The 72,089-nt window shown below is 43.6% G+C and overlaps 1 protein-coding gene across 1 annotated transcript; it reads right to left on the bottom strand.

Moving 5' to 3' along the window:
* Positions 1-40,324: 40,324 nt before the first annotated feature.
* Positions 40,325-42,784, bottom strand: LOC143803730 (posterior protein-like). The gene is made up of 2 exons (XM_077281506.1): positions 40,498-42,784; positions 40,325-40,367 (listed from the first exon to the last, which is right to left on the bottom strand). The coding sequence occupies exons 1-2, from the start codon at positions 42,120-42,122 to the stop codon at positions 40,325-40,327; spliced, it is 1,668 nt and encodes a 555-aa protein (XP_077137621.1). The 5' UTR covers positions 42,123-42,784.
* Positions 42,785-72,089: the final 29,305 nt, after the last annotated feature.

The following is a 72,089-nucleotide window of genomic DNA, read 5'->3' as shown; positions in this document are numbered from 1 at the left end:
TTCAAAAGAATTATGAATAAAAAGTGTATACTTTATTAACCAATAATACAAAGGATACAGGGGATATTACAGGAGCTGTGAAACACACATGAAAAACACTTGGGTGTCTGGCAAGACCCAGAAGACCAGAATCCAGGTATTATCCAAGTAATATTAAGCACTAGCATCACAGAAGAGAGGGAGTATATAATAAACACCCTTGCATAGTAGCACCATACACCGATATTATAGGGGTACATATACAACAGTCTAGCATCATAGCAACATACATTTAACCCCTTAGTGACAGTGCCAATTTGGTACTTAATGACCGAGCCAATTTTTACAATTCTGACCACTGTCACTTTATGAGGTTATAACTCTGGAACGCTTTATCGGATCCCACTGATTCTGAGACTGTTTTTTCATGACATATTGTACTTCAAGTTAGTGGTAACATTTCTTCGATATTACTTGCGATTATTTATGAAAAAAACGGAAATATGGTGAAAATTTTTAAAATTTTGCTATTTTCAAAATTTGTATTTTTATGCCCTTTAATCAGAGAGATATGTCACAAAAAATAGTTAATAAATAACATTTCCCACATGTCCACTTTACATCAGCACAATTTTGGAAACAATTTTTTTTTTGTTAGGGAGTTATAAGGGTTAAAAGTTGACCAGCAGTTTCTCATTTTTACAACACCATGTTTTTTTTAGGGACCACATCACCTTTGAAGTCATTTTGAGGGGTCTATATGATAGAAAATAACCAAGTGTGACACCATTCTAAAAACTGCACCCCTCAAGCTGCTCAAAACCACAATCAAGAAGTTTATTAACCCTTTACGTACTTCACAGGAACTGAAACAATGTGGAAGAAAAAAATGAACATTTAACTTTTTTTTGCAAACATTTTACTTCAGAACCATTTTTATTAATTTTCTCAAGTGTAAAAACAGAAATTTAACCACACATTTTGTTGTGCAATTTCTCCTGAGTATGCCGATACCCCATATGTGGAGGTAAACCACTGTTTGGGCGCACCGCAGAGCTTGGAAGTGAAGGAGCGCCGTTTGACTGTTTCAATGCAGAATTGGCTGGAATTGAGATCGGACGCCATGTCGCGTTTGGAGAGCCCCTAATGTGCCTAAACAGTGGAAACCCCCAACAAGTGACACCAATTTGGAAACTAGATCCCTTAAGGAACTTATATAGATGTGTGATGAGCACTTTGAACCCCCAAGTGCTTCACAGAAGTTTATAACGTAGAGCCGTGAAAATAAAAAATCGCATTTGTTTTCACAAAAATGATTTTTCGCCCACAAATTCTTATTTTCACAAGGGTAACAGGAGAAATTAGACCACAAAAGTTGTTGTGCAATTTCTCCTGAGTATGTCGATACCCCATATGTGGAGGTAAACCACTGTTTGGGCGCACCGCAGAGCTTGGAAGTGAAGGAGCACCGTTTGACTGTTTCAATGCAGAATTGGCTGGAATTGAGATCGGATGCCATGTCGCGTTTGGAGAGCCCCTGATGTGCCTAAACAGTGGAAACCCCCCACAAGTGATACCATTTTGGAAACTAGACCCCTTACGGAACTTATCTAGATGTGTGGTGAGCACTTTGAACCCCCAAGTGCTTCACAGAAGTTTATAACGTAGAGCCGTGAAAATAAAAAATCTAATTTTTTCTACAAAAATGATCTTTTTGCCCCAAAATTTTTATTTTCACAAGGGTAACAGGAGAAATTAGACCACAAAAGTTGTTGTGCAATTTCTCCTGAGTACGTCAATACCCCATATGTGGAGGTAAACCACTGTTTGGGCGCACCGCAGAGCTTGGAAGAGAAGGAGTGTCGTTTTACTTTTTCAATGTAGAATTGGCTGGAATTGAGATCGGACGCCATGTCACGTTTGGAGAGCCCCTGATGTGCCTAAACAGTGGAAACCCCCCACAAATGACACCATTTTGGAAACTAGACCCCTTAAGGAACTTATCTAGATGTGTGGTGAGCACTTTAAACCCCCAAGTGCTTCACAGAAGTTTATAACGTAGAGCCGTGAAAATAAAAAATCACATTTTTTCTACAAAAATGATCTTTTTGCCTCAAAATTTTTATTTTACCAAGGGTAACAGGAGAAAATGGACCCCAGAAGTTGTTGTAAAATTTGTCCTGAGTACGCCGACACCCCACATGTGGGGGTAAACCACTGTTTGGGCGCATGGCTGAGCTCGGAAGCAAAGGAGCGCCATTTGACTTTTCAATACAAAATTGACTGGAATTGAGATCGGACGCCATGTCGCGTTTGGAGAGCCCCTGATGTGCCTAAACAGTAGAAACCCCCCAAAAGTGACCCCATTTTCGAAAGATTATTTAGCCCCCAAGTTTTTGTTTTCACAAGGGTAACAAGAGAAATTGGACCCCAAAAGTTGTTGTCCAATTTGTCCTGAGTATGCTGGTACCCCATATGTGGGGGTAAACCACTGTTTGGGCGCATGGCTGAGCTCGGAAGGGAAGGAGCACCGTTTTGGAATGCAGACTTTGATAGAATTGTCTGCTGGCGTTATGTTGCGTTTGCAGACCCCTAATGTACCTAAACAGTAGAAACCCCCAACAAGTGACCCCATTTTGGAAAATAGACCCCCCAAGGAACTTATCTAGATATGTGGTGAGAACTTTGAATGCCCAAGTGCTTCACAGAAGTTTATAATGCAGAGTAGTGAAAATAAAAAAATATATTTTTTTCCCACAAAAAAGATTTTTTAGCCCCCAAATTTTTATTTTCACAAGGGTAACAAGAGAAATTGGACCCCAAAAGTTGTTTTCCAATTTGTTCTGAGTATGCTGGTACCCAATATGTGGGGGTAAACCACTGTTTGGGCGCACGGCAGAGCTCGGAAGGGAAGGAGCGCCATTTTGGAATGCAGGCTTTGATAGAATGGTCTGCGGGCGTTATGTTGCGTTTGCAGAGCCACTGATGTACCTAAACAGTAGAAACCCCCCACAAGTGACCCCATTTTGGAAACTAGACCCCCAAGGAACTTATCTAGATATGTGGTGAGAACTTTGAATGCCCAAGTGCTTCACAGAAGTTTATAATGCAGAGTAGTGAAAATAGAAAATATTTTTTTTTCCACAAAAAAGATTTTTTAGCCCCCAAGTTTTTATTTTCACAAGGGTAACAAGAGAAATTGGACACCAATATTTGTTCTCCAATTTGTCCTGAGTATGCTGGTACCCCATATGTTGGGGTAAACCACTGTTTGGGCACACGGCAGAGCTCGGAAGAGAAGGAGCGCCATTTTGGAATTCAGATTTTGATAGAATTGTCTATGGGTGTTATGTTGCGTTTGCAGAGCCCCTGATGTACCTAAACAGTAGAAACCCCCCACAAGTGACCACATTTTGGAAACTAGACCCCCTAAGGAACTTATCTAGATATGTGGTGAGAACTTTGAATGCTCAAGTGCTTCACAGAAGTTTATAATGCAGAGTAGTGAAAATAAAAAAAAAAAATTTTCCCACAAAAAAGATATTTAGCCCCCAAGTTTTTATTTTCACAAGGGCAACAGGAGAAATTGGACCCCAAAAGTTGTTGGGGGTAAACCACTGTTTGGGCGCACGGCAGAGCTCAGAAGGGAGGGAGCACCATTTGACTTTTTTAGCGCAAAATTGTCTGTCGTGTTTGGAGACCCCCTGATGTACCTAAACAGTGGAAGCCCCCCAATTCTAACTCCAACCCTAACTCCAACACACCCCTAACCCTAATCTCAACCCGATCCATAATCCTAATCACAACCCTAACGATAATCACAACCCTAACCCCAAAACAGCCCTAATCTCAACTCTAACCATAACCCTAATCAAAACCCTAAATCCAACACACCCCTAACCCTAATCTCACCCTAACCTCAAACCTAACCCTAATCCCAATACACCCCTAACCCTAATCCCAACCCTAACCTTAACCCTAATCCCAACCCTAACCCTAATCCCAACCCTAATCCCAAACGTAACCCTAATCCCAACCGTAACCCTAATACCAACCCTAATCCAAGCCCTAATCCCAACTCTATCCCTAACTTTAGCCCCAACCCTAACCCTAACCCTAATTTTAGCCCCAACCCTAGCCCTAACTGTTATGATCCTTAGTGGCTGAGGATCACAGATAGGACTAGCTAAGTTACTGAACATAGAACAAGCTCTAGGGAGGTGGTAACTGGACTGACCGCAAAACCTGATCCTAACCAAACACACTAAAGGTAGCCGGTGAAGGTGCCTAAATTCCTGGATGTCTCGACGCAGCCTGAGAAACTTGCTACCCCTATAGAGAAAGTAAGACCTCACTTGCCTCAGAGAAATGACCCCAAAGATATAGGAAGCCCCCAACAATTAATAACGGTGAGGTAAAGGGAAAATACAAAACGTAGAAATGAAAACAGATTCAGCAAATGAGGCCCACTAATACTAGACAACAGAAGACAGGCAGGGAACTGTGCGGTCAGTAAAAAACCCTATACAAAATATCCACGCTGAGAGTTCAAGAACCCCCACACCAACTAACGGTGTGAGGGGAGAAACTCAGCCCCCTAGAGCTACCAGCAAGCAAGGAAATCACATATTAGCAAGCTGGACAAGGACAAATAAATAACCAAGAAACATATTGAACACTGATGAGCAAAAAATAACCAAACAGAAACTTAGCTTCTCTTGTCGAGACTGATAACGAAGGAATTCAGGAAAGATCAAAATAGCACTGAATACATCGACAGCAGGCAACAACTGATAGTCCAGGTGAGCTAAATAGGAAACCAGCTAACAGATAACGAGACAGCTGATCCAGCCTCAGACCTGCAAAATGACACAAAGAGCCACCAGAGGGAGCCCAAAGACAGCACTCACACAGTACCACTTGTGACCACAAGAGGGAGCCCAAAAACAGAGTTCACAACACCTAACCCTAACTTTAGCCCCAATCCTAACCCTAAATTTAACCCTAACCCTAGCCCTAACTTTAGCCCTAACCCTAACCCTAAGGCTACTTTCACACTTGCAGGATAGCTGCGGAGAGACACCATCACATGTTTCTCAATGCAAGCAGTGAATAGCCAGACCTTTCCCCGGGAAGGAATAACCACGGGAAGGGCAGCATCCAATAAAGGAAAACATCCAATACAGGAAAACCACCTATGCCAAGCATGGTATCCATCCACAGACAGCTGTTTCGGGGTGTTTGCCCCTCATCAGTGTGGAGTAGGAATCTGACTATTAGGAGCAGTGCCTAGTAAAAAGCTGTAAAGGCACAGATGATTGGCCTCGGGGAGACCAAAACATCTGAACACCGCGGAGACACCATCACGTGTTTCTCAACGCAGTGATCCAGAACACTGCCCCCATCCCTTATGGGAAATATGCAAATGCATGTAGGATAGCTGCGGAGACACCATCACATGTTTCTCAACGCAAGCAGTGAATAGCCAGACCTTTCCCCGGGAAGGAATAACCACGGGAAGGGCAGCATCCAATAAAGGAAAACATCCAATACAGGAAAACCACCTATGCCAAGCATGGTATCCATCCACAGACAGCTGTTTCGGGGTGTTTGCCCCTCATCAGTGTGGAGTAGGAATCTGACTATTAGGAGCAGTGCCTAGTAAAGAGCTGTAAAGGCACAGATGATTGGCCTCGGGGAGACCAAAACATCTGAACACCGCGGAGACACCATCATGTGTTTCTCAACGCAGTGATCCAGAACACTGCCCCCATCCCTTATGGGAAATATGCAAATGCATGTAGGATAGCTGCGGAGACACCATCACATGTTTCTCAACGCAAGCAGTGAATAGCCAGACCTTTCCCCGGGAAGGAATAACCACGGGAAGGGCAGCATCCAATAAAGGAAAACATCCAATACAGGAAAACCACCTATGCCAAGCATGGTATCCATCCACAGACAGCTGTATCGGGTTTTTGCCCCTCATCAGTGTGGAGTAGGAATCTGACTATTAGGAGCAGTGCCTAGTAAAAAGCTGTAAAGGCACAGATGATTGGCCTCGGGGAGACCAAAACATCTGAACACCGCGGAGACACCATCACGTGTTTCTCAACGCAGGGATCCAGAACACTGCCCCCATCCCTTATGGGAAATATGCAAATGCATGTAGGATAGCTGCGGAGACACCATCACATGTTTCTCAACGCAAGCAGTGAATAGCCAGACCTTTCCCCGGGAAGGAATAACCACGGGAAGGGCAGCATCCAATAAAGGAAAACATCCAATACAGGAAAACCACCTATGCCAAGCATGGTATCCATCCACAGACAGCTGTATCGGGGTTTTTGCCCCTCATCAGTGTGGAGTAGGAATCTGACTATTAGGAGCAGTGCCTAGTAAAAAGCTGTAAAGGCACAGATGATTGGCCTCGGGGAGACCAAAACATCTGAACACCGAGGAGATACATCACGTGTTTCTCAACGCAGTGATCCAGAACACTGCCCCATCCCTTATGGGAAATATGGGGGCAGTGTTCTGGATCACTGCGTTGAGAAACACGTGATGGTGTCTCCGCGGTGTTCAGATGTTTTGGTCTCCCCGAGGCCAATCATCTGTGCCTTTACAGCTTTTTACTAGGCACTGCTCCTAATAGTCAGATTCCTACTCCACACTGATGAGGGGCAAACACCCCGAAACAGCTGTCTGTGGATGGATACCATGCTTGGCATAGGTGGTTTTCCTGTATTGGATGTTTTCCTTTATTGGATGCTGCCCTTCCCGTGGTTATTCCTTCCCGGGGAAAGGTCTGGCTATTCACTGCTTGCGTTGAGAAACATGTGATGGTGTCTCCGCAGCTATCCTACATGCATTTGCATATTTCCCATAAGGGATGGGGGCAGTGTTCTGGATCACTGCGTTGAGAAACACGTGATGGTGTCTCCGCGGTGTTCAGATGTTTTGGTCTCCCCGAGGCCAATCATCTGTGCCTTTACAGCTTTTTACTAGGCACTGCTCCTAATAGTCAGATTCCTACTCCACACTGATGAGGGGCAAACACCCCGAAACAGCTGTCTGTGGATGGATAACATGCTTGGCATAGGTGGTTTTCCTGTATTGGATGTTTTCCTTTATTGGATGCTGCCCTTCCCGTGGTTATTCCTTCCCGGGGAAAGGTCTGGCTATTCACTGCTTGCGTTGAGAAACATGTGATGGTGTCTCCGCAGCTATCCTACATGCATTTGCATATTTCCCATAAGGGATGGGGGCAGTGTTCTGGATCACTGCGTTGAGAAACACGTGATGGTGTCTCCGCGGTGTTCAGATGTTTTGGTCTCCCCGAGGCCAATCATCTGTGCCTTTACTACTTTCACACTTGCGTCGTGTGGCATCTGTCACAATCCGTCGTTTTGGACAAAAAACGGATCCTGCAAATGTGCCCACAGGATGCCTTTTTTGCCCATAGACATGTATTACCGATGGATGGCCACACGTCGCGTCCATCGTGCACTGGATCCGTTGTGTTTTGGCGGACCGTCGTCACAAAAAAAGTTCAATGTAACCTTTTTTTTGTACGTCGCGTCCGCCATTTCCGCGCATGCGTGGCCGTAACTCTGCCCCCTCCTCCCCAAGACATAGACTGGGCAGCGGATGCGTTGAAAAACTGCATCCACTGCCCACATTGTGCACAATTTTCACAACGTGCGTCGGTACGTCGGGCTGACGCATTGCGACCGCCCCATACCGACGCAACTGTGAAAGAAGCCTAAGGCTACTTTCACACTAGCGTCGTACTCGGCCCATCGCGGTGTGTTGGGCCGACGTACCGACGCTAGCGTTGTAAGCGCCGCACAACGGGTGCAGAGGATGCTGTTTTTTCAACGCATCCGTTGCCCCATTGTGAGGTGCGGGGAGGCGGGGGCGGAGTTCCGGCCGCGCATGCGCAGTCGGAAATGGCGGACACGTCGCACAAAAAAAGTTACATGTAGCGTTTTTTTGTGCCGACGGTCCGCCAAAGCACGACGCATCCGTCGCACGATGGATGCGACGTGTGGCAATCCGTCGCAATGTGTCGCTAATGCAAGTCAATGGAGAAAAAAACGCATCCTGCAAGCACTTTTGCAGGATGCATTTTTTCTCCAACGACCCAATGCGACGGAAGCCAAAAAACGCTAGTGTGAAAGTAGCCTAACCCCAACCCTAGCCCTAACTCTAAATTTAGCCCCAACCCTAACCCTAACCCTAGCCCTAACCCTAACCCTAACCCTAGCCCTAACCCTAACCCTAACCCTAACCCTAGCCCTAACCCTAACCCTAATTTTAGCCCCAACTCGTCTCTCCTGCCGGCCGGCAGATGGCAGCAGATGGCGGGCGCACTGCGCATGCGCCCGCCATTTTCTTTGCAGAGGAAGAAGCCAACCGGCAAGAGGAGACGCAGGAGGACCCGGGGACACCGGGAGAGTATGATAGGGTCCCCGAATCCCCCTATTTCTCTGTCCTCTGATGTGCGATCACATCAGAGGACAGAGAATTACAGATCGCTTTTTTTTTTTTTGCGGTCGCCGGTAAACAGTTAATTACCGGCGATTGCAAAACAGGGGTCGGTAAAAACCGACCCCGATCATGTTCTTTGGGGTCTCGGCTACCCCCGGCAGCCGAGACCCCAAAGATCTTCTGGGTGCCGGGCGGCGGGCGCACTGCGCATGCGCCCGCCATTTTTTCCCGGAAAAAAGATGGCGGCGCCCATCGGGAGCCACGAGGAGCACCGGGGGAGATAGGTGAGTATTGGGGGGCTATTGGGGGCCATCGGGGACACTATTTCTCTTTCCTCCGATGTGCGATCACATCGGAGGACAGAGAAATTAAATGGCAAATCGCGTTTTTGTTTTTTTTTGTTGCGACCGCCGGTAAACGGTTAATTACCGGCGATCGCAACTCGGGGGGCGGTAAAACCCCCCGAATCATGTTCTCTGGGGTCTCGGCTACCCTCGGCAACCGAGACCCCAGAGAAAATCCAACTCTGGGGGGCGCTATTCACTTTTTCCACAGCGCCGTTAATTAACGGCGCTGTGGTTTAAGTACCCTTAGCGGCCGCCGTTAAAAGGTGTATCTGCAGTCGTTAAGGGGTTAAAACTGTTGTGTAGTGTGCATGTCCCCATATGCAGCAACATCACTGCTCATCAGTATAACAATGACTGATTTGATAGATAACAGGTTGTATGGCCGAAACACATTCACATAAAGTGCTAAAGTGCTAAGATAGAAGACAAATGTGATGCACAATTAATCATAAACATAGTTCAGGGGCCCCCTGACGAAGGTGCCATCCGTAACGCGCATCGGGGTCGGCAGCCGGATCCTCTGGGCCATCTACTTTGACATCTGATAGGTAAATTTGGGAACTATGTTTATTGTTATACTGATGAGCAGTGATGTTGCTGCGTATGGGGACATGCACACTACACAACAGTTTTAAATGTATGTTGCGATGATGCTATTCTCCCATCCAGGTATGCAAAATAAAATGAACAATGATAACAAAGATCCTGCTGGGGCCAGACATTGGACTAATGACAGGGTGGGTTGGCAGCATACGTGAGCACTATATATTACTTCTGATTACATATACCAATTTATTGTATTGCATTATATACTAGATTGATGCACTTATTTTTGGATTGAGACTTTGGTTTATGACCTGGCTTCTGAATGTTCATTTGTCTGCCTTTTAAAGGGGCTGTCCACAACTCTATCATTGATGGCCTATACTTAGGATAGATCATCAAAGTCTGATTGGTGGGGATGTGACACCCAGCACCCTAGCCAATCAGCTGTCCTTGGTGTCAGCGGCAGCTGAAACTGCTCATTTACATAGCTGCACAGCTCTATTGACAGAATAGTAGCTGTAGTCGGGTGCTGCATATTCGCCTCCTAATGACTTGAATAGCGGGGGTATGTGCAGTACCTGGCCACAATCACTATACAGTCGACGGTGCTGTGCTGTGCAGCTCAGTTACTTGAACATGAATCAAGAGCCATGAAAATGAACCGAGATAACTCTATAGGGTTTTAAGGGCAAAAATCTAAATGCTCTTGTCATGTCGGACGCTGTTCAGACCAGGTCGTTCGACAGACAGCGGTAATTCCGCTTTTGACCACTATGTGCTCATTGGCACCGGCTAGATTTTATCTAGCTGGTCCGGGGTTAATTTATCTGATGCTCGGATATAGTTCTCCTGAACATTGGGCGTCACCGATTATAGCTTCTGTCTTGTGCGTTGTTATCTCGGTCTGGAGTCGTGAGCTAGTAGTTGGAGTATCGTTGCTGGTGGTGTATTTCCCTTTGTCTTATTTACTCCTTCCTATATTTGTATTTATTTTGCCCTGTGCATTTATAGTGTATTCCTGAGTGACTGTGGCGTGGTGTATATTTTCCGTTATCCTTGTCTGTTCTTACTGTGGGTATTGGTGTAGTATCTTTTCACTGGGTGGTGGGCGGTGGTTTCAGCCTAGGGTTGAAACAGGAGACAGGGCGAGGGTCAAGGCCTAGACATGCACAACAACAGTGTAAACTCTAGGTAGAGGGTTAGTCAGGATTTCCCTAGTCTGAGGGAAATTGCAGGGGCCCGGTTTATTAGCTCTTGCCCACCTAGTCTCCCCGTGGCATTATAATCGGCCTTTAAAACAAAGAAACAAAAAAAAAGGGGGTTTCCTTTTTTTGTTTTGTCATGGATCCAATGACTTCCATAACCCGCCAGTTGGAGGCCCTGTCCCTACAGGTCACTGAGTTGAGGGGGGCAGTGCAGCAACAGGGACTAGCAGTATCTAAAGTGCAAGCTGGAGCGACAGGTCGAGTTGCTGAACCTAAGTTTCCTTTGCCTGAAAAATTTGCTGGGGAACGCAGTACATTTTTTTCTTTTCGTGAAGCTTGCAAACTATATTTCCGTATGCGCCCGATCTCCTCAGGTAATGAGGCTCAGCGTGTGGGCCTGGTGTTATCATTGTTAAGCGGAGATTTCCAAGCATGGGCGTTTTCTTTGCCATCTGATTCTGCTGCATTTGACTCTGTGGAGAGTTTTTTTCCTTTCTTGGAAATATTTACGATGAGCCAGACAGAATGGTTCTAGCAGAATCTAAGATACGCACTATTCGCCAGGGGGAGCCAGTTGCAGAGGATTACTGTTCTGAATTTCTTCGCTGGGCAATCGATACACAGTGGAATGATCCAGCGCTGCGGAGTCAGCTTATTCATGGGGTTTCTGGAAGGGTTAAAAAAGCCCTTCTGATGTACGAGACTCCTACTTCTCTAGATTCCGCTATGAGTCTGGTTGTCCGCATTGATCGCCGTTTGCGTCAGGGGGAGCATGAGACACCGCCTATGGGAGAGGGTTTAGGTTCACGTGTGGTTGCTGCAGGTGAGCCCACTGAGCCTATGCAAGTCGCAGGGGTGTCACATGTGAAGCGTCGAGCCCCTGAGCTCAGGAAGCAGGGAGCCTGTTTTTACTGCGGTAAGACTGGTCATTTTATTAAGATCTGTCCTCTACTGTCTAAGAAAAACGCAATGGTGGAAAACTTCTAAGCTCAGAGGGTGTGGAGGAGACCAATCTGAGCTTATGTATATCCTCCATGGTGGTTTCTCAATGCATGCTCGCATGCATGCATGCTAAGGTTATAATCGCTGGCAGTGAGCTGCCAATTACTGTGTTTGTGGATAGTGGTTCAGCCACAAATCTCATTGATGAGGAGTTTGCGCGCACAGCAGGTTTTAGGATTGAAAAACTGCCTCATCCTATCCGCGTGGTCACCATCAATGCTGCTCCTCTCTCACAGGGGGAGATTACTGAGTTTGTGGCTGAGGTGAAACTCCACATTGGGGTTCTACATTCTGAGCAGGTTACATGTAAGGTGCTCAGGAATCTTCCTGCTCAGGTGGTTTTGGGTTTTCCATGGTTGTCTATGCACAACCCGGTAAGTGACTGGAAAAGTCAGGACATAATTCAATGGAGCGAATTCTGCCAGGAGAATTGCCTGGCCACATGTGTGTCTGCTGTGACTTCAAGCGTTCCGGAGTCACTTCTGGATTTTGTGGATGTGTTCTCTGAGAAGGGTTGTTCAGAGTTGCTGCCACATCGCCCCTATTACTGTACTATCAGATTTAAACCAGGGGCCAAATTGCCTAAAGCAAGGATGTTTAACATCTCCGGTCTGGAGAGACAAGCATTAAAGGATTACATTGCTGAAAGTTTGAGCAAAGGGCACATCAGGCCTTCATCCTCGCCTGTGGCAGCAGGGTTCTTCTTCGTGAAGAAGAAAGATGGCGGATGTTTGGATTTCAGGGAATTGAACCAGATTACGGTTCGTGATCCATACCCTATGCCACTGATACCAGATTTGTTCAACCAGGTGGCAGGCGCTAAGTGGTTTACCAAGCTTGACCTCAGGGGGGCGTACAACCTCATAAGAGTCCGTCAAGGCGATGAGTGGAAGACGGCTTTTAATACCCCCGAGGGTCATTTTGAAAATTTGGTGATGCCATTTGGGTTGACTAACGCACCTGCAGTGTTCCAACATTTCATTAATGATGTGTTTTCGCATGTTTTGGGGAAATTCGTTATCGTGTACCTAGATGACATTCTCATATATTCTTGCGACCGTGATACTCATTTAGATCATGTCAGGCAGGTGTTACAGCTTCTCAGAGAGAATAAGCTGTATGCTAAACTTGAGAAATGTGTATTTTCTGTTCAAGAGTTGCCTTTCTTGGGTTATATTGTGTCTGCTTCTGGTTTTAAAATGGACGCCGCTAAGGTGCAAGCGGTGATGCATTTGGAACGGCCTGATAACCTGAAAGCACTTCAGCGGTTCCTTGTGTTTTCTAACTACTATAGGAAATTTATCAAGGATTTTTCCATCATTGCTAAACCGCTAACTGACATGACTAAAAAGGGTACCAATTTCTCCGTTTGGCCTGAGGCTGCTGTGCGCGCATTTGAATTTCTTAAGAACAGTTTTGTTTCAGCCCCCATTCTTGTGCAGCCAGACGTATCAAAACCTTTTGTTGTGGAAGTCGATGCGTCTGAGGTTGGTGTGGGGGCAGTGCTGTCCCGGGTGACAGCTCTTGGGACCTGCTAAGCATAGTGGCTTGCATATCTGTCTATGGAAGCCCTAAGTTGTCAGTTGCAGCACAGCAATAGTTTGCACTGTTGCTTTGCAGCACATAGGTTTCTGGGTTCATATCCCTCCAAGGATATCATCTGCAATAAGTTTGCATGTTCTATTCTTGTTTTTGTGGGTTTCCTTAAGGTGCTCTGGTTTCTTCTCACATTCCAAAGAGGAAACTGGAATTAAGCTTGTGAGCCCCGGTAATGATGTCTGTAAAGTGCAGTGCAAAAGAAAGGTGCTATGTAAAAAATCCTTGTCAAATACTATTTCATCTAACAGTGTAACCTCAATGGCAGATTATGGCCTCTATAGGGAGCCCAGCTTTTCCATGAACAGGAAGAAAGCACCGATTTCATATATTGGAAGCTGGGGCAGCAATCTCTTCTCAGTGTGTAGATTTGATGATGGGAGAATATTATCTACACTTGTTTTTTTTTGTGGTGAACCAACTATATAGTGAAAAACAATATGGTTATCTACAAAGAATTGAATGCTCATGTGATGCACTAAAGAGATGAGTTAGCGACCGCACCGCTGAGAAAATAGGCCATTGATACGGGTCATTAAATCAATATCCGAGCACCCCTGCTGTGCACATAAGCAGTAATATTGGCATTAACTCACTACTAAATGCTGGAATATAGAATATTAACGCCGTGGACAGCCTATTGTCTACCAAAGGGGTTTCTGCCGTTCTCTTTTGATCATTGCAAATTGATGCAAACAATGCATTTTATAACATAGAGATAAATAGGATCAGTCAATTCACCAAAACATACTGTAGAAATGAAGTAATGTTGTAGAAGCGCCAATCTCAAAGGGTTATGTGGAAAAAGAAGATTCTCACAGTCTGTTCATCTTTAGAGCTTATGCAAATGACAGATTGTGTAGAGACGTTGTATCGCAGTGCAGGGACCTTTAGCACAAGAGCCAGGCAACCTCTGAGCTCTGCCTGACTCCTTGTGTACTGGGACATGTTGCTTTGCTCCTCATATGCTTTGTGTGAGAACAGTACGATTCTGAGAAACAAATGTTACCAAATAACAAATTCATCTAGTAAGGATAGATGTTACTGTGCAGATATATCACCCATCTGAATATGAGAGATGATTAGAGAGGAGTGTTGCTATTTTTGCTGAAATAACGTGTTCCATTTTCCCTGCCCTCAGGCACTGTGTCCAAAGCATATTCTTTTTCCGAAGTGTGCATGAGAAATATCTTACCTTTGGAATATTTGACTTGTCACTTGCCATAAATCTGTATTTTTTTACATGGCTCAAATGATACTGTTATCCTGAATCTGACGCTATTTTCTTTTTGCTCATGATTCTTACTCATCCTCTCTTCCTTGTATGCAAATATACAGTGGGTACAGAAAGTATTCAGAACCCTTTACATTTTTCACTTATTGTTTTATTGCAGCCATTTGGAAAATTCTAAAAAGTTCATTTTTTTATCATTAATGTACACTCTGCACCCCATCTTGACAGAAAAAACAGAAATGTAGAAATTTTAGCAAATTTATTAAAAAAGAAAAACTGAAATATCACATGGTCATAAGTATACGTCTGTGTCAGCACAAAAGTGAAAAAAAAAGTTATTGCTATCTTATAAAGGAAGAGGGGAAAAGGGAAAATGCAAAAACAAAAATTGGCTAAGGATGGAAGAGGTTATAGTTTCAATCAGATGGAAATGAACGGGAAGCTGACATCTTTTCTCATTCTTATAAATGCCTCTTTAACTGCTGTTAAATTTGCATTATTTGTGATTAATCAGGGATTTCGCTTCATTGTGTGAAATAACTATGAAACATTTTAGCATTGTATTTTGTATTGTTACATATTTTCAATAAATTTGCAAGCATGAGGAGATGAATTGATAAATGTCAGCTCCCATAAGATAGAGAAGAAAGGGAGGACACATGCAAAACAGAAACAACATGTGTAGGGAAAATGTGCCCGCTGCTCCCTGCTGACCAAGAAAATGCTATAGAAATTTACAAGCTCCACTGCTTAATCTTAGTTAAGAACCTTTTCTTGTATGGTTGTGACTGAGTAATGCCTTCTGTCATTCTGAGAGTATAGGTCTCCAAGGACAATTAACAAGTGACATTGCTGTTACTTGTTAATTATTTATGCTAATCAGCAGGATCAGAATACCAGCACCTATCGATTACACAATTCTACCACATTGAATGTATAGCTAATATGCTACAGGATCTCTGTATGTGGAAACAGACTTAGATTGTTGTCTTCAGCTAATCTGCCTTCCATTCCATAAAGGTCACTTACCTTGCTGAAACTCTTTAAAAAAGTTAAATGCAAGTCTCCTGTGTGTATGTAAAAAAGGTAGGATAGCATCAAAATATTTGCCTATATCAGTTTACCCTTTTGTGACAGTGAATTAGTTTTTTTGGCTTTATTTCAATGCATACATTTTGACAGCGCTGCAGCAGGAGCCCAGCATTAGGCCTGGTGCACGCTACCATATTTTCCATTCGATTGCGATCCAACAAAACATCGCAGCGCACACGGACCAACATTAATCTATGGGGCCACACACATATCCAATTTTTTACCTTGGAACGAGACGGTCAGAGGAAAAAAATCGCAGCGTGTCCGAGTTTGTTTCTATTTTTGAATCATACAAGTCAATGAGCCCATTAAAACTGCATTCAAATGACATCTGAGTATAATTCAAGGAGAAGATGGCAACATTTTTTTCTCTATATTCTCCTTATCCGAGAGAATCGGACCACACTCTGTTCAAACACTGATCAGTTTGATCAAAGTGTCATTTGCGTAAAATTTTTTGTAAAAATCATTAACTCCTTAGATGTATCATATCATCAGCCTATTACCATTTGATTGATGTGATCAGATGGATTTCCATGTCAACTGTGATCATAATAAAAGCCTTAACCTTTTCAATTTTTGTACTGCCTAGGGTTAGACCTAAAACATGGTCTTGAGGTCTGGTGTTAGAATCTGTTTAGTTTGTGACTATCCGCCACTTTCTTGTGGAGTTCTGGCTGCTGGTCTTTTTCCTCTGATGCTGGGTTTGTCTTGGGTCAGGTGTTTGTATCACTCTTTATTAACCAGCACCTGCCTCCCAGTCCTTGCTGGACAACAGTGTTAATCTGCTTGAGCTCTAGCTTGGTGCTTTGCTTTGTGTTCTGTGTGTGTTATTTGTGCAGTGCTGGTACGTCTGGTTCTGCTAGCCTTAGTTTCTGTTTTCCATTGGTTTATGCAGCCTTCTCTGTGTTTTCTATTAGGAGGTGACCCATTTTTGTACCCAGTCCTTAGTTCTTTTAGAGTACCCCTTCCCCTTATCTATAGGTCTTCGCTTGAGATTAACCTAGGATCGTCAGTGAGTCTATTCACAAGGAAAGGGTCGCCCACTCCATCGTAGGGTTTCAACCTAGTCATAGTGCAGGGTCAGTTTTCCCCCTTCTACCTTAGTCCTGTGTTGCAGATCCGTAACATCTGGAGTTGAGGAACACTGGTGTGCATGGGTAACCACTAATTCATTAATGTTGGGAACATGGAAACCACTATTCTCATGATTGATAGGTATCCTAGAGATCATACATTCATTATCTATCCTATAAACATACATGCTTGTGGGCCAATTTAAAAAGGATCATTTGGAATTCCTTTCTTGGCCAGAGGTGGCACAGCAGCTATTAGACGTTTATGACAAATGTGATGTTGGAAGAGACATTTTTTCCATTGCTGTATTGGGGTTTGTTTTTCTGTAAGGTAAATATTTTATATATTTATATATTACATATTGGATATATGATAGTATGATTTTGTATTAGTATATTGTATTTCATGTATTCCGTATTTATGCACTTTTTTATGCCACAGTAATAGTCAATATAAAATGTATGTAGTTTTTATTCATATTACACAATATTTTCATGATGAAAAGTTGTTTGCTATTGCCTCATTCCATGACCCATACAATTTTTTTTTTAGTCTATGGACACGAACAAAAAAGCAGCAATTCTGATTTTTTTAAAACTGAATTACTACATGAGGTAACATAATGTTATCTTTTGCATTTATATGACGTCTGTCATGCAAATCACATCTTTTTTTCAGTGATAAAGTGTTTAGTAAAATAAAAATATTTTTTTCTTCATCATTTTTTTTTACAATCTTTTATTTAAACTTTACTTTCAACATGTATTAGTCCTTTAAGGGGATTGTAATGTGTGCTTAACTCATCTAATGCACAGCAGTACTTATGTAATACAGTGTTATATGAAGGACAGTGTAAAACTGTCAGTCATCCTTTTCAGGATTTCCTTAGTATTGCAAAGGTGATAATTCCATCACTTGTGCATTACTAAATAGACTGGGAAAACTTGATCAGTTGGTGAACGTTGAGGACCGGCGTTGAGGAACACTTATGTACAATACTCAATTCAAAATCTATAGGACCGATGAAGATAGCTGAGCAGTTTAATTGGCTGTCAATCAGATATCACTTCTCCATTCAAACAAAGAAAATGGACACTATTTCACACATTTATCACTAGAAGTGAGCAAATTGATTCTAGATAAATTGTATTTGTTACAAATAAAAAAATATATCTTCAGAATCCACATTTTCTTTTACAGATAAACTGATGAATCAATTAAAAATACGCCATGTGTTAGTGTATAAATCGTTGAGAATGGGGTAAAAATAAAAAACATAATACTTACCTCTTCTCCACCATCTTATCAGTTCCTTGCCCATTCCTTTGGTCCTTTTTTGGTACCTCTGGTCCTATTCTATCTTCACAGTGATCGCCAGCTGCGACTGGTCAATGTGCTATCATATGAGGCCTAGTCAGTGATTAAGCATTAATAAAAAACAAATTTCTAAGCTAGATTTGAGCCAATAATTAAAAAAAATATTTCAATTTAATCTCTCAACTCTATTTATCACCTACAGCTTTTTTAGGCTTGTGTGGAAAATTGTTGCAATGTAATAATGCTTTAGAAAATAATTATGCTAAACATTTACTTTAATCAGTTAACAGATTACAAAGGAAGTGAACAAAAGGGAAATCTACATCAAATTATTATTATTATTTAATTATTTAGCACCATTAATTCCATGGTGCTGAACATTAAATGGGGTTACATCAAAATACAAATATCACTTACAGTAAACAAAACTAACAATGACAGACGGATACAGAGGGAAGAGGACCCTGCCCTTGTGGGTCTACATTCTACAGGATTATTTAGAAGGAGACAGTAGGTCATGGGTTGCAGTAGCTCCGATGATGTTGAGGTGACCATGAGGTCATTACAGGTTGTAAGCTTCTTTGAAGAGATGGGTTTTCAGGTTCCATTTGAAGGATCCAAATGGTGGATAACCGGACGTGTTGGGGCACAGAATTCCAGAAGATGGGGGATATTCAGGAGAAGTCTTGGAGGCGATTGGGTGAGGAGCAAATAAGCAAGGAGGAGAGAAGGAGGTCTTGGGAGGACCACAGATTACATGAGGGAAGATATTGAGAGATTAGTTTGAAAATATATGAAGGAGAAAGGTTATGGATGCCTTTGTAAGTCAGTGTTTAATCAATGTATTGTGTGACCATCCTTTTCCCTCAAAACAGTGTCAATTTCTCTTAGTACACTTTTACTAAATCAAGGATTTTGTCTGATTATAGTCGGGTGTATAAGTAATCAATTATACCAAAAAGGTGATAATGACAATCATTTTCATATGTAGGTTGGAACATAGTCTTTCACTGAAACAGAAATAGCTTGGTAGGAGACTTAAAACTGCCTGGGGAAAAGCCAATTTGTGACAGACAGGTGAAGTTCTGGAAGACAGTTTTGTACCATCGGTCATACGCTATAGCAAGACTGAACAACTGAACACAGCAAAAACACAAGGTAGTTGTACTGCATCAGTAAGTTTTCTCACAGGCAAAGATTTCAAAACAGACTGGGGTTTCAAGATGTGCTGTTCAAGCTCTTTTATATACATACCAATAAATAGTCAACATTGAGGACTATAGACAAAAGTGGTCAGTCAAGGAAACCTAATGCAACCAATGAGCCTCATCATGCTTACTTCTCTTCAAAATCAGATGATGACAAGTGGAGCTATCTGCTTAGAATTAGCAGCAACCAGCTCTACCGCATAATAGTCAAGAAAATCTTATCAGAATTGGTCTTTATTAGTGACAAGAAAGCACTAAAATGCTATGGTACTCGGTGTTTGATCACAGTAGCGAGTATAATGGAAGTCAAAAAGAAGCTTGAGCATTTTTCCAGGCCCCTCCCCCCAGAGGTCTGTCGGGAATCTAAAAATTGCTGAAAATGATGGAATCAGCTCTGAAATGGCATGGGAACAGCATGGGGAAGACCCCTGGAAGCATCTCTGAAACCTAGGTCGCTTCTGGGAACAATGTTGTCAGAGTATTACTCACATTTTACTCAAATAATAATCCCTGACTAGATGCCTGTCATACGCTGTACCTACTGCCACACCTCACCATAGATGACATGCAGATAAGAGAGGTATTATTATAACAGAATAGAATCTATTTGAATTAGCCTTGAAAAAAGTGATTAGTTTAATGGATCAGCATCAAGGACCGTTACTTCATCAATGATGCTGGGGAATATAGTGTAGCATTTTGCATCTACTCAGCTTGACATGGAGGAGACCAGTATGTTCTGTTTTTACTGTACAAACTCCTGTCTCAGCTAAGAAACCCTGTAAGCAGTGTAACATAGTAACATAGTAACATAGTTAGTAAGGCCGAAAAAAGACATTTGTCCATCCAGTTCAGCCTATATTCCTATATTCCATCATAATAAATCCCCTGATCTACATCCTTCTACAGAACCTAATAATTGTATGATACAATATTGTTCTGCTCCAGGAAGACATCCAGGCCTCTCTTGAACCCCTCGACTGAGTTCGCCATCACCACCTCCTCAGGCAAGCAATTCCAGATTCTCAGTGTAAGAACTCCCTACGTGTTAGGTGTTGAGTTCCCAACTCTGCACAGGGGGAATCTCGAGCCATCTCCACTTCAGTCTCCCATCCTTCTCTAGCCGCAGTGGAGCCTGCTCAGCGGAGACGTCGCTCCCAGCATCTGACTCAGGCAGATACTCTGCACCTGGTTACTGCTGTTCTTCCAGGTTCTGCCATTAAGACCAATGCTGGGCAGTGGCGAGCAGATGCTTTTGGGACTAAGTCCTTCTTTTCACCTTCTGAGCATGCCCAGAGTGAGATCTCTTATTGGAGGTCGAGGGTCACATGCTTTGATACTGCAGCAAAACCCATTGGTCCTCCAGGAAGGTCCTGAAGGTGCTCAGGCTCTGTGGTAGCCTCTCATTGGTCCTTCTTGGAAGGTCATGTACCTGCTGCAGCTATAAAGGGTTTGCATGGCCGCACGGCCATGCGCTAGTATCAAATCTGTTATGTGCATGCACCAGTGTGGTCACATTTATGTGGGTCCAGGGACTCGGCTGAAATAAGCCCCTAGAATGCCGGCACCTCTGGCGAGGAGATTGTGTGCGTGGATTTAGGGCCCCGGCTGAAATAAGACCCTAGAACACCGGCTCCTCCGGTGAGGAGATTGTATGTTTGCGTGACCACAGACTGCCTTTAGCTCGGCAGTTAGCTGTGAACTCCTGTGGGGTTAACAGGGCACAGCGTCTTGTTTCCGTGCGACTCTGTGAAGTAACAGAGTTTGCTTAAACCGCCATATAGTGCCGTCATTTGCTAGCAGCAGGTTCCTCCTGCACGGTGGACCCCGGGCTGCGAACGCACCAATAATGACATCTATATTTACTCGGTGCGTTCTGCATTGTGGAGCCGCAGAAAATATTTTTTCCCATTAGTAAGGAGTGGGTTTCCTTGACTAGAAATACGCATGCACTAAGTGCATGGGCTGAAATTCTTTTACCCCTGGGCAGTATATACAGGTGCTTTTTGCAAAATTAAAATCATCAAAAAGTTAATTTCTTCAGTACAAAAAAGTGAAACTAACTCATATATTATATAGAGTGATTTCAAGCAGACTGATCTATTTCAAGTGTTTATTTATGTAAATCTTGATGTTTATGGCTAACAGCCAATGAAAAACCACAAGTCATTATCTCAGAAAATTAGAATAATTAATAAAAAAACACCTGCAAAGGCTTCCTAAGCATTTAACCCTCCGTCACATACAACTGATCTGACAGGCGCTTCTCTTTTACTTTCATTTCTCCTTCCTCACCAGATTGTGAGGAAAGCCCCTCCCTCCAGGTAGTCTCCTGTCTCTTGAAGGTCTGTGAAACCTGATATCACAGTTGGATTTCAAAGCTTCAGGGGAGAGGATATAGCTGCACAGATCTCTCAGGCTCATTGTATGTGAATACGTCACATTCAGTAAGGTTGGTATTTTATGTTTTTATTCATCACAATAGTTTATTTAGCTTGTTTTATGAATGTATAGCACAAAATGTGAGGATATTTCATAGAAATAAGGGAGATTTTATAAAAGAAAGTGTGCTGCTCAGGCATATACAGTAGTTCCCTAACATATTCCTTCTCTTGCTTCAGATTATCTGCTGAAATGGAGAGGAAAATGTACAATTTATCCAAACAACTTGATGTTGAGGAAGTAACAAACATGCTGTTAGATGATAGAGACCTCACACTGAATGAGGATTTAGGAGAGGAAAGTGAGATTGATTCTCATGATGAGGTGGAAGAATGTGTCCTGGATTCTGAAACAGAGCAAGATGGTGACAGTGGTGAGGATGAAGAAGTTGGATCATATTATATTGGAAAAGATAAAAATACTAAATGGAACAAGAAGCCATTCCAGAAAAAACGTAGGGAACCTTTAAACATTATTACTCACCTTCCTGCAGTAATAGGAACTGCACGTAATGCAAAAACTGCAGTTGAATGCTGGAACAGTATATTTACAGATGACATTCTGGACTCTATTGTCACATATACCAACCAATATATAGACATTATAAAGGACAAGTACATCTGCAACAGAACCATCAAGCCCACAGATGAAATAGAACTGCGTGCTTCTTTTGGATTACTGTACCTTGCAGGAGCTTATAGGGCAAATAGACAAAGTTTGGAGGAACTTTGGGGTAAAGATGGGGATGGAGTTGAAAAATTTAGCCTTGTTATGTCCATAAACAGATTCAAGATTCTAATTCGTTGCCTTCGGTTTGACAACAGAACTACCCGAACCGAACGCAAAACACATGACCGACTTGCTCCAATTCGTGATATATTTCAAAGATTTGTTGTAAACTGTAAACAAAGTTATTACCCTGGAGAGAATCTCACTATTGACGAAATGCTCCCTGGTTTTCGTGGTAGATGTGCCTTTCGTCAATATATTCCATCAAAGCCAAACAAATATGGAATAAAAATTTATGCCCTTGTTGATGCCAGTAAGACCTACACTTACAACCTGGAAGTTTATGCAGGAAAACAACCAGAAGGTCCTTACTGTGTGAGCAACAAACCCATTGATGTTGTAAAAAGACTGGCTGAACCCTTATTTGGATCGGGTCGCAATATTACAGCTGACAATTGGTTTACAAGTTGTGATCTGATTGATTATCTGAAAATTCAGAAGCTGTCATATGTGGGAACTGTAAGAAAAGCAAAAGGGAATTGCCGCCACAGTTTGTAAGTGTGAAAGAGAGACAACAGTACAGCAGTATGTTTGCATTCCATAATGGAAAGGCTTTAGTTTCCTATGTACCACATGCCAAAAAAATCGTACTTCTTCTATCAACACTTCATGATGATGCTGCCATCTATCCTGGGACTGGGGCAGAAAAAAAAACCGGAGATAATTACATTTTACAATGCCACCAAAGGGGGTGTGGATACAGCAGATCAGATGTGCTCCACTTTCAACGTCAGCAGAAACATCAAACGCTGGCCAATGGTCATATTTTTTGCTATGTTGAATTTGGGTGGTATAAATTCACAAGTGATTTATCTTGAAAACAAGCTTGAACCACTCCGTAGACGATTGTATCTGAAAAAATTGGCCCATGAACTAGTACTTGGAGAGCTACGCAGGAGAAGCGTGCAAACAATCGGTATCCCCTCTCGCCTTCAAGTTCAGCTCAAAAGGTTCCGCCCAGAAGATGATGGTGAAAAGTCACCATCTGCACCACCTCACAAAAGAAGGAGATGCACCACCTGCCAAACGGAAAGCGGAACCAGAAGGCTTTCAAATTATGAATGTCTCAAATGTCATAAAGCAATTTGCCTGACACATGCAAAAATGGTGTGTAATTCTTGCTATTTGCTCTGCAAGTGTGACTTTTCTGGGGAAACCTCAGCATCTACTTCTGATTGAATATGTTTTTAATAGTACTTAAGGTACCTTAAAATTAAGTTTGTGTTCAAAAATTTTGTTTGTACATTTTTTTGAGAGAGTCGAACTGGGGACTATTTGGCGGGAGTTTTGAAAAGTTTGTATTTCATAGTTATTAGTTTTATGTTAAGTAAATGTTTTTTTTTGCAACTGTTATGTGTAGTCTCTTTTATTACATCCCTATGAAGGTCACTGATCACTTTTAGAGCACTGAAATTGCAAACATTAGATATTATAGGTATTTTTCCAGCAGGCGCCTGACAGGCACATTGTATGTGAACTCGTTAGTCCGAATATTGTATGTGACGGAGGGTTAAAAAGATCCCTTAGTCTGTTTCAGTAGGCTTCACAATCTTGGGGAAGACTGCTGACTTGACAGATGTACAGAAGGCAGTCATTGACACACTCCATAATGAGGGTAATCCACAAAAGGCAGTTTGCGGTTTGTCTCCTAAGCAGATTAGCTTCAGCACAGCTTGTTGCCATTTGGTCGAGGCAATGCTGCAATGCTTCTAGCTTGCGACTGATATTGACGTTTCTGAGATAGACGGTGAGGAGGAGGAGCCCACTTCAGAAGGACTTATTACACTACCGTATCAATATAGCAAAGCCATCTCTAAACAACCAAGTTTTTTGTTTGTTTTGAGGCACAACTGGAACACGATAAACGAGAGCACGATAAAATTTCACTGCTGAAAAAATTTACAGTATTACAATGGCAGGAAAATTTGCCTACTTCAGATGGACTTCTTATACTGCAGTGTAAATGCATCAGTGCTATTTGTAACCAAACAAGTTGTTTTTTGTTTTGATGCATAACTGGAGCATGATAAATGCTGAATAAAAATAAGAAAAATTACAGTATTACTATTGCAGGAATATTTACACACCCCAGATGGACTGGTTACACTGCAGGAGCAATATAGCGATGCTATTGAAATCCAACCAAGTCTGACTGTATGCTTTTGACAAAGAACATTATTAGCCCTGAGAAGGGGATTTGGTATGAGTTGCAGGCTGCAGCATAAAGGATGCACAATTCACCCTAGCCTGTCCTATACTATCCCTTCAACACAATCTCTCAGCATTGTTACTATTGATTATACAGTAATAAGCCCTAAGAAGGGCTGTTGTTCTCCTTGAAAGAAATGTAAATGTGTTTGAATTCCTAGCTAATACACAGCTATAATTCTGTCTCTCTCTTTCTAGCACTTCTCTATGCTCTGCTTGTTTCCAGTGTACAGTGTGACAAGCATAGCATCATGGCTCTGGCATAGAATCTGATGACACAATGCAGACAGCCAATCACAGTAATGCCACAAACAAGATGCCGACGGCATTACAGTGACTGGCAGGCAATTTCCATGTTTATTCGTGGTCTAAAAAGCACTAACCATGAGGGGAAGGGACTCAAGCCCCCGTTTGAGCATTAAAAATATACTCAACCGTATATCGAGCATCCCGAGCACACTGATGTTCGAGCATGTAACCAATAGTGAAGAACACGCTCATTCAATACTAGTCTTCATGTAACTGGAATGCTAAAATATGCAGTAGGTTCTCTGAATTGATGAGCCAAAATTGGAAATTTCTGTCTGAAAAAGAAAGCAGTTTGTTTGCCCAAATGGTTGGTACAATATTGAGTGTCTGCAGTCAACAGTGAAGCATGGTGTAGGTTCCTGGTAAGGTTAAATTTTACCAAAATGAGTTAAAGATTTGGTCAGGATTAATGACTAGTGTTGAGCGATACCGTCCGATACTTGAAAGTATCGGTATCAGAAAGTATCGGCCGATACCGGCAAAGTATCGGATCCAATCCGATACCGATACCCGATACCAATACAAGTCAATGGGACTCAGGTATCGGACGGTATTCCTGATGGTTCCCAGGGTCTGAAGGAGAGGAAACTCTCCTTCAGGCCCTGGGAACCATATTAATGTGTAAAAGAAAGAATTAAAATAAAAAATATCGCTATACTCACCTGTCCGACGCAGCCGGGACCTCAGCGAGGGAACCGGCAGCGTTGTTTGTTTAAAATTCACGCTTTTACTTGGTTACGTGAGGTCCCGGCTTGTGATTGGTCAGGGCGGCCATGTTGCCGGGACGCGGACCAATCACAGCAAGCCGTGACGAAATTACGTCACGGCTTGCTGTGATTGGTCCGCGTCCCGGCAACATGGCCGCCATTAACCAATCACAAGCCGTGACGTCACGGGAGGCTGGACATGCGCGTATTTTGAAAAGCGCGCGTGTCCAGCCTCCAGTGACGTCCCGGCTTATGATTGGTCACGGCGCCATGTTGCCGGGACGCGGACCAATCACAGCAAGCCGTGACGAAATTACGTCACGACTTGCTGTGATTGGTCCGCGTCCCGGCAACATGGCCGCCATTAACCAATCACAAGCCGTGACGTCACGGGAGGCTGGACACGCGCGCTTTTCAAAATACGCGCATGTCCAGCCTCCCGTGACGTCCCAGCTTGTGATTGGTTAATGGCGGCCATGTTGCCGGGACGTCACTGGAGGCTGGACACGCGCGCTTTTCAAAATACGCGCATGTCCAGCCTCCCGTGACGTCACGGCTTGTGATTGGTTAATGGCGGCCATGTTGCCGGGACGCGGACCAATCACAGCAAGCCGTGACGTAATTTCGTCACGGCTTGCTGTGATTGGTCCGCGTCCCGGCAACATGGCCGCCCTGACCAATCACAAGCCGGGACTTCACGTAACCAAGTAAAAGCGCGAAATTTAAACAAACAACGCTGCCGGTTCCCTCGCTGAGGTCCAGGCTGCGTCGGACAGGTGAGTATAGCGATATTTTTTATTTTAATTCTCTTTTTTACACATTATTACATTAATGTTGTTGCGATACCCGATACCCGATACCACAAAAGTATCGGATCTCGGTATCGGAAATTCCGATACAGCAAGTATCGGCCGATACCCGATACTTGCAGTATCGGAATGCTCAACACTATTAATGACCCAATTAATGTTGAGAAATGCAAGAAGATATTTATCCATCTTGAAATACCATTAGGGAGCAGTCTGATTTGCTCTAAATTTATTCTGCAGCCAGACAATGATCCCTCACGTACAGCCAATGTCATTAAGAAATATCTTCAGCTTTAATAAGAACATGGCGTCCTGGAAGGGATGGTATGGCTTTACAGAGTCCTGATCTCATGTTCAATGAGTTTATCAGGGATTTATGATGACTAAAAAGGATTTGCACAAGTGATATCAACAGAAAACCTTTTGCTAGCTCCTCTTCAGTAAACTGTGTGCAAGTGTACTTGGAAGATTTAATGCTGTTCTGAAGACGAAGAGCCATCACAATAAATATTGATTTGACTTAGATTCTTCCTTTGTTCTTTCACTTCGCACTCAATTAATTGATAAAAATAAACTATGAGCACTTCTATTTTCCAAACCATTCTTACTTTCCAGCATTTTTTCAACTCCTACCTAAAACTTTGACACAATATTGTACTCATAGAAAGTAAATGTTGTTTTTGAGCCTGTCCCTCTAAATGTGGTAAAGATGTCCATGGTTATAGATATCCACTGCTTTTTGCCACTAAGCCATAGTTGGAGCATTACCTGGCCATAGCATTAATGTTCAAAGTCAAATAAAAGGGACTCCGCCCCCTGAGCTCGTAGCATGAGGCTGTAGAGTGTGAAGCTCCAAGGGAAGACATCCAAATCCGGCAAAAACCCTACCAGATCCTAGACATCCAGCTCCATAAACAGTCAGGATCGATCCAGAATATAGCCCAGCACATTTCAAGACCTTTATTTCTCATTTCGGTGGACTTTTGCATTGAGGCCTACCACTCACATCAGAGGCCTGGGACTAAATTTCTGCAGCCGACCAACAGCAGCGCCTCCACAGCGTTTTTACATCCCCATCGCACCTCTCCAGGCACAGCGAGGTACCTCCAGGGCCTAATCTTGGCCGAAGAGAGGCTTATAATCAAGTCCCCCACTGGCACAGGGACCGCCGTGACCAGGTAAGGACAATGCGGCTAAACTGCCACTGAAGCTGTCTGTCCGTTCTCCAGCCGCGCCGGAATTCCCAGCCAATAGAGCGCATAAGAGCGGCGGGAGAGGAGCCACTTCCCCCTCCTCCTTCCCACACTCGCAGGAGCGAGTGAAAACGGAGAGATCTGCACACATAGCAGCGGCTAGAAGCAGCCGCTCCCCTCCCCCCTCTCCTCACACTCGCAGGAAAGAGTGACAGTAGGGGAGAGACCCGACGCCGTTCAACTCACCTGAGCAAAGCGGCAGAGCAGACTTAACCCCTGGTGCACTCCACAACTCCCGGTTTGGAGGTACAGGCAAGGAATCAAGCAGGGCTCAGCTCTACTGACTGACGGCAGATAGGAGGTAGAGCCCCTCCCTCCTCCCCCCGAGCCCAGCTTCTGGTACTACACACTACACAGGAAGCAGCTGCTGCTCAGCAAAAGCAGCGAATTACAAGTCACAGCACCCCTGCTAGCAAAGCAATCACAGTAGCCGTTTTCACAGGAACAAGTGCAATAATAAGCGGGAGAGAGACTTATTCATAAAATTAGACATAGACTAAAGGCACCCTAATAAATAGCAACGTATTGATACACTAGTAATCTGTGACACTTTGACTTGAACACAGCTACATCAGTTCTACAGACTTACACATAAAGCTCTAACGTCACATCCTCGCCGCACCAGCATACCAACCTCAATACGCTAAGGGACTTATCAATATAATCACACAGATCCACCAGTGGCATCTATCTGTCCCGCGCCAACCAATAAAAAGACCACCGAGCCACATAATTTCCGCTAAAAGGGCATTTAAAGCGGAGGCTCCCACACCGGGCCCCACCGGTATTACTCTACTATTTCCCTATCAACCCAAGCCAAACATTCAACCACTATGAGCTTCTCAAGACTTAAAGGGCCCTCACAAACACCACAATCACCGAAATCGCAAAACGTCATTAAACAAAACAAAACACATAACAAACGAAATCCTCAAAGAGATCAGGTAAATCCTATTAGCCCCATGAGAGCTAGATCCAGATCTCCTCCGAGAGATGTAAATCAGCAACCAGTAGTCAGAAGAAAAACAAAAACGGATGACAATCCACATCAGATGGAAAAAATGGACTCTTCCCTTTCATCAAAGAGAAACATGCCAGGGGCCTCAAGCCAAAAATATAAAGATGTAAGAGACCTCAGTGAATCTGAAGAATCTTACAATGACCAAAGCCCCAATCTCAGTCCCGAAAAACAGAGATTCAGGAGAGACAGCCCACAAAGAGCCCAGCGGGATGTTTATCCCCCAATCCAAAGTAATCAGCCAGACTTCTGGAAAGAAATGGATAGGGTGCTTGACGAAAAATTCCAAAATCAGAGACGGGAAATAGACGACAAATTTGATAAATTTTGCAACCTAATCAATAAAAAAATAGACGACCACGAAACGAGAATACAAAAAATTGAAAAAGGAGCTGCAGAATCATATGTAGATCTAGAATACCTTTCCGCGGAAATCCATAGACTGAAAATCAAAATGGCGGACATAGAAGACAGAGGACGCCGAAACAATATAAAAATTAGAGGGCTCCCGGAAGCTATCAATCAAGAAGACCTAACAAAACATATTCAGGAGATTTTTAAAACGGCAATCCCAGAACTGTCCCCTTCTGATCTTACAATTGACAGGGCTCACAGACTTCCTCGACCCCCCAAAATAGCCTCTGATATTCCAAGAGACACTATCCTTAGGGTCCATTTCTTCCAAACGAAGGAAAAGATCATAAACTACCTGAGAGCTAACAAATTTTTCCCAGAACCTTACAAGGACCTAAAGGTATTCCCAGACCTATCTAAGGAAACATTGGAGGGCCGCAGGGAGTTCGGCAAGGTCACCGCCCTCCTTAGAGAGAAAGGCATACCCTACAAGTGGGGTTTCCCACTGAAGCTACTAGTGAGTTTTAGTGGGCGGACCATTCCAATCTTCTCACCCAAAGAAGGAATGGACTTCATTGGATCGATCAGGGACACCTTCACCAAACCCAAGATTTGAAAATGTTATGTTTGTAAAGTCTAGATATCTTTGCTACTAGGATGCTTGCCTGTTCTTGCTCCCTCTTCTTCCTTTCACAGGGGTATCCAATAGAGAAGCGGTAGTATCCCTTAGGATCTACCTGTTCATTAATTCTACCCTGCTAAACTAGTCTAATATTTTTTCTTCCTTACAGGAGTGTACATTGTCCGGAAACAGTGTACTGGTGTAACAAAGTTGTAACTGCGTTTCTTCCATTTAAAATTCGTTCATTTGTTTATACTCACTGTTTTAACTATCTCCATTTTTGGATCACTCACCTAGAACTAAGAATGGAGTTAAACCTGATGTCTTACAACGTTAGAGGGCTTAACAACCCCAAGAAAAGACACGCGCTGTGGAGAGAGCTGACCGAGTCCAGGGCCAATGTCATTTGCCTGCAGGAGTCCAAATTCCTGGAGGGTAATCATCCTTATTTTACACATCACAAATTCTCTCACATATTTGAGGCTTGTAACACTAAGAAAAGAGCAGGAGTACTGACACTAATTGAGGGCTCTACCCCTTTTGAGCTTATAAGAGAAATCAAAGACAAAAAGGGCCGCTTCCATATACTCATCTGCAAAATAAACGATCAAGACTACACAGTAGCCAACATCTATGCCCCAAATGTAGGCCAAATACAATTTTTAAACACAATCATAAAAAAAATCGAAGAGGTCAGAAGGGGTGGACTAATCTTAATGGGTGACTTCAATGTCACTCCGGACAACAAATTAGACTCTTCCTCCAAAAATAGACCCACTGCAGATCGTCTTAACTCCTGGCTAGATAACAATGAATTACATGACTGTTTTAGATGCCTTAATGCCAACTCCAGGGAATATACTCATTTTTCAGATACACACCAAACGGCATCAAGAATTGACCTAATTACCACTGATATCTACTCCTTGACAAATGTTAAAGAAATTTCTATTGGGGCCAGAACGATCTCTGATCACGCCCCAGTCCTAGGGAAAATAATGATTGGCCCCCCCCTCTTTAACACCAGATTATGGAGATGTAGCGCTAAAATTCTACATAAACCAGCCAACAAAACCATAATCCAAAAGGCCATAAAAAACTACTTCGAGAACAATAAGCCAGAATTAACGAACCCATGCACCAATTGGTGCACGCACAAAGCAGTTATTAGAGGCGTGATTATGAGTATAGCTTCCAAAGAAAAAAAGAAATCCAGGGAAAAAATCAAAGATCTGACAAATAAAATTCGAATAATTGAAAATAACCTAATCAACAAAACTAAATCCCCCCAGAACACCCCAAATGAACTCTCCAAACTTAGAACGGAACTAAGAGAGACCTTATTCTCACCGTATGATAGCATAGTTAAAATGTCAAATTATAAATTCTACACATCACACAATAAACCAACAAAATATATGGTCAACAAAATAAAAAGGAAAAGAACAATTAACAAAATCAACAGAATAAACAAACTAAATGGGATGGGCAAAACCTCTCACCCGAAGGAAATAGCCAACGAATTTGCATGTTTCTACTCCAAACTATATAACTTAGACCCCCTACAAAACAACCACACAAACAAGCAGGTCAGAATAGACAAAATCAAAAAATACCTAAAACAAATAAACCTCCCCACCCTAACACCCGACAAATTAAATGCCCTCAAAACTTCCATCACCCCTGAGGAAGTGGAAAACGTTATCAAAAAATTCAATCTCCATAAATCACCAGGCCCAGATGGATACACCAATGCATACTACAAAGCTTTTTCAAACACCCTCTCCCCACATCTGGCTGATACTTTCAACCATATTTTTCGTGGAGGCTCCTTTCCCTCTGAGATGTTAATGGCCATAGTATCAGTGATCCCAAAATCAAAGGGAGATCCAGAAACCCTGGAAAATTTCAGACCCATCTCACTAATAAATGTGGATGTAAAAATATACTCTAAAATCTTAGCAGACAGAATTGGTCTGTTATTACCAAAACTAATAGCCGGTGACCAAATGGGATTTGTGAGGGGCAGACAACCAACGGACGCCACTAGGAGAATTATCAATATCACTAGCTGGGCAAGGAAACGGAAAACCCCCACCACATTACTATCACTCGATGCAGAAAAAGCATTCGATAGAGTCAATTGGGATTTTTTAAAAGAATGTCTAGCCAAATTTGGTTTCGATGAAGATATGACATCCCGCATAATGGCCTTATACTCAGATCCTAAGGCCAGCGTCTATTGCAACTCGCAAATTTCAGACCCATTTAACATAAGAAATGGGACTAGACAAGGTTGTCCCCTCTCACCAATTCTATTCAACATGGCCATCGAACCTCTAGCCGAAACCATTAGAAATAACAACAAAATCACTGGCATCTCCACCCCCACTAAACACCATAAAATCACATTGTTTGCGGACGATATCATACTTTCCCTCACCGATCCAATAACCTCAATCCCCGAAGCAATGGAAGACATAGATAAATTCTCCACACTATCAAATTTTAAAATCAACTTAGCTAAATCTAATATACTCCCAATAGAATTAAGTAAAGACCAAACCCAAACCATTAAAAACGCTACACCCTTAATCTGGTGTGATAAAGAATTTTCATATTTAGGAGTCATAATTAATAAAACAATCAAGGGCACAATAAAAGCTAACTTTAGCCTACTAAAGGAGATAATATCCAAGGCAACCCTAGCACACAGGGACAACACTTTGTCCTGGTGGGGTAGGGTACTAACTATGAGACTATTTTTCCTTCCCAAACTCCTGTATATCCTCAGATGTGTCCCACTCCCATTCCCAGACATCAGCCTCACACACTTACAGACACAAATAAATGACTTTATATGGAACTCAAAAAAAGCTAGAACGGCCACTCAAACTCTCTTCAAAAAGAAAACCAATGGAGGGATCAATATTCCAAACATTAAAGCCCACTACTATACTTTGCTCATTAAACAAAGTATACACTGGCTGCAAAGCTCTAACCCGCCAATTTGGATGGACCTAGAGACAACACTAAATAATGACCGCCACCCGAAGTGGATTATATATAAAACAATACTTGGTAATTACCCCGACTTGATAGCCCATTCAATTTTTCAGGCTATAGCTTCAGCATGGAAAAAACTCTCACTTCAAAAAGGCCTAAAAAAATCAGATATTCAAAAAAAGATTCCCATCTCTTTGGCCTACTCTATAATCGACCAACCCCTCCCTGAAATTTGGCCAAATCATAAAATAAAGAAAATTGGAGATATACATACAGGAGAGTCATTCCTAAGCTTTCTAACTCTAAAAGGTCAATACAATACACCCTCTTCTTCCTTCCTTGAGTTTTTGATACTCAAGAGAAACATAGAATCTTTCTTGGGGAGAAAACCCAAATTCTCTGAAGCTTCCATCAAACTCTTGAATAACATCGGACATCCTATATTCTGGAGTCACAAATTCATCTATAATAACTTTAATTCAGATCATAATCTATCTAAAACTCCCCCAATGGTAAAATGGGAACAAGATACAAAAAACACTTTTGGCATGGAGGAATGGGAGGAGGCCTTCACTGCCTCCTATCAGTCCACCATCTCAATGTCATTACAAGAGACCCACTTTAAAACGGTCTCGAGATGGTATTATACCCCTAGTAGACTAGCCCATATGGACACCATTAATTCTGCCCAATGTTGGAGAGGATGCGGCCAGAAAGGCGACATAATGCACATTTTTTGGAGTTGCCCTTCAGTAAAACCCATCTGGAAGAAAACCTCAAAAGAGATAATAGATAAACTTACTGATGAACATTTTGAATTGAAGCCTCAGAGTGCTTTGTTGTCCCTTGGACTTGGTCGGCTCGAACATAACCTGAAATTACTGATATTACATATATGTTTAGTAGTTAAAAATTATATTGCTTCCCAATGGAAAACACAGCAAACTCCCTCAATAAATGATATTATCACGAGAATATCTTTACACAGATCCCACGAATTCCATTTTGCTATAGCCAATGACCAATGCAAAAAATTCACAAAGAAATGGGCAAGATGGGATCAACAATTCCCTACTCCTATCACATAAAATAATTGCCAAACTCACACTCACCAACCAATCAAATTAGATTCCCACTTGCCTTACTCTCCCACGGATCTATCAAAACTTTCAGCGAGAACCACTAGTTAAACTGTGTTTTCCATCTCTATCCATGTTACGTCATGTAATATTCATTATAGCTATGAATGTCATTAATAAATGCAGAACTAACTAACAAACTTTATACAATGTTATACATAAAAGTAATGTTGTCAGTCTGAACTGTTCAAAATTGTACATAGTTCCTGTTTAGAATCCCCAAATGTTACAGGGGATTCACCTACCCCTTGCTTCTTATCCTCTTCCCCCTCCCCCCCCTCCCCACCCTAACTCATCCTACCTATGTTTAAAGATCAAAATCTAATAAAATTATTTTGAAACAAAGTCAAATAAAAGTCCTCATAAGAAATATACTTAAAAAGGAACTGTACATTCAACAATCTTTTCAAATTATAAATCAATAGTGCATACAAATATAATAAGGTATGTTCTTTATCTTATCAGACAATTCTGCCTCTTTCTTTAGACACTTCTCCTGCCTTCTGAACTAATTATCAACTCTAAAAGAAACAGCTCAACTATATATTGTTCAAGACAAAATAAACTGCAAGCTTACTGTGGTGTAAGATTTATGTTCCTATTACACTCTAAGGATGGGGAGGCAGAGAATGAGCAAGTAACAGAATGAAAAAACAGGTAGAGAAAAAATTGAATGCTTGTGCTTAGCATTCTAATAAGTCTTTTACCTTACCTCAGAGCTGGATTCACATCTACATTGCTCAGTATTTCTGCATAATTTCTTCTGTTCCTCCTCTGATTTTTTTTCTGTGCTATATATGGAATGAAGAGCAGAAATTCATCCCCGTTTGCTCTGCTGTGTATGGGAATCATATAGCACCTGGTCTCCTTCCGCCAGCTCAAAGTCAATTGCTAATTAGGAGATAGAGCGTGCATTGGGGAAAACTGGGGAAAATTACCTCAGTGACAAGCCAATTTTGACATTAAAGACCAAGTAAAATTTTACAATTCTGACCACTGTCACTTTATGTGGCTATAACTCTGGAATGCTTCAATGGACCCCATTGAGTCTGAGAATATTTTTTCGTGACTTATTGTACTTCATGATAGTGGCACAATTTCTTCTATATGACTTGCATTTATTTATGAAAAAAATGGAAATTTGGCAAAAATGTGAAAAGTTTGCAACTTTCAAACTTTTAATTTTTGTGCCCTTAAATTAGAAAAATATGTCACAGGAAATTGTTCATAAATAACATTTTTCACATGTCTACTTTATATCAGCACAACTTTTGAAACATTTTTTTTTGACGGGTTAAAATTTAACCAACAATTTCTCATGTTTACAGCAAAATTTACCAAACAAAAAAAACATTTTTTTAAAGACCACATCACATTTGAAGTGACTTTGAGGGGAATATATGTCAGAAACCCAAAAGTGACACCATTCTACATACTGCTGATCTCAAGATGTTCAAAACCACATTCAAGAAGTTTATTACCCCTTCAGTTGCTTTACGAACAAAGAAAAAATGAACATTTAATTTTTCCACAAAAAACTCACTTTAAACCCAAACTTTTTTTATTTTCACGAGGGTATCATTAGAAAATGGACCCCATAATTTGTTATGCAATTTCTCCTGACTGCGAAAGTATCTGATATGTTGAGGAATTACACTATTTGGGCACATGGAAGGGCTCAGAAGAGAAGAAGAACCGTTTGACTTTTTGAATGCAAAATTGGCTGGCATGTTGCATTTGGAGAGCCCTTCATGTTCCTAAAAGGTGGAAACCACCAACAAATTACACAATTTTGGATAATACACTCCTCAAGGATTTTATCCAGGGGTATAGGGTGCATTTTAAACCCACAGGTATGATAAAAAATTTGATAACATTAGGTCGTCATATTGAAAAAATCTTCATTAGTGTGAAGCTACTAATTCGCAAGTGTTCGCTACTTCAGTTTGCATCGGGTGCTTGGGTATGCACCAAATATCATGGGTGCTTGAATGCCAGGCTTGAGCTCTCGCCCCGCATGTTTCACGACTGTTAGACACTAAAAAAAATTCTAACTCCAACCGTAACACAACCATAACCCCAACTCTAACCGTACACCTAACCACAACCCCAGCCCTAACTGCAAAGAATGGAAAAAAATAAAAACATTTTATTTTGTAATTTTTATCTAACTAAGGGAGTGAAAAATTTAATTTACATTTTTTTTTATTATGATCACTGTGATGGGGTCTATGACAGTGATCAAAAGTAACCAATGGGAAAAATTCCCTAATGTTGACAGGTACAGGCTGGTGGATCTTGGCAGGCACACTGTGCATGATCCCACCATTTTTTCCAAGAAGATGACGCAGATGCCGGATCCATGGGGAGGTCTAGGGGGACACCATTTTTCTCATGTTTTATATGATATGCTAGATCATATCAGAAGAGAGAGAAATGATTTGTAAATTTTATTTTTTTGATCATGTGACAGGAGACCATGAAAACTGGCCCTGATCATGTAGTGGAGACCGCAGAGATTTTCAGATGCTGGGGTGCACTATACCTTTATTTGTCAGCACCGCTAAAAGGCATATTGGTGGTTTTTAAGGGGCTACAATGAATTATAATACAGCCATAAATACTGTTCATTAATATTTCTTATGTAAAGTTTACCTTTAAATGTCATCATATCTTTTTACAATGATTACTTGCATGACATGATGGATACTGTAAAGGGGTCTACCAAGCTGGGGGACCTCTTTCAGTACCACCCCGTGTTTCAGGAGGTCCACTTTGCTTTGGCTGGAGTCTGAATGAAGGACGCTGGCTGGAATTCCTTGATTACATGAGAGCATATAAAAGCTGACTGCTTCTCCATGTATTTCCAGTCTCACAACACTTTATTCACAGGACACAAAATATGTCACACAGATACAGAGGGCAGGCCAATAGAAAAGCAGCAGGCCAGACATACATTACAATAGCCGCAGGGGGCCGGAGCCTGCCGATATTTACTGTGGGAATTACAAAGGTGGGGGGAGGACAGAAGGGGGATATCTTGTCCCCTCTGCCCAGGGGCGCAGCCTGTGGGCTGATGCATCTGACATGGAACCTATTATTCATACATATAACTGCACAACATATTCTGGGTGCTGAGTAGTTCCGTAACATGTAACACGGCTCCCCTTTTCAGCGACGTGATCGGCATACACAGTCTGATCCTTAATGGATCGGTTTATGGGGTTGGTACAAGTTCCGTTTGTCAATTTAGTCCATCAGCTTTACCGTTTTGTTTGTCAGGTCTGTAGTGGATGGTGAAGTCCAGAGGTTGTAGGGCTAAACTCCACCGCAGTAATCTGGCATTGTCTCCGGAGACCGATTAAGCCAGACTAGGGGATTATGGTCCATTAGGAGGGAAAACTGTCGTCCATACAAATATGGTTGCAACATTTTGAGTGCCCATACTACCGCCAGGCACTCCTTCTTGATGGCCGCATAGCTTACTTCACGGGGCAGTAGTTTCCGACTCAGGGAAGCTACCATGTGTTCTTGGCCATCCGGCCTGACTTGGCTCAGTACTGCCCCCAATCCAAACATAGAAGCGTCTGTGTGAACAAGGAAATGTTTAGTTGGATCAGGTGCGGCCAATACAGGGGTATTGCTGAGGGCGTCCTTTAGCTGGCAGAAGGCTTCCTCACACTCTGAGGTCCAGGTTACCTGGCGGGGTTGGTTCTTACAAGTCAGATCAGCGAGGGGCTTGGCTACGCTGCTGTAATTGGGAACGAATTTCCTGTAATACCCTGCTGTCCCTAGAAACGCCATGACCTGGGTTTTAGTGCATGGGGTGGGCCATTTGGCTATGGCCTCAATCTTGGCTGGTTCTGTTCTCTGTTTCCCACTTCCCACCCAATGCCCTAAATACTGAACCTCTGCTTTGCCCACGTGACACTTATTTGGGTTCAGGGTGATTCCGGCCTTGTGGATGCTGTCCAATACTGTCTTGTAGAATCTGCTGAGTTTTGGGGTGCCAGTTAATACTAATTAACAAGAACTACTGGATCTTTAAAAGGGGGTTTATTACAAACAGGGTATTTACAATGACATACATAAGGGAAGTCTAACTAAGGGACAAGGGTAAATTAAAGGGAAAAGGTAATGGGAGAGGGTAGAGGAAACTGGGATGTGGGAAGGAGAGAGGATCATAACTGATCCTTACATATATATTAAACCAATACACATCCACACCCACATACAAGCCATGACTCCACCCTTGCTTCTGGTATCTTCTGTGGCAAATGTCCGATCGTCTTCTGGCAATGTGAACACTGTCATTGGCTGCAGTAATCATCACCTTCTTGCAGATGGCATCCTCATACTTGGGAAGAAAGTTCTTGTGTAGGACAGGTTAAACTCAATTTAGGCTGGCTCCAACATGTCCATTCAAAGAACAATGGTTTATCACCCAAACACCACAGGCATTGTATATCAATATACATATCCATAGGCCGAAGACAGGATGTCTATCTCAGGACCACTGGCTTATAATGGAAACCCACAGGAGTTGTGTACATATGTAGATAATGATGGGTCACAAACAGGACAGAGGCTATTCATTCAAGATTTTCACAGTGTACACCTATATCCTCCATTAGGCTTTAGGGCCAATATTCATTCAGTATGTAGATGAACCTCTGCCTTATCACTAAAACAAGGGACATCACACAAAAGAACACAGGCCTGACTGCAAAATACGTTTTACACAGTCTTGTATCTGGTTTATCTCATAATTCAATATATCTCAGTGATTTCTATGATACGTGCATTGTTCATGTTGTCTCCAACATACGCCCCTTTGTGTCTGAATGACACATAACTTGTAAGAGTCTACCATTCCATAATCCTCTTCACCACTGTAGTCAATTCTTCTTAGGGCAAGGAGTCTTGACACATTCACTTCACAATCTGTCAACATTCACTAAAAAAAAATTAACTTTGTTATAGCTTGATTTCTATTCCCACTAGGATTTTCCTATTTTGTTTCATTCTGGAATCATACAGTCTTTCCTACTGTGCCCTCTTCTGTCACAGTTCTCAGATACTACAATTTCCTCTAACTCAATGGGACTTTGTACATTTTGTCTCCCATGATGCAATTTTAACAGCGGTTTGTTCATTCACATTTAACACCTGAATCGTCTTATATAAGTAACAGGTTATATAGCACATGTATATTTTACAGCAGGGACAAAATTAGAAAAATAATGAGTAGTACAAAAAATCAGAAGTAGCAGGGAAAAATTAGAAAAATAATGAATAGTACAAAAAATCAGATGGATTAAATAATTCAGAATGCCGTTTGCTGCATTTGAATGACAAAATATTACCCCCCACCAATAACCCTTAGCATTGTTTTCCAATAGATGGGTAACCTCCTTTAATTCATTTTGATCATGATGTTTGCTAGTCATACTTTTAGATAATCCCCTTGTGCTTTGAATATATCTAATAAATTCAGAACATGAATAGTTTACAACAATATATCACATGCGACTCATGCTGCCAATGTAGACTCTGCTGCTGCACATGGTATCAGTATATGAGGGGTATCCAATGCCCGGTTAAACATGGCCTTTCACGAGTTTTTAGATACAGGTTAATCCATGTCAAGAAGATGTTCCATAAAACTTGTTTATGAATCAAATTGCCATCAAATCATAGCTCATCCAGGATGCAAATTTATGCTCCATCATAGATCCTGGAAATAAAGAACAAGAGCAGTATCAGATTCTTAGCAGTTGTAATCTATATATTGTTTCTTTTACAAGAATAAAAAAAATAAATAAATATCAAACGTGTAAAAATAAATAAATTCCAAAATATAAAATCTTAATTACAAAAATTTGAACACCATTGCATTTATGGTATTGCATGGTAATTGTTACACTTACGCCCCTTTGATACCAAATCTTGGTATCAAACAAAAAGAAAGGGAGAGAAAAAACCAAAAAATAGAATTTAAATGTGAGGTAAGAAAATTTTCAAAATAATGATTCTGGATGTAAAAAAAAAATTCTGAGCAGCAAGAATATTTAAAAGAAAAAATAATAATACTGTGATTCAATGCATTGCACAGGCCGACATAAAACAGACAAACATAAAACAATTAGGGCAACTCAACTTTATATCTGTCTCATGAGTACTAAAGATGAACAAAGTGGTCAAGGCTGGATCTGCAGATTTCATATAGAAACCTCAGCTTTACACTAGTTGGCACTATCATGTAAATTAACCATCCAACTTCAGGTGCTGATTGAAGACTATTACCTGTGAAACAAGATAAAGAACATACATACATAACAAACAATCATGCATTAGGTAAATACAATACACAGTCATCACAATGGGACGACTACTCGTTTAATTGTTTGCAAACAATTACTTAAACCTTTAACTTTGAACTCATTGTCTAAACCACGTGGATTTAAATTTGGCCTTATGAATGCATTCATGTAGTTAATTATTACAGAGAAATAGCCTGTTTCATTTATGGATACAGTGCTGTATATGGCCTGTTGAACAAAACACATTGGTTAATCTCCTTGCTTTAATATCACGTGATACATGGTCTCCAGTCTAAAAAGAAACACAGACATAGTTAGAACACAAATTCAAACCATACACAAAACATAACTTTATCCCGTCCATTATCCATATGCTAATTGATTCACATCTAACATGGCAGCCAAAGTCCCTCTATGTTTACCTAACCATATTGGCAAATGGTGCTGGGCAGTTTAGCAACAGCGGTAGGGCAATTTGTGACCAACTCCAAAATAACCAGAATGGTAGAGATACCCATGGATCGACCATAGGGATATTAGCACCTTCCTTTTGTTGTTTATTATGTGACATCTGGCGTTTTCCTGTCTTACTTTTGTCATTTGGGCTCCGCAATGTTTCTGGTTTTGGTGCATTTGTATCAGGGTCAGTTTCTACATTACCTATCTCCTCACATGTCTCTATGAACTCTGTGTTGTAGGAGATACTTTCCTCTTCAGTTTCTACACTATCAATTTCTTGGTGCAACAAATGACTTTTTCTTTCTGGGTACATGTTAGGTTTATTACAATACCGTTTAATGTGTCCTGGTTGACCACATTTATAACAATACCTAACATATCCTTGCCTCCTGGGTCTGTATACAGCAGATACATTTTCCGACGGTTCATATTGCTCTTTAGACTCATTACACCAGTCCCTAAGTATATTCACAAAGTTTTCATAGGAGCTAGTATTCCTTAGAGTCATCCTTGTGGCGTAATCTACATTGCAATGATTTGCCATTGAACATAGGAAATTAGCATCATCCTGAGACATTTCCAGACAGTTGTAAACAGTCCTATATAGGGACAGATAATTATTACAAAAGAGCAACGGATCATCATATCGCCTGAATCTGGTCATTGCTAGGGCATTTTCACCTCTAATGTCTCGTCCACCTATGATGCGTTGTAATTCCTTCCTTCTTATCTCTGCACCATTACAACCATCACCCATTTGTTCTGTTTTTAGTTGCCCTGCAATTGGCCCTGGAAGCCAAACTTGTAATAGAGACCAAGCATTTTTATTGTTCAGATTATACTGTTGGACAACATGTTCAAATCTATTGGACAGAATGACTGGAGAAATATGTGACTCAAATTTACCAAGAAGTTGACACAGATGAAGCTTCTCAGAAATAGTGAGCAATGGAGAATTATCAATCAATGGAGATCTATATCCGGCATCCATTGTACCCTCATTAGAAAGAGTACATACATTGACTGTCTCAGTGCTGCATTTCTCTGACGCAAGTGACTGTATACATTGCTCTTTGTTATGCAATTGACAATTAGCTTTATCCAGTTGACCCTCCAGTGTTGCAATTAACTTCTCCATTTGACTATTTTTCAGTTCTAAAGAATAAACCTGAGCAGCATGTGAAGTGAGGCTCAGTCTACACTCCTTCAATTGTTCCTCCAACTGTCTATTTCTCACAGCTAATTCATTTACATCTGATTGCAAACCATGTATTTTACTAGCTGTTTTATCAGAAATTCCAATAACAGAATCACTAATTTTGTCTATATCCTCCTTGACTTGTATCTTTTGCATCAAATAACTTGCTTCTTTTAATTCAGCCAACTCTTTCATCTTCAGCAACACTGAGATTTCATTGCTTAACTTTTCCTTTTTCAAATTCTTGCTCAGCACTTTACTATTCAACTTATTATTAAAGATTTTACATTGGGCTATCAAGTCATTGTACTGGTCTTCCAAAGATTTATCGACACTGACATGGTAAACAGCAGAGGCATACTTCATCACAAACTTTTCCACAAACTCCATTTTCAGCAACAAACTGCAAATACTTTACAAAACAAAATTACAAAGTGAAAAGAACTAAAAACTAGACCTTACACTACAATCTTCCCAAAAGTCTAAACTCTTTGCTCCAATACTACTACACTTAGAAAACACAGATCCAATTCTGATCTAAAATACTGTCCTATCTACAAAAGATATTTCTCTTTTGCTAAATGCATTCAACAACAAACTGTCAATACAACACAATATACACAAGCACACAAAATAATCTTCAAGGAAATTCTTTACTCACCAATATTTCTTTTAAATCAAGATCCAGACTCCTCGATTCTTTGGATTCCACACTTTTTCCAAATGTGAAATAAAGCAGATTAATTTCTTGCGGATTCTCTGTGGAATTTAATCACAGTCCCGTCTGGGGGTGCCAAATGTAGAATCTGCTGAGTTTTGGGGTGCCAGTTAATACTAATTAACAAGAACTACTGGATCTTTAAAAGGGGGTTTATTACAAACAGGGTATTTACAATGACATACATAAGGGAAGTCTAACTAAGGGACAAGGGTAAATTAAAGGGAAAAGGTAATGGGAGAGGGTAGAGGAAACTGGGATGTGGGAAGGAGAGAGGATCATAACTGATCCTTACATATATATTAAACCAATACACATCCACACCCACATACAAGCCATGACTCCACCCTTGCTTCTGGTATCTTCTGTGGCAAATGTCCGATCGTCTTCTGGCAATGTGAACACTGTCATTGGCTGCAGTAATCATCACCTTCTTGCAGATGGCATCCTCATACTTGGGAAGAAAGTTCTTGTGTAGGACAGGTTAAACTCAATTTGGGCTGGCTCCAACATGTCCATTCAAAGAACAATGGTTTATCACCCAAACACCACAGGCATTGTATATCAATATACATATCCATAGGCCGGAGACAGGATGTCTATCTCAGGACCACTGGCTTATAATGGAAACCCACAGGAGTTGTGTACATATGTAGATAATGATGGGTCACAAACAGGACAGAGGCTATTCATTCAAGATTTTCACAGTGTACACCTATATCCTCCATTAGGCTTTAGGGCCAATATTCATTCAGTATGTAGATGAACCTGTGCCTTATCACTAAAACAAGGGACATCACACAAAAGAACACAGGCCTGACTGCAAAATATGTTTTACACAGTCTTGTATCTGGTTTATCTCATAATTCAATATATCTCAGTGATTTCTATGATACGTGCATTGTTCATGTTGTCTCCAACATGTCTCTATGTGATTAAGATGCTCTTCCCATTTCGCGCTGTAGATGGCGAGTCGTCCAGGTAGGCACAAGCATAGTCCTGGAGACCATCCAGAAGCCGGTCAGCCAGCCTCTGGAAGGTCGCCGGGGCATTCTTCATCCCGAATGGCATAACTCGAAACTGGAATAAGCCGAACGGGGTGACAAATGCCGACTTGGGAATAGCGTCAGGACTAAGGGGAATCTGCCAGTATCCTTTGCATAGATCGATGGTGGTCAAATACTTTGCCCCCGCCAGCCGATCTAACAACTCATCCACACGCGGCATGGGATACGCATCCCTCACTGTTTTCTCATTGAGCTTACGATAGTCTACACAAAACCATGTAGTCCCATCCTTCTTGGGCACTAACACTACGGGGGATGCCCAGGGACTATCTGACTCTTCAATGACCCCTAAACGCAACATCTCTTGTATCTCTTGTTGCATCCCTTCTCGTACAGACTCAGGGACGCGGAAGGGGGGTTGTCCCAGGGGGGTCTGATTCTGGGTCTCAACCTTGTGTTGTGCCAGGTGATTGTACCCTGGTCTCCCTGAAAACATCCTCTGTCGCTGCCTCAACAACTCCTCCGCCTGCTGTCTCTCCCGGGGGCCTAGGTCTTCACCCAAGTGTACCTGGTCCCATGTTTCAGACTGAGTCCTTTCCCCTAAGACATCAGGCAAGGGAAGTCCGGCTAAATCCTCTGCTTCAGGTGCACAGATGGCCACTACCTCTTCAGGGCGCTCCCGGTAGGGCTTCAGCATATTCACGTGGAACATGCGGATAACCCTGGGGTCGTCACAATCGGCGACATTATAGGTGGTGTCGGCTATTTTCCCCACTACCTGGTAGGGCCCCTGATATGCAGTTTGGAACTTGTTCTGCCTAGTGGGCTCTAACACCCGGACCTTCTGCCCTATTTCCAAGGTGCGCTCTCTGGCCCTCCGATCGTACCATACGCGCTGGTGCCACTGGGCCACCTGCATGTTCCCACATACAGCCTGGGTCAGCTCCTGTAGGCGGTCCCGGAATTCCAGCACATAGGGTACAATAGGTACCCCTTCTATGATGCCCTCCCCTTCCCAGTGTTCTAGCACTAAGTCTAGGGGTCCCCTTACCCGTCTCCCGTATACCAGTTCGAACGGGGAGAACCCCGTGGATTCTTGGGGCACCTCCCGATAGGCAAACAGGAGGTGAGGCAAGAATTTCTCCCAGTCCCTGTAGGTCCTGGTAAAAGTCCCAATGAGTTGTTTTAACGTCCCATTAAAGCGTTCACACAACCCATTGGTTTGCGGATGGTACGGGGCGCTTCTAATGGACTTTACGCCACACAGATTCCACAGTTGGTTGGTCACCTCTGCTGTAAACTGGGTACCCTGGTCCGAGATAATCTCCTGGGGAAATCCAACCCCTGAGAAAACCAGGAGCAGGGCAGCCGCCACCGTCTCTGCCAGTATGTTAGGTAACGCAACCGCCTCTGGATACCTTGTGGCATAATCTACCACTGTCAATATATACCTTTTCCCTGCCAGACTGGGTTTGGCTAACGGCCCTATCAGATCGACCGCTACTCGGCTAAATGGTTCCTCCACAATGGGGAGGGGGCGTAATTTGGCCTTGCATCGATCTCTCCTCTTGCCAATTCGCTGGCTACTGTCACAGGTCTGGCAGTATTGACGAACATCATAGGTTACCCCCGGCCAAAAGAAGTTTTGTGTGAGACGATGCCTGGTGCGACTGACGCCGAGGTGCTCGGCCAAGGGTATGTCATGAGAGATTCGCAGTAACTCCTGCCTATACTTCTTGGGAACTACCAGCTGTCATTTTATAGTGGGGCTCATCCCTTTGTGGTGCTGCTCTGTGATCCAATAGAGGAGTCCCTGCTTCCATATAAACTGTTCCCCTTCCAGTACGCCTCTCCCCTCCTGTGCCTTCCCACGATATCCCTCCAATGAAGGATCCTCAAGTAACTCCCTCTTAAATTCATTTGGGGTGGCCCAAAAAATGTGTCTGGCTATGGGAATACATGTAGGGCTGGGATGTCTTACCTGGGCCTCCTCTGAGTGTGATTCCGCCTCTGCAGGTCGAGCTTGTCTCTGGGTGGTCACAGGATATGTCTCAGCCAGAGGGGCAAACGAGAAGGCAGACAACATGGGCCCCAAGTCATTTCCCAGCAAGACGTCTGCAGGCAAATCCTCCATCAAGCCGACCTCAACAAGGCCATCCCCGACTCCCCAGTTCAGGTGAATCCTGGCAGTGGGCAGTCGATGTATGGCTCCCCCTGCTACATGGACTGCCACTGTCCGGTCTGTCTTCTCTTGGTCCCAGATGAGATGAGGCTTCACAAGGGTCAAAGTTGCTACAGAATCTCTTAGTCCCTGCATGCGTTTCCCATTAACCCACATGGCCTGTCGATGCTGTTGTCTATTATCTGCCCAGGCTGCCTGCACGGGGTCTACTTCATGCAGCACTTCCTCCATTTCTTCCACCCCTTGGTTAGTTGTAGCCCCCCAATGCCGGGTCAGCTTCGCCTTGGTAGCAGTGTACAGCGGCCTGGATGAAGGTAGCTGTTCCCGCCTTTGGCCACTGGGTATGCTGAGTCCGGTTGGGACATTGTCTTTGCAGGTGGCCCAGCTGATGGCAGGTGTGGCATCGCGCCCCAGGGGAACTGTGGTAGGCCAGGTTTCTAGCTGGTCCCCCTACAATCTTCAGTGGTTTGGGGCCCTCCAGGTCCATGGGCGGACCCTTAGTGACCATCTTTGATCCAGACAACTGAGGCCTCCTGGCGTCATGATGTTCATCGGCCAGACGCTTCCTCAAGAGTCATTGGCCGCCTGTCCCGTAGCCATTCCTGTGTCTCGGGGGTTAATCCATTAAAGAATCGTTCTAACAAGAAGAGCTGGAGGACGTCCTCCTTAGTGGTTGCTTGGCTCCCTTGTACCCACTGTAGCAGTGACCACCGTAATTTACAGGCCCATTCAGCGTGGGTATCAGTTACTCGTTTTATAAGTCCGCGGAACATTTGGCGGTATGCCTCTGGTGTCAGCGCATACCGGGCCAAGATCACTTCTTTGATCCGCTCATTGTCCATACAGTCCTCATCAGGTACCGTGCGATAGGCGTCCGCTGCCCGGCCGGTCAGCTGGCTGGCCAGAATCTGAACCCGTTCCTCCGGCTTCCCTTGATAATGTGCACACTGCCACTCAAAGTCCTGCAGAAAGCCATCAATGTCTTCCTCTGCCTACGCCAACTGTCGGAAAGCATTATACTCGATCTTTTTGTGGCTTGCTGTTGAAGGTACCTGGTCGGAGGCCTGAGCTCCCACTGCTCGCTGACTCTCCTCTCTCCGCTCTGCCATCTCCATCTTGGCCAGCTCCACTTTGGTCCCCTCTGCCATCTCCATCTTGGTTAGCTCTATCCTGGTCCACTCGGCCATCTTTTCCTTCAGATCAGTACGCACATCAGACGTCACCTCTCGTATGATCTCTACTGCAGGGTGTGGGCCATAGAACGCCAGTCTGTTCTTTACCTCCCTCTGGAATACAGTCTCCTCCACGTTCACATTGGGGGGGCACTGCACCGTCATGTTCCATGATGGCTGCTATCAAATCTGCTTTTGTTTTGTTGCTGGCGATTAACCCTCGGGCTTCCACCAGATCTTTTAATGTAGTCCTCTTTAACTTCTGGTAGTTGTTTTCCATTCATTCCTTTCCTCCTGTAGAAGGGTTATCAGATCCCGCTGTCTGCCACCAGTGTAATGGGGTCTACCAAGCTGGGGTACCTATTTCAGTACCACCCCGTGTTTCAGGAGGTCCACTTTGCTTTGGCTGGAGTCTGAATGAAGGATGCTGGCTGGAATTTCTTGATTACATGAGAGCATATAAAAGCTGACTGCTTCTCCACGTATTTCCAGCCTCACAACACTTTATTCACAGGACACAAAATATATCACACAGATACAGAGGGCAGGCTGTTGTGTATCTGCTTTTTGGGCTCCCCTGGTGGTTGCTGGTGGTACTGGTGACTTGTTTGCACTTTGCTTCTTCTGTTCACCTGCTTCCATCAGTGTTTGGGAGTTTCCTATTTAGCCTTGCTCTCCAGTCATTTCCTTGCCGGTCATCATTGTAACCAGAGCCTTCGGTTGCATGTTCCTGCTACTAGTCTGCTGATCAGCTAAGTGGACTTTGTCCTTTTGTTTTGTACCTTTTGTCCAGTTTGCAGTTTTTGTAATTCTCTGTAGCTGGAAGCTCTTGCGGGCTGAAATTGCCACTCCTGTGTCATGAGTTGACACAGGAGTCTTAAAGTAATTTCAGGATGGTTTTTGAAAGGGTTTTCAGTTGACCGTGAAGTCCTCTTTTGTATCCTTCTGCTATCTAGTAAGTGGACCTCTCTTTGCTAAATCTACTTTCATACTGTGTATGTCTTTTCCTCTTAATTCACCGTTATTACATGTGGGGGGCTGCTATCATCTTTTGGGGTATTTCCCTAGAGGTAAGCCAGGTCTGTTTCTTCCTCTACCAGGCGTAGTTAGTCCTCCAGCTGGCGCGTGGCATATAGGAAGCCGTAGGTATGCTCCCTGGCTACTGTTAGTTGTGTGGTAGATTTAGCTCACGGTCAACTCGAGTTTCCATCACCCGAGAGCTCGTTCGTTACTTATGTGTTTTTTACGTTCCCTTGCCATTGGGAACCATGACAGCAGGCCAATAGAAAAGCAGCAGGCCAGACATACATTACAATAGCCGCAGGGGGCCGGAGCCTGCCGATATTTTCTGTGGGAATTACAAAGGTGGGGGGAGGACAGAAGGGGGATATCTTGTCCCCTCTGCCCAGGGGCACAGCCTGTGGGCTGATGCATCTCACATGGAACCTATTATTCATACATATAACTGCACAACATATTCTGGGTGCTGAGTGGTTCCGTAACAGGTAACAGATACTAATGTAACATTAGTAAATATAAATCTATATGAATTGTGACAGAGTCATTGGACATTTAATAGAGGGGAGATATGTTTCACTGCACCTAATGGTGTTAGTGATATAAAACCCAGAATGCTATTTCCTCCAACATAGTAAGTGTTGCGAGGGTTAAGTTAACTTATGTTATGGGCTGTTTTTTAGGGGACATTCATAGAGTGGGTGGGAAAATGTCCTCACAAATCTCCACCTACAGAGCCATCACCACTGTGTGCTGACAGGACCTTGGTGATGTCACAGTCAGGTAACCAGTCACGTAGTTGAGGAGTCACATGGTTTGGGCTTAAATGGCTGAATGAAAGAGCTTTCATTCTTCAGTGCGTGCCCCTTGTGATGCAGCAGTAGCACCGTATGCAGTTAAATGGCAGTGACCCAAGCAAGTTCAAACAAAACTGTCCATTAATGTGTTACTTCACAGTCTATTAGAAATACACCATACATGGCTTCTTCATCCAGACCAATGGAAATACATAGTACATGACTTCTTCATACAGTCCATTAGAAAGACAATACACAGCTTTAGTTTGCAGCAAATAAACAGGCCGGACTTCCCTCTGTCCAGTTTCCCTGGGCAACCGCATGCCGGTACCAAGCCTCTTTACTCATGTCATGCACCACACGCTGTCCTCCGGATTGCAGCCTGGTAAACAAATGACAGCCCAAGATGCAGGGTGTCAGTCTCCTTGGTTCCTTTTGCCCCTGTGTTGCTCCACACAGAAAGAGCTCTGCAGACAACTGCTCTACCTGCTTCCAAGACCAACACTGACACACCTCCCCCTCTACGACAGGTCTCTTAATCAGTCACTGCTTCACTATTCTAATTACAGCTACACCTGTGTCTGCAGTTTGCCCTCATGGCCTCACTATGCCTCCGTGCGCATTCTGGAGAGCACAAACAGTGCCCTCTAGCTATAACAGGGGTCACTGTCTCAAATAGTCTCCCCCTGTTCATACCTGTGGGGTTTAATATTTGTTACTCCATATGGGCAAAAGACAGGGCATCGGTATACCCTTGTGACATCCCCACTCGACACTACATTAAGAAACCAAAGTAGTGACCGGAACCATCGATCGGCACATGCATCTCTCCCCTTTGTGTTTCTCCTCCATATTTCATTATGGGACCACCCACATCATTCTCCATTGCAGAAGCCAAGCCCTCTTTTCTGATTATTCGCTGATTTGGGCCAGTTTTGGGTGGTCTCAACCTTGTTTATTTTGGGTTCACTAACTCCGTGGGTCATTCTGTCACCTTAGTGTCTGCTTTCAGGCCCCTGGTACCGTTTCCTCTGTACCCTTACCCATGCCTCAGTGACTACATCAAGCTGAAAAGCCACGGACCACACTGGCAACTCTGAGCATATATCTATATTATGTCGCACCCGAACCTGAGCCTCCCAACACTGCTGTCTAGCAAGCACTCTATCTAATTTACCCTGACCCCCAGCCCCATCCGTAACTGGTGTCAGAGGGTTCCTCGTGCGCACGTCCCCTGTTGCCTCCGCAACCATACACACCGGGCTCTTCTCATACCTGCGTCTTTTATACTTGCATTTCCGTGTGGGACCCTGGATCTGAGCTGTCCCGACCTTACCAGGGAACACCTCCAGCTCAGGGTTCAATGGGATCCTCACGACCTACTGCCACAACCTCTAGGGGAAGCATATTTGGGTACACTTTATCCCTAAATTGGTGACCCCTGTGGCAGACTTATTAGGATCTTCGGGTTCTACGCCCAGAACAACATCTTCAATTTCTCCTGCCATTACCTCTAGGGGGAGCCTATAGGGATTACACTTTGTCCCTAGGTTGGCGACCCCTATGGCAGGTATCTCAATATCTTTGGGATCTGCACTCGGTACAAACTTTTCCATGAGAGGGTTGACTCTAATCTCCCACAGGGACCAAAACAGGGGCAAATCTCTCCCCAACACAGCCCCATATGGAAGGGTCTTTGCCACTCCCACCACATGCTTAATGTCTCCACACAGTGTGGAAAAATTAACTTCTGCGATCTGGTACTCACAGATTTCCCCTTGGATACCCATCACCTCCACTTTCTATCCTTTGGAGTTGTCCCCAGCAACAAGGGACCGATGGAGCAGAGTCACTTTACTCCCTGTGTCCAGGAGAGCCTTTGTTCGGCACTCATTCACCACTACCTGGCACAATTCTGGTTCGCTGTCCGCTGTGCCCATAATGGTGATACAGACTGAGTAAGCCCACATAGACTCCTTGCCCGTGTTCCTGCAGTCCATGGGCTTAGATATCATCGAACAGTTACAAGCCCCACACCTGGGCTCTGGTGCAACATCCTGAGTGGGTTTATACTGCTCAATCAACTCTATCAGCAGTTCCAGGGTGCCTAGGTCCCTCAGCCCAACCCAGCGCTCACATTAGGTGTCTCCGCTTTATATCGCTGAAGCTCTGCTTGCTCCCTCTGCAGTGCCTCCTGCTGCCACTGCAGCTCCTGCTGCTGCAAAACCTCTTGCTGCGACCACTGAAACTACAGCGTCTCTTGTTGAAGCCTTTGCTGTTTGAGCACAACCTACTCCAAAAGTTCCTCCATTTCTCCAGCAGACTTGCACAACCATCTGCAGCACTCTCTGGGGTATGCCTTAGTTCACACGGCCAGCATTCTTTCTACTATATGTGATGTAGCGGTAGCACCGTACACCATGAAATGGCAGTGACCTAAGCAAGTTCAAACAAAACTTTCCTTTAATGTGTTACTTCACACAGTCTATTTTAAGTAGACCATACATGGCTTTTTCATCCAGACCAATGGAAATACATAGCACATGGCTTCTTCATACAGTCCATTAGAAATACTCAATACACGACTTTAGTTTGCAGTCAATAAACAGGCCGGACTTCCCTCTGTCCAGTTTCCCTGGGCGACCGCACGCCGGTACCAAGTCTCTTTACTCACGCATTGCACCACATGCTATCCTCTGGATTGCAGCCTGGTAAACAAAAGATAGCTCAAGACACATGGTGTCAGTCTCCTTGGTTCCTTTTGCCCCTGTGTTGCTCCACACAGAAAGAGCTCTGCAGACAACTGCTCTGTCTGCTTCCAAGACCAACACTGACGCACCTCCCCCTCTACTACAGGGCTCTTAATCAGTCACTGCTTCACTATTCTAATTACAGCTACACCTGTGTCTGCAGTACGCCTTCATCACCTCACTATGCCTTCGTGTGCATTCTGGAGAGCACAAGCAGCACCCCCTAGCTGTAATATGGATCACTGCCTCACAGCCTGGAGAAGGAGCCTCCAGGGAAAGTGTTGCTTAGACTTGTGAATCTGAACAATGTGTGTTCTGCCAGCTGTGAACGGGAGGAATGCTGCTCACAGAAGGACTGTGTGTGTTCTTCACCATTTTGTTTTGTTTTCCTGTTTTTCCCAGAGGGATGTATTTTATTTACTACTCCTTGAGTTATGCTGCCTGCAATAAACCAAAGGAAGCTCATAAAGCTGCAGTGTACCAGTGTCTGCAGAAGAGTGAACTGTTCTACCATAGGATATTACAATTGTATGTGAGGGTTGCGTTATATTTTTTTAGACCATATAAATAAAATCCATCCTTTTCACAATATATAATATGGTAGCCAGAGTTTTATTCATTTGTGAACACAAATAAAATACTACATATGCATCTGTCAAGGATTCTCTGGCAATGTATGATTAGTTTTTTAAGTAGCATATGTCAAGTGAAATTCAATTATTTCCTTCCGATGATTGCAATAACAGTGGACAAATTTATAATTGAAATGGCATTATCCATATGTGAGCATGTTTTCCTTTCAATGAAAGAGATAATTATATCTGACAACTGATTGCTGATGTTCAAAAATGTATAAGTTCAAATATTAAGTTTGTAAAATGTGATCACTATAAAAAATGAATTATGAAAATGTGTGTACAGCCAAAGAGGAGAAAAAAAAGTGTGTATTTATTATGCAGCAAAATAGTACAGCTCAAATGCTCCTAAAGGATTGAAGTGATGTGTTTGGTAACCTGCACCTTTTCAGGATTGTCCTTAGGATTATATGGGCCCTTTTTCTTCTACGTTTTCCTATTTTTATTTGGCCAAATATTTATTGTCTATTGTGCTTTTTCTATCAATTACATTATGCAGGTATGGATAATTCAATAGAGGAATTAACAAGATAAAATAAAAGCTGTGAAATTGGTCCCAGATGAAATGCCTATGTTAATAGCAAGTATTTATTTCTGCTGGTGTTAGTTCAGGGTGTTTTCAGATATAAAAGAAATAAAGTAAAATAGCTCAATGAGCAAAATGTTCTAAATACATTTGAAAAGATTAGGAATAAAAGTATGTATTGTCTAATACATAAATGCTGTATTAAAAATTATTTTCCAAAGAAACCAATCAAATCACTTTATTTTTAAATAAGCACAGTGTAAACAAAGGCTTGATCAAGATTGCTTGCCCATTATAGCTTGTACTCAAAGGATTAAAGAAGCACTCCTGCTCCCATCAAAGTTTTTATCCTCTTAATACACTGCTCAAAAAAATAAAGGGAACACTAAAATCCCACATCCTAGATATCACTGAATGAAATGTTCCAGTTGTAAATCTTTATTCGTTACATAGTGGAATGTGTTGAGAACAATAAAACTTAAAAATTATCTACATAAATTACAACTAATATCCCATGGAGGTCTGGAATTGGAATGATGCTCAAAATCAAAGGAAAAAATGAAGTTACAGGCTGATGCAACTTCAGTGCAAATGCCTCAAGACAAGGAAATGATGCTCAATAGTATGTGTCCTCCACGTGCCTGTATGACCTCCCTACAATGCCTGTGCATGCTCCTGATGAGGTGGAGGATGGTCTCCTGAGGGGTCTCCTCCCATTCCTGGACTAAAGCATCTGCCAACTCCTGGACAGTCTGTGGTGCAACGTGACGTTGGTGGATAGTGCAAGACATGATGTGCCAGATGTGTTCAATCGGATTCAGGTCTGGGGAATGGGCGGGCCAGTCCATAGCTTCAATGCCTTCATCTTCCAGGAACTGTTGACACACTACAGCCACATGAGGTCTGGCATTGTCCTGCATTAGGAGGAACCCAGGGCCAACTGCACCAGCATATGGTCTCACAAGGGGTCTGAGGATCTCATCTCGGTACCTAATGGCATTCAAGCTACCTCTGGCAAGCAGATGGAGGGCTGTGCAACCCTCCAAAGAAATGCCACCACACACCATTATTGACCCACTGCCAAACCGGTCATGCTGAAGGATGTTGCAGGCAGCAGATCGCTCTCCATGGTCTCTCCAGACTCTGTTACGTCTGTCACATGTGCTCAGTGTGAACCTGCTTTCATCTGTGAAGAGCACAGGGTGCCAGAGGCAAATTTGCCAATCCTCGTGTTCTGTGGCAAATGCCAAGCATCTTGCACAGTGTTGGGCTGTGAGCACAACCCAATCTGTGGATGTCAGGCACTCAGACCATCCTCATTGAGTTAGCTTATAACCAATTGTGCAGACACATGCACATTTGTGGCCTGCTGGAGGTCATTTAGCAGGGCTCTGGCAGTGCTCCTCCTTGCACAAAGGCTGAGGTAGCAGTCCTGCTGCTGGGTTGTTGCCCTCCTACAGCCCCCTCCACATCTCCTGGTGTACTGGCCTGTCTCATGGTAGCACCTCCAACCTCTGGACACTACGCTGAAAGACACAGCAAACCTTCTTGCCACAGTTGGCATTGATGTGCCATCCTGGATAAGCTGCACTATCTGAGCCACTTGTGTGGGTTGAAGAGTCCGTCTCATGCTACCACAAGTGTGAAAGCACAACCAACATTCAATAGTGACCAAAACATCAGCCAGAAAGCATTGGTACTGAGATGTGGTCTATGGTCCCCTTCTGCAGAACCACTCCTTTATTGAGGGTGTCTTGATAATTGTCAACAATTTCCATCTGTTGTCTATTCCATTTCCACTGCAGCACGTGAAATTGATTGTCAAACAGTGTTGATTCCTAAGTGGACAGTTTGGTTTCACAGAAGTTTGATTTACTTGGAGTTATTTTCTGTTGTTTAAGTGTTCCCTTTATTTATTTTTTTTGAGCAGTGTATATTGCAGTCATTATATTATATAACACTGTGTATTTACAATTGTAAATTTTTCCTTTTTGCTCAGTAAATTCTTCTCTTTTCTCTGCTCTATGTGGTAACAGAGAAACTCACCATGAATCATCCCTTCTTAAACTCCTAACTAGTGTTGAGCGATACCGTCCGATACTTGAAAGTATCGGTATCGGAAAGTATCGGCCGATACCGGCAAAGTATCGGATCCAATCCAATACCGATACCCGATACCAATACAAGTCAATGGGACTCAAGTATCGGACGGTATTCCTGATGGTTCCCAGGGTCTGAAGGAGAGGAAACTCTCCTTCAGGCCCTGGGAACCATATTAATGTGTAAAAGAAAGAATTAAAATAAAAAATATTGCTATACTCACCTCTCCGAGGGAACCGGCAGCGTTGTTTGCTTAAAATTCACGCTTTTCTTTCCTTACGTGAAGTCCCGGCTTTGTGATTGGTTGCGTCGCAGTCACATGGGCGACGCAACCAATCACAGCAAGCCGTGACGTAATTTCAGGTCCTTAAGGATTTTAAAATTACGTCCCGGCTTTGTGATTGGTTGCGTCGCAGTCACATGGGCGACGCAACCAATCACAGCAAGCCGTGACGTAATTTCAGGCCCTTAAGGATTTTAAAATTACGTCCCGGCTTTGTGATTGGTTGCGTCGCAGTCACATGGGCGACGCAACCAATCACAAGCCGGGACGTCACGGGAGGCTGGACAAGCGCGCATTTTAAAATGCGCGCGTGTCCAGCCTCCCGGCTTGTGATTGGTTGACCGCGACGCAACCAATCACAAGCCGGGACGTCACGGGAGGCTGGACAAGTGCGCATTTTAAAATGCGCGTGAGTCCAGCCTCCCGGCTTGTGATTGGTTGACCGCGACGCAACCAATCACAAGCCGGGACGTCACGGGAGGCTGGACAAGCGCGCATTTTAAAATGCGCGCGTGTTTAGCCTCCCGTGACGTCACGGCTTGTGATTGGTTGCGTCGCCCATGTGACTGCGACGCAACCAATCACAAAGCCGGGACGTAATTTTAAAATCCTTAAGGGCCTGAAATTACGTCACGGCTTGCTGTGATTGGTTGCGTCGCCCATGTGACTGCGACGCAACCAATCACAAAGCCGGGACGTAATTTTAAAATCCTTAAGGACCTGAAATTACGTCACGGCTTGCTGTGATTGGTTGCGTCGCCCATGTGACTGCGACGCAACCAATCACAAGCCGGGACTTCACGTAAAGGAAAGAAAAGCGCAAATTTTAAACAAAGAACGCTGCCGCTTCCCTCGGTAAGGTGCAGGCTGCGTCGGAGAGGTGAGTATAGCAATATTTTTTATTTTAATTCTCTCTTTTACACATTTTTACATTAATGTTGTTTCGATACCGATACCCGATACCACAAAAGTATCGGATCTCGGTATCGGAATTCCGATACCCGCAAGTATCGGCCGATACCCGATACTTGCGGTATCGGAATGCTCAACACTACTCCTAACCCATCTGCTCCACACTTCCCCCATACCAGGGACTTTAGCAGTGATGATTCTAGCCAGAAAAAGAGATTTGCTTTATCTACATAGAGTTTAGATGTATTCATCTAATTTGTTTTAAACCCATGTGATATCATAGACCTAATGGAAAAGAGAAGAATTTAATGGTTAGAAAGGTAAAATGAGCAATTGCAAGCACACAGTGCTATTTAATATGATGATTTCAGTATTTTAAGAGGATAAAAATGTAAATGAAAGTGCTTCTTTAAGCAAGTAGAATAGAACACCTGCTATAGTTTCCCAGCAAAGGTTACATCTGCATGTAATAGTGCCATAATTGACTTTAATAGGAGATGAATAAATGTGCATGCAGTTTAGTCTCCACTAAAGGTTGCTACTGTCAAAATTGTATCATGTACAAAAGTGTATGCTATTTTTCAGAAACTATACTATATTAAAACAGAAACAGAAATAAAATAAAACACATTCCAATATCACACAATGCTTTTTTCATCTTGTTTTATTCCGTTACTTACCCTTCTGCAAGCACATACTGCCACTTGGCTGTTTGTTTAAAAGTAAAGTTTTCTGTCTGCCCAGGACACAGCATATGCAAATACCCTATCCATAAAGGAATAGTGAGAAAACTTTAGTGCCTCCTTTTGGAAGTATCGACTAAAAGTCAATATCGACCCTCCAAAGGTTCATGCCTTATGACATATGATAAGAAGCCAAACCAGAAACTTTATTTAACCATACATGTTTGAAATGTTTGCCACTTGTCAATGAGAAGCAGGAGAACTATTTCTCTTGAGTTTAAGGCTATGTGCACACGTTGCGGATTGTATTCGCTTTTGTCGCATTTTTTCACCGCAAAAACGCATACACAACACAAACCATTGAATTCAATGGGATTCCGCAATGCTGTGCTAATGCTGAGTATTTTTCTGCAGCGGAATAGCATCACAGAAAAATACGTAGCATGCTCATTCTTTGTGCGGAATCGCGGCAATTCCGCACACATAGGAATGCATAGATCCGCTTACTTTCCGCATGGGGCTATGCCCACCATGCGCAAAGTAAGCGGATCATGCGCAGATAGTACCCGGGTGTCAAGGAGAGGAGACTCTCCTCCAGGCCCTGGGAATAAAAAATATTTATAATACTCACCTTCTGGCGGCCCCCGGATCCAGCCCAGGCCTTAGCGATGCTCCCGGCAGCTCCCGTTCCCAGTGATGACTTGCGACAATGACCTGTAATGACGTAGCAGTCTCGCATGATTCTACATCATCTGGGGTCATTGTCATAAGGCATCGCTGGGAACGGGGATTGCCGGGAGCATCAGGAGGACTGGGAAGGCTGCGGGGGCCGCCGGAAGGTGAGAATATGCCGATTTTTTATTTTTTTACTATTTTTAACATTCTATCTTTCACTATTGATGCTGCATAGGCAGCATCAATAGTAAAAAGTTGGTCACACTTGTCAAACACTATGTTTGACAAGTGTGTCCAACCTGTCAATCAGTTTTCCAAGTGATGCTACAGATTGCATTCTGCAAGCTAATTACGTGTGCAAAGCGCTAGTGTTTAGCGGGCGTACGCATGTCAATTCCGCATGCATATTTCCCACAAAATTTGGCCAAATGTTGTGAGCTCATTCACCAAACGTCAAGGTAATCTCAGATCGAATGGGTAACTAACCTGTCTGCCTAGTGTGAACACTTACCTATGGCTAATAAAATGGTAAAGCCTGTATTTATAGAGGAGGTTAGAACCAACTGTGTTTGGATGTAATTAAAATCACAGCATGGTGAAGGGCGGGGCGTTCAAGTCAGAAAAAGCAATACATAGTAAATATAGAAAAACTGACTGAACAGCCATCTAGTCTGAACTGGTGCATAACCAAAAAGTCTTACATAGCAAATAGATAATGGCTGCACTCAAGTTTATTGTGCTAAAGCAAGGAAATGTGCAATACATGAAATGTGAACAGCATAATGGCTTGTGAAATTTATGAAAAAACACATGAGATTTTTAGCACAAAATTTGGCCAAATGTTGTGCTAAAAATCTCATGTGTTTTTTCATAAATTTCACAAGCCATTATGCTGTTCACATTTCATGTATTGCACATTTCCTTGCTTTAGCACAATAAACGTGAGTGCAGCCATTATCTATTTGCTATGCATATTTCCCACTGCAGGGAGTTGCAGAATTGCCACGGAAATTTCCGCGACAATTCTGAACGTGTTCACATAGCCTTAGGATTACTACATCCAATAGGTGGTACTAGAGTTCCAGCCCTCTTCTTCTTTTAACATAAGAGCATTACAAGGCCTATAATTCTCACTACACAAACTTGATGCTCTCCAGAAGGAGAAAGTTTACCCATTAAACACCCAAGATACATGAAATACATATTCCACAGCCATAGTTTTGGCTTCTCAGCCACTACAAGCTTCTCCCAGTTAAGCTACATTTTTTCTTCCACTCTTTTCAGCACAGTTTCTTGTTATGTGCAAAAAAAGCCCTCCTTGCAAGTTGGGTTGAATTGCTGGTGTTAGAAATGACAACTGTCACACTGCACAAAGTGGAAGAGAAGACCATGCTCTGTGCATAGGATGTCATAGGAAATGAGAAAAATGCTTCCAGGAGAGGTAACATGACTTAGTAAGGCATCAGCACAAAATCAGTATAAGAAGGTAATTGCACATGTACTTTTTTCATTTATTAGGCTATGTCCACATAAAGTTTTTTGAAGAGCTTTTAGATACACTAAAGGAGCTGTACAAAATTCTAAAAAAATGTAAAACCCTCCTGCCACTCAATTAAGTGTTAATCCTCTTTGGTTGTTCTTATGTCAAATTTTGAGTGAAAAAAGTTATATGCAACTTCTAAGATGTTGTCTGTCGTTTCCAAGTTGGACAAGTTAAGTCAAATGGTGGCAAAAAACGTTGTAGAAAAAAGCCTTAAAAAAAATTCTTGAAAACTGTTCCAAAACTTTTTCAGGAAATGTTTGTTTCTGCATGAGAAAGTAATCACTTTTTAAAACATCCATCTGTTCATAGCCTTAAAAGGAATTTGTCAGCAGATTTGTGCTATATAATCTGAGGGTAGCATAACATAGGGATAGAAAGGCTGATTACAGGGATGTGTCACTTACCGGGTTGCTTGGTGTAGTTTTCTTAGAATACCTGATTTGTCTAATATAGATGTAGCAGAGCTAAGTCTTCTGCTCTGTCGATAATCCCCTCCCTTAGGGCCCTTAGACATGACCGGCATCTTCCTGTGTGCACTGTGCATTGTGAGCTAGCTTCTACTCAGTAGTGGGGGTGGGGTTACAAAGACTAGCTTGACTGCTGGTCATGTGAGCTGTTGTCCTGTAGTTATTATCTCCTGCAGATAAAACAATCTTTGCATTGAAACTACAACATGCAGCCTAATAAGTGAGACATCACTGGAATCAGGGTCTCATGTCCTATATTATGCTACTCTCAAATTAAATGGTAAAAACCTGCTGACAAATTCTCTTTAAGATTAAAAATACTCACATTCATATTGGGAAAGTCTTGCACAACTACCTTTAACCCCTTGCTGACATCGGACGTACTATCCCGTCGAGGTGGGGTGGGCCCGTATGACCACCGAAGGGATAGTACATCCAGCACGATCGGCCGCGCTCACGGGGGGAGCATGGCCGATCGCGGCCAGGTGTCAGCTGACTATCGCAGCTGACTTCCGGCACTATGTGCCAGGAGCGGTCACGGACCACCCCCGGCACATTAACTCCCGGCACACTGTGATCAAACATGATTGCAGTGTACCGGCGGTACAGGGAAGCATCGCGCACGGAGGGGGCTCCCTGCGTGCTTCCCTGAGACTCCCGGAGCAAAGCGATGTGATCGCGTTGCTCCGAGGGTCTCTTACCTCCTCCTCCCTGCAGCAGGCCTGGATCCAAGATGGCCGCGGCATCCAGGTCCTGCAGGGAGGTGGCTTCACTGCGCCTGCTCAGAGCAGGCGCCGGGAAGCCTCCAGGAACTGTGCATGTCAGATCACCGATCTGACACAATGCACAGCAAAGTATCAGATTGGCGATCTTACACTATAACATGATGCCCCCCCTGGGGCAATGTTATAGTGTTAACAAAAATATTCACATGTGTAAAAAAAATAACAAAAAATTCCCCCCAAAAAAATATATATATACTGTTCCTATAAATACATTTCTTTATCTAAATAAAAAAAAACAATAAAAGTACACATATTTAGTATCGCCGCGTCCGTAACAACCCGACCTATAAAACTGTCCCACTAGTTAACCCCTTCAGTGAACACCGCAAAAAAAAAACGAGGCAAAAAACAATGCTTTATTATCATACCGCCAAACAAAAAGTTGAATAACACGCGATCAAAAAGACGGATATAAATAACTATGGTACCGATGAAAACATCATCATGTCTCGCAAAAAACGAGCTGCCATACAGCATCATCAAAGAAAAAAGTTATAGTCCTCAGAATAAAGCGATGCCAAAATAATTATTTTTCCTATAAAATAGTTTTTATCGTATAAAAGCGCCAACATATAAAAAAATGATATAAATGAGGTATCACTGTAATCCTACTGAACCGAAGAATAAAACTGCTTTATCCTTTTTACCAAACGCGGAACGGTATAAACGCCTCCCCCAAAAGAAATTCATGATTACCTGTTTTTTTGGTCATTCTGCCTCACAAAAATCAGAATAAAAAGTTATCAAAAAATGTTACGTGCCCGAAAATGTTACCAATAAAAATGTCAACTCGTCCCGCAAAAAACAAGACCTCACATGACTCTGTGGACCAAAATATGGAAAAATTATAGCTCTCAAAATGTGGTAACGCAAAAAATATTTTTTGCAATAAAAAGCGTCTTTCAGTGTGTGACGGCTGCCAATCATGAAAATTTGCTAAAAAACCCGCTATAAAAGTAAATCAAACCCCCCTTCATCACCCCCTTAGTTAGCGAAAAATTAAAAAATTTAAAAAATGTATTTATTTCTATTCTCACATTAGGGTTAGGGTTAGGGCTAGAGTTAGGGCTAGGGTTAGGGCTAGGGTTAGGGTTAGGGCTAGGGCTAGGGTTAGGGCTAGGGCAAGGGTTAGGGTTAAGGTTAGGGCTAGGGTTAGGGCTAGGGTTAGGGTTAGGGCTAGGGTTAGGGTTGGGGCTAGGGTTAAGGCTACAGTTAGGGTTGGGGCTATAGTTAGGGTTAGGTTTGGGGCTAAAGTTAGGGTTAGGGTTTGGATTACATTTACGGTTGGGAATAGGGTTGGGATTAGGTTTAGGGGTGTGTCAGGGTTAGGGGTGTGGTTAGGGTTACCATTGGGATTAGGGTTAGGGATGTGTTTGGATTAGGGTTTCAGTTATAATTGGGGGGTTTCCACTGTTTAGGCACATCAGGGGCTCTCCAAATGCGACATGGTGTCCAATCTCAATTCCAGCCAATTCTGCGTTGAAAAAGTAAAACAGTGTTCCTTCCATTCCGAGCTCTCCCGTGCGCCCAAACAGGGGTTTACCCCAACATATGGGGTATCAACTTACTCAGGAAACATTGGACAACAACTTTTGGGGTCCAATTTATTCTGTTACCCTTGGGAAAATACAAAACTAGGGGCTAAAAAATAATTTTTGTGGAAAAAAAAGGATTTTTTATTTTCACGGCTCTGCGTTATAAACTGTAGTGAAACACTTGGGGGTTCAAAGTTCTCACAACACATCTAGAAAAGTTCCGTGGGGGTCTAGTTTCCAATATGGGGTCACTTTTGGGGGGTTTCTACTGTTTAGGTACATTAGAGGCTCTGCAAACGCAATGTGACGCCTGCAGACCAATCCATCTAAGTCTGCATTCCAAATGACGCTCCTTCCCTTCTGAGTTCTGCCATGCGTTCAAACGGTGGTTCTTCCCCACAAATGGGGTATCAACGTACTCAGGAGAAATTGGCCAACAACTTTTGGGGTCCAATTTCAACTGTTACCCTTGGAAAAATACAAAACTGGGTGCTAAAAAATAATTTTTGTGGAAAAAAAAGATTTTTTATTTTCACGGCTCTGCGTTATAAACTGTAGTGAATCACTTGGGGGTTCAAAGCTCTCACAACACATCACGATGAGTTCCTTAGGGGGTCTACTTTCCAAAATGGTGTCACTTGTGGGGGGTTTCAATGGTTAGGCACCTCAGTGGCTCTTCAAATGCAACATGGCGTCCCATCTCAATTCCTGTCAATTTTGCATTGAAAAGTCAAACGGCACTCCTCTTCTGAGCTCTCCCATGCGCCCAAACAGTGGTTTACCCCACATATGGGGTATCAGCGTACTCAAGACCAATTGGAAAACAACTTTTGGGGTCCAATTTCTTCTCTTACCCTTGGGAAAATAAAAAATTGGGGGCGAAAAGATCATTTTTGTGAAAAAATATGATTTTTTATTTTTGCGGCTCTGCATTATAAACTTCTGTGGATTACTTAATGGGTCAAAGTGCTCACCACTAGGGTTGAGCGACTTTTACTTTTTTGGGGTCGAGTCGGGTTTTGCGAAACCCGACTTTGTCAAAAGTCGAGTCGAGTGAAGTCGGCCGATTATCGCGAAAAGTCGAGGAGCGACCGAAACATGAAACCTAATGCAAGTCAATGGGGAAGCATAGTCGGTAGTGAGTGGAGGCCAGGAAAACACCTACAGTGCCCATTTTAATGGCAAAAACATCCATTCTTGTTACTGAAGCTTGTCAATCTTAATTTACTTTATAATACTAGATAGGCATTGGAAATTGGGGGTCATTTGGCTAAAGTTGTGGGGGGTAGGGCTGGTTCAAGTTTTTAGTGGGCCCAGGAAACGTGGACTACGTCACGGCGGTGGAGCAGTGAGAGGTAAGTATGTCAAGTTTGCAAGTGCTGTGATCCTGAGCAAGCAGGGGGGGCCCACTCGTTGGCATTGGCACTGGCACAGGGCCCCTCAAAGTACAGCGGTGTGTTTGCACGGCGGGGGCGCCTCCCATCAGCAGCGACACTTTGGCGTACTCTGAGGGGCCCTGTGCCAGTGACGTCGCCAACGAGTATGCCCCCCCACCTGATGAAGGAACCTGCACTTTCATCTGCACCTTCCTCTTTGTCCCTGTGTAAGGTGGTATAGCATGTGGGAAGGGGAACCTTACTTTCAGCAGGGTCAGATTCTGGCTGTGTAGAGTGCAAGGGGAATGTAGTGGTCTTGGTCAATGTACCAGCAGACTCATCTAGCAGTGGCTGGGCAATGGGCAGGATGAGGAGGAAACACAGATATACGGCCAAAGAATAAAGTAGGCTAAATGCAGTTCAAAATTGGTAACAGGACAAAACAGGCGGCATTGCTTTGTTCAGTGGAGGAGCAATCCCAGGAGCAGCAGACACCGTTTTAAGGGCCCAACCACACTAGTAGGCCAAATGCAGTTTAACATCTGCTACTATAGGCCGAAAGCCTAAAGACTGAAGCTCAGCTTTATCCAGTGGAGGACAACACCAGGGAGCGGCACACACCGTTAGTAAGCCCCAACCAAAGTTGAAGGCCAAATGCAGTTTAATATCTGATACTATAGGCCGAAAGCCTAAAGACTGAAGCTCAGCTTTATACAGTGGAGGACAACACCAGGGAGCGGCACACACCGTTAGTAGGCCCCAACCAAAGTTGAAGGCCAAATGCAGTTTAATTTCTGATACTATAGGCCGAAAGCCTAAAGACTGAAGCTCAGCTTTATACAGTGGAGGAAAACACCAGGGAGCGGCACACACCGTTAGTAAGCCCCAACCAAAGTTGAATGCCAAATGCAGTTTAATTTCTGATTCTATAGGCCGAAAGCCTAAAGACTGAAGCTCAGCTTTATACAGTGGAGGACAACACCAGGGAGCGGCACACACCGTTAGTAGGGCCCAACCAAAGTAGTAGGCCAACTGCAGTGTGACATTAAAAAATACTTAATGAGAGCCTGACGATTGAAGCTCGGACAAGGAAACCTGGAGGAGAACACCAAGGAGGAGGAGAACACCAAGGAGCGGCAGACACCGTTACTAGGCCCCAACCAAAGTAGTAGGCCAACTGCAGTGTGACTTTAAAAAATACTTAATGAGAGCCTGAAGGTTGAAGCTCAGACAAGGAAACCTGGAGGAGAACACCAAGGAGGAGGAGAACACCAAGGAGCGGCAGACACCGTTACTAGGCCCCAACCAAAGTAGTAGGCCAACTGCAGTGTGACATTAAAAAATACTTAATGAGAGCCTGAAGGTTGAAGTTCAGCTTTTTCAGTGGAGGACAGACAAAGGTAGTATGTGTTAACTTAAAAAGTTGGCTCTATGCATTTTTAAATTAGTTTCAGGGGTACACAGGCAGCATTGGTGTGGTCAGCGGAGGACAATTGGAAGGAGGGACCGCAGACAGACTTCCTAGGCTTAAAATAATAAAATAGGCTCTATGCAGCTTCCATTAGGTGGCAGGGGTACTCAGGCAGCATTGGTGTGGTCAGCGGAGGACAATTTGAAGGAGGGACCGCAGACAGACTTCCTAGGCCTAAAATAATAAAATAGGCTCTATGCAGCTTCCATTAGGTGGCAGGGGTACACAGGCAGCATTGGTGTGGTCAGTGGAGGACAATTTGAAGGAGGGACTGCAGACAGACTTCCTAGGCCTAAAATAATAAAATAGGCTCTATGCAGCTTCCATTAGGTGGCAGGGGTACACAGGCAGCATTGGTGTGGTCAGTGGAGGACAATTGGAAGGAGGGACTGCAGACAGACTTCCTAGGCCTAAAATAATAAAATAGGCTCTATGCAGCTTCCATTAGGTGGCAGGGGTACACAGGCAGCATTGGTGTGGTCAGCGGAGGACAATTTGAAGGAGGGACCGCAGACAGACTTCCTAGGCCTAAAATAATAAAATAGGCTCTATGCAGCTTCCATTAGGTGGCAGGGGTACACAGGCAGCATTGGTGTGGTCAGTGGAGGACAATTGGAAGGAGGGACCGCAGACAGACTTCCTAGGCCTAAAATAATAAAATAAGCTCTATGCAGCTTCTATTAGGTGGCAGGGGTACTCAGGCCACATTGGTGTGGTCAGCGGAGGACAATTGGAAGGAGGGACTGCAGACAGACTTCCTAGGCCTAAAATAATAAAATAGGCTCTATGCAGCTTCCATTAGGTGGCAGGGGTACACAGGCAGCATTGGTGTGGTCAACGTAGGACAATTGGAAAGAGGGACCGCAGACAGACTTCCTAGGCCTAAAATAATAAAATAGGCTCTATGCAGCTTCCATTAGGTGGCAGGGGTACACAGGCAGCATTGGTGTGGTCAACGTAGGACAATTGGAAGGAGGGACCGCAGACAGACTTCCTAGGCCTAAAATAATAAAATAGGCTCTATGCAGCTTCCATTAGGTGGCAGGGGTACACAGGCAGCATTGGTGTGGTCAGTGGAGGACAATTTGAAGGAGGGACTGCAGACAGACTTCCTAGGCCTAAAATAATAAAATAGGCTCTATGCAGCTTCCATTAGGTGGCAGGGGTACTCAGGCAGCATTGGTGTGGTCAGCGCAGGACAATTGGAAGGAGGGACCGCAGACAGACTTCCCAGGCCTAAAATAATAAAATAGGCTCTATGCAGCTTTTATTAGGTGGCAGGGGTACTCAGGCCGCATTGGTGTGGTCAGCGGAGGACAATTGGAAGGAGGGACCGCAGACAGACTTCCTAGGCCTAAAATAATAAAATAGGCTCTATGCAGCTTCCATTAGGTGGCAGGGGTACACAGGCAGCATTGATGTGGTCAACGTAGGACAATTGGAAGGAGGGACCGCAGACAGACTTCCTAGGCCTAAAATAATAAAATAGGCTCTATGCAGCTTCCATTAGGTGGCAGGGGTACACAGGCAGCATTGGTGTGGTCAGTGGAGGACAATTTGAAGGAGGGACCGCAGACAGACTTCCTAGGCCTAAAATAATAAAATAGGCTCTATGCAGCTTCCATTAGGTGGCAGGGGTACTCAGGCAGCATTGGTGTGGTCAACGTAGGACAATTGGAAGGAGGGACCGCAGACAGACTTCCTAGGCCTAAAATAATAAAATAGGCTCTATGCAGCTTCCATTAGGTGGCAGGGGTACACAGGCAGCATTGGTATGGTCAGTGGAGGACAATTTGAAGGAGGGACCGCAGACAGACTTCCTAGGCCTAAAATAATAAAATAGGCTCTATGCAGCTTCCATTAGGTGGCAGGGGTACTCAGGCAGCATTGGTGTGGTCAGCAGAGGACAATTGGAAGGAGGGACCGCAGACAGACTTCCTAGGCCTAAAATAATAAAATAGGCTCTATGCAGCTTCCATTAGGTGGCAGGGGTACACAGGCAGCATTGGTGTGGTCAACGTAGGACAATTGGAAGGAGTGTCTGACGCAGTAAGTACTCCGAGTCCCAAAACCTAAATTGATGTTAATGTATCCCAAACAAAAACAAAACCAAAAAAAAAAAAGGGTGGCATACTTAGGTACAGGGGTGTGCTCCTATGCTGACTTTCAGACATTGTAATTTGGCGCAAAGTATTTAGTGGTGTAAATGTAGGACAGGGCCCCTGACTATTTTAACTAGCATCATACATGTCAACAAATTGTTATTGTCTGTGCCAGGCATGGAAGGATTTCAGCGCTAAACAGTGGTGGAGCAGCAACAGATAATTTTGCAAGTGGCAGAGCACTGTTTGACCTTGGGGAGGGGACACTCTCTCCTGGCCGGCGGTACAAGCCCAGGGCTCCTCATGTTACAACGGTGTGTCTGACGTTGGGTGCGCACCACCACCGCCAGAGACACTTCATTGTACTATGAGGGACCCAGTGCCAGTGCCGTCAACCAAAAGTGGGCACACCCGCCTCTTCAGACAAACCGCACTCAGACGGGTGCTTGCGACAAGTGGCGAGACCACGGCCCCGTGGGGGGAGTTAGGCCATTTAGGGAGGTGTAAACATGTTGTATGCTGGACAAACAGCAGCTGCAAATTAAGAGATTGGAACAGTCAGTATCACCAGTCCCAAAGCAAGACCTTTTTACAGGAAAGCTAGGTGTCAGCCAGGAAAGGTGGGGCAAAATAATTTGAAATCCATGAGTGGTTCATTTTAATGAAGGTTAGATCATCAACATTTTGGGTAGCCAGACGAGTCCTTTTTTCAGTCAGTATTGAACCAGCAGCACTGAATACTTTTTCTGATAGCACACTAGCTGCTGGGCAAGCAAGCTCCTGCAATGCATATTCAGCCAATTCAGGCCAGGTGTCTATTTTGGATGCCCAGTAATCAAAGGGGAATGACGGTTGAGGGAGAACATCGGTAATGGAGGAAAAATAGTTAGTAACCATACTGGACAAATGTTGTCTCCTGTCACTTTGAATGGATGCTGCTGTACCTGTCGTGTCTGCGGTCATTGCGAAATCACTCCACAACCTCATCAGAAAACCCCTCTGTCCTACGCCACTTCTGATCTGTGCACCTCTAACACCTCTGCCCTGTTGCCCCCTGCAGCTCGTGTGAGAACCATCAACGGCGCTGTGTGCTGGGAATGCCTGAATCAAACGGTCTACAAGAGTAGCTAGTTTGGTTGCCAATATCTGTTCGAGGTTCTCATGTGGCATTATATTTTGCAATTTGCCCTTATAGCGAGGATCAAGGAGGCAGGCCAACCAGTAATCATCATCTGTCCTCAATTTTATAATGCGTGGTTCCCTTTTGAGGATATGCAAGGCATAATCCGCCATGTGGGCCAATGTTCCAGTTGTCAAGTCAGTGCATATGCTGGGTTGAGGACTCTTTCTGGCAAATCAACGTCACTTGTCTCCCTCAGAAACCCTGAACCCGGCCTTGCATCACCAACAGTTTCTATTGCCCCCTGAGAAGCTTCCTCATCCAAAAAATAGTCATCCTCATCATCCTCCTCGTCCTCCTCCTCTTCGCCCGCCACCTCGTCCTCTAGACTTCCCTGAGCAGACAATGGCTGACTGTCATCAAGGCTTCCCTCGTCCTCGGCTGCAGACGCCTGTTCCTTTATGTGCGTCAAACTTTGCATCAGCAGACGCATTAGGGGGATGCTCATGCTTATTACGGCGTTGTCTGCACTAACCAGCCATGTGCATTCCTCAAAACACTGAAGGACTTGACACAGGTCTTGGAGCTCCGAACACTGTACAGCTGACAACTCCATGTCTGCCATCCAACTGCCTGCCCGTGTATGTGTATCCTCCAACAAATACATAACAGCACGCCTCTGTTCGCACAGTCTATGAAGCATGTGCAATGTGGAGTTCCACCTTGTTGCAACGTAGATGATTAGGCGATGCTGGGGAAGGTTCAAAGACCGCTGATGGTTCTGCATATGGCTGGAGTGTACGGGCGAACGGCGGATGTGAGAGCAAAGTCTGCGCACTTTCAGCAGCAGGTCGGGTAACCCCGGATAACTTTTCAGGAAGCACTGCACCACCAGGTTTAAGGTGTGAGCCAGGCAAGGAATGTGTTTCAGTTGTGAAAGGGCTATGGCAGCCATAAAATTCCTTCCGTTATCACTCACTACCTTGCCTGACTCAAGATGTACAGTGCCCAGCCATGACCGAGTTTCTTACTGCAAGAACTCGGACAGAACTTCCGCGGTGTGTCTGTTGTCACCCAAACACTTCATTGCCAATACAGCCTGCTGACACTTGCCACTAGCTGTTCCATAATTGGACACCTCATGTTCAACAGTGGCAGCTGTGGATGTAGTGGTTGTGCGACTGTGGTCTGTGGACGAGCTCTCGCTTCTGATGGAGGACGAGGAGGAGGAGGGGGGATGAACGCCTACAGCCAACTGTTTCCTAGATCGTGGGCTAGGCAGAACTGTCCCAATATTACTGTCCCCTGTGGACCCTGCATCCACCACATTAACCCAGTGTGCCGTGATGGAGACGTAACGCCCCTGGCCATGCCTACTGGTCCATGCATCTGTTGTCAGGTGCACCTTTCTACTCACAGATTGCCTGAGCACATGGACAATGTGGTCTTTTACATGCTGGTGGAGGGCTGCGATGGCTTTTCTCGAAAAGAAGTGTCGACTGGGTAGCTCGTAGCGTGGTACAGCGTAGTCCATCATGGCTTTGAAAGCTTCGGTTTCAACTAACCGGTAGGGCATCATCTCTAACGAGATTAGTCTTGCAATGTGGGCGTTCAAACCCTGTGTACGCGGATGCGAGGATGAGTACTTCCTTTTCCTAATGAGAATCTCATGTAGGGTGAGCTGGACTGGATAGCTGCATATGGTGGAACTAGCGGGGTGTTGTGAATTCTGTTGTGGGTTCTGCTCTTAGGCTCCCTCCGGTGGTTATAAGTGGTAGTGCTGCTGTTTGTCCTTCACAACAGTCATCAGCTGCTTCCACTTTGGACGGGGCTATTTAGTCTGGCTTCTTCCTTTAGTGAGTGCCAGTTGGCCATTGTTTTCTAGGGATCCACATCTCTGCTTGGTTTCTCCTTCTGGATTGTCCAAATCATCAAAGATAAGTCCTGGCTCTGTTTTTGCAGTCCACATGCGGTGGACTTAATAGTTCTGTGAATTGCTATGTTTTTTCTTGTCCAGCTTTGTCTGTGTTAAGATTTACTCAGCCAAGTTGGAAGCTCTGGAGTCACAGAGTTACCCTCAATGCCTTTAGTTAGGTGTGGAGATTTTTGTATTCTCTGTGGTGGATTTTGTAGTATTTTTTATACTGACCGCACAGTACTCTTTTCTGTCTTCTCTTTCTAGGTAGCGTGGCCTCCTTTGCTAAATTCTGTTTTCAGTCTGCGTTTGTAATTTCCCTTTCCTCTCACAGTCAATATTTGTGGGGGGCTGCCTTTCCTTTGAGTATTTTCTCTGAGGCAAGATAGTATTCCTGTCTCTTTCTTTAGGTGTAATTAGTCCTCCGGCCATGACGAGGTGTCTAGGGAGTGACAGGAACATCCCACGGCTACTTCTAGTTGATGTGTTAAGTTCAGGGTCTGCGGTCAGTATAGAGGCCACCTACTCCAGAGCTCATCCATGCTGCTCCTAGGCCACCAGTTCATAACAGTACAACTGGCCTACAATGAGTTAACCGCATCTCAAAAGAAGGGAAAGAAAGTGCTGAGCCATTTTTTTTCTGTACTCTGTTGTGGTTTTTTTTCCCTCTTCACTTCTGGGTGGCTCAGGAGTTAGGCGTTGACATGGATGTTCAGGGACTTGCTTCTCGGGTGGATCAACTTGCTGCTAGAGTACAGGGTATTTCTAATTATATCGTGCAGACGCCTGTTTTAGAGCCTAGAATTCCTACCCCCGATCTGTTCTTCGGGGACAGGTCCAAATTTTTGAGCTTTAAAAATAACTGTAAACTGTTTTTTGCTCTTAAGCCCCGTTCCTCTGGTGATCCCATCCAGCAGGTAAAAATTGTCATTTCTCTGTTGCGTGGTGACCCGCAGGATTGGGCATTTTCCCTGGAATCTGGGAATCCGGCCTTGCTTAATGTAGACACCTTTTTTCAGGCGCTTGGGTTATTGTATGATGAACCTAACTCTGTAGAGCATGCTGAGAAAACACTTTTGGCCCTGTGTCAGGGTCAAGAAGCGGCAGAGTCATATTGCCAGAAATTCAGAAAATGGTCTGTGCTTACTAAGTGGAATGAGGATGCTTTGGCGGCAATTTTCAGAAAGGGTCTTTCTGAATCTGTTAAAGATGTTATGGTGGGGTTCCCCACGCCTGCAGGTCTGAGTGATTCTATGTCTCTGGCCATTCAAATTGATCGGCGCTTGCGTGAGCGCAGAGTTGTGCACACTATGGCGTTGTCTTCCGAGCGGAGTCCTGAGCCTATGCAGTGTGATAGGATTGTGTCTAGAGCGGAACGCCAAGGATTCAGACGTCAGAATAGGTTGTGCTTTTACTGCGGTGATTCTGCTCATGTTATTTCTGATTGCCCTAAGCGTGCCAAGAGAATCGCTAATTCCATTACTATCAGTACTGTACAACCTAAATTTCTGTTATCTGTGACCCTGATCTGCTCATTATCATCATTCTCTGTCATGGCATTTGTGGATTCAGGCGCCGCTTTAAATTTAATGGACTTAGAATTTGCCAGACGTTGTGGTTTTTCCTTACAGCCTTTGCGGAGTCCTATCCCTTTAAGGGGGATTGATGCTACACCATTGGCTAAAAATAAACCTCAGTTTTGGACACAGTTAACCATGTGCATGGCGCCAGCCCATCAGGAAGATTGTCACTTCCTGGTGTTACATAATTTGCATGATGCTGTTGTGCTGGGGTTTCCATGGTTACAGGTACATAATCCGGTGTTGGATTGGAAATCTATGTCTGTGACTAGTTGGGGTTGTCAGGGGGTTCACGATGACGTTCCTCTGATGTCAATTTCCTCTTCCCCCTCTTCTGAAATTCCTGAGTTTCTGTCAGATTTCCAGGATGTTTTTGATGAGCCCAAGTCCAGTTCCCTTCCACCGCATAGGGACTGTGATTGTGCTATTGATTTGATTCCAGGCTGTAAGTTTCCTAAGGGCCGACTTTTCAACCTGTCTGTGCCTGAACATGCCGCCAGGCGGAGCTATGTAAGGGAGTCTTTGGAGAAGGGGCATATTCGGCCATCTTCTTCTCCATTAGGAGCAGGGGTTTTTTTTGTTGCCAAGTAGGATGGCTCCTTGAGACCCTGTATTGATTATCGCCTCTTGAATAAGATCACGGTCAAATTCCAATACCCTTTGCCTTTGCTTTCTGATTTGTTTGCCAGAATTAAGGGGGCTAGTTGGTTTACTAAGATTGACCTTTGGGGGGCCTATAATCTGGTTCGTATTAAGCAGGGTGACAAATGGAAAACTGCGTTTAATACACCCGAGGGCCTTTTTGAGTATCTTGTGATGCCATTCGGACTCTCTAATGCCCCATCTGTGTTTCAGTCCTTCATGCATGATATTTTTCGGAATTATCTTGATAAATTCATGATTGTATATTTGGATGATATTTTGATTTTTTCAGATGATTGGGAGTCTCATGTGAAACAAGTTAGGATGGTATTTCAGGTCCTTTGTGACAATGTCTTGTTTGTGA

The sequence above is a fragment of the Ranitomeya variabilis genome, chromosome 2 (assembly GCF_051348905.1).
Source record: "Ranitomeya variabilis isolate aRanVar5 chromosome 2, aRanVar5.hap1, whole genome shotgun sequence".
Lineage (NCBI taxonomy): Eukaryota > Metazoa > Chordata > Amphibia > Anura > Dendrobatidae > Ranitomeya > Ranitomeya variabilis.
This window is presented reverse-complemented; position numbering and strand designations above follow the sequence as displayed.

Coding starts and splice junctions, on each gene's coding strand:
- LOC143803730 (XM_077281506.1), bottom strand. CDS start 42,122: ATGGAGTTTGTGGAAAAGTTTGTGATGAAGTATGCCTCTGCTGTTTAC. Junction 40,368..40,497: donor CCATTTGCCAATATGGTTAG/GTAAACATAGAG, acceptor GTTTCTTTTTAG/ACTGGAGACCATGTATCACG.